The sequence below is a fragment of the Ctenocephalides felis genome, unplaced genomic scaffold (genome assembly GCF_003426905.1).
Source record: "Ctenocephalides felis isolate EL2017-DRISC unplaced genomic scaffold, ASM342690v1 CF-g0.4_SCAFFOLD_01886, whole genome shotgun sequence".
In the NCBI taxonomy this organism is placed as follows: domain Eukaryota; kingdom Metazoa; phylum Arthropoda; class Insecta; order Siphonaptera; family Pulicidae; genus Ctenocephalides; species Ctenocephalides felis.
The window spans coordinates 29,365,460-29,437,548 of record NW_020538040.1 but is presented as its reverse complement, the minus strand read 5'-3'; the positions used below and the strand labels follow the sequence as shown (position 1 = coordinate 29,437,548).

The window sequence follows — 72,089 nt, the reverse complement described above, 5'->3', positions numbered from 1 at the left end:
TGGAAACACGTAGAACTAAACACAATAAATAATAATCTAGGTTCACGACAGCTTCTTTAAAACCAAATGAAATGCAGGATTACGCACTAATAGTAATAATGTACGAAAACACTGCCAGAAAAGCTTAAATAGAAAAAAGAAAAGCACACACCATCGCATGTGATTTTAGAATCCTTGGATCTTCATGTAATAAATTTAACTGAGCAACAGTGGAAACACGTAGAACTAAACACAATAAATAATAATCTAGGTTCACGACAGCTTCTTTAAAACCAAATGAAATGCAGGATTACGCACTAATAGTAATAATGTACGAAACGAAAGCTTCGAGTGGGCGGCGAACAACTTTAGGAGAATTTTTAAGCTTCATTAAAGTTCCCATTAGTGAAAAATGCTTGAAACTCTTCAATGATTATCAATATGTTTTAATATATACAAACCCAATTTCCATTTTACTTTTTGCCTTACTCATCTAGGCCTAAAACGTGTGCGGGTAAAAAGGTCCTCTACCAATATCTCAAAAACAAGTAGAGTTAAAAAGTTTTTACCAACAATATTCGAAAGTGGAGAAAAAATATACCAAGCCATTACCTTGATTCTTACGACGTCGTTATCGAGAGATAAACCGCAATGTTTCTAAATCCATGATAAAAGTATTTTCTTTCGTGCACTGTTGTTTAGTTTACAAGACCTTAATAAAAAATTTAAATATTAAGATGTGTTGTTAATTTTAAGTTAGATTCAACAATTTTGTCATATAACCTCTATAAAAGCTTACAGGTAGGTTGAGTAAAAAGTATCAACTGAACCTTCGCTTCGGCAAATGTGTAAACAATAAAAAAATAATAAATAAAGTTTTAAAAAGCTATTTCACAAGAGATAATTTAAAGGAAAAAATATTCCAACTCTACGAAATACCATCTCCAAGTTATATCTGTGTTATCTCTGTAAAATGACCCATAAAATTTATATTTTGCATCTGTTGAATAATGTAGCTATTATTTAGTAAAATCTCTCTAAAATTAAAAATAAGACATTGTACCGGTGGCCCCCTGGCTGTCCTATTTTACCCTATCTATGTGGTAAAAAAAACAACTAACAATATTTTGAAAAACAGCAAAAAAAACGAATTCTACAACGATAAATTAGCTTGGAGCTTCAGTGAACATAGTGAAATTTTTTATATGTGTTATTTGTTGTGATATAATTGGTTTAGTTTTCACAATATAATTGCTCAAAGTCAGATTGGACCTTTGTATCAGTCACTTTTTTTTTAATAAACTTGTCATGTCACATTTTTTTAAATTTCAATTGCAAAAAAAAATCTAAAATTATTGCAAAAATTGCATGTAATTAAAAAATAAGTAAATAAATAATGTTATATTATGATCATGCATAATAGTCGCTTTTTTAGCCAATTGGATAGTGTTAAAAAATTTGAGGCTACTGAAGGCTAATGTTAAAAGTTTATTCGAAATAGAGTAGAACATAAATTATCAAGAAAATTCTGAAGTTAAATGCATTAAAATTGAAATTTATAAAATTGACGGTACTCAAAGACGTCCAGAAATAAATTTATTTGTGGATTCTCAGATAATTATCATTTTATAATATGACAAAAACAAAATGTTTATATATATATATATATATATATCTTCTATATATATAAAAATAAGTCGGGTTTTCCTTCCTGACGAAATAACTCCAGAACGCACGAACCGATTTCGACAATTTTGCTTTCGTTGGAAAGGTGTCGGGCTCCGCAAGGTTTATAGCTAAGAAAATTAGTGATGCATGGCATCGTGCCTTAAAGCAAATTGCTAGAATTTCACGCACCTTAATTAAAAATTTGAGTAATAAAAATAATCAATAACTGTTTCAAATAATTTCAAATAGATTATCTTCTATATATATAAAAATAAGTCGGGTTTTCCTTCCTGACGAAATAACTCCAGAACGCACGAATCGATTTCGACAATTTTGCATTCGTTGGAAAGGTCTCGGGCTCCGCAAGGATTATAGCTAAGAAAATTAGTTGTGCATGGCATCGTGCCTTAATGCAAGCTGCTGGAACTTCAAGCACCGTAATTAAAAATTCGAGTAATAAAAATAATCAATAACTGTTTTAAATAATTTCAAATAGATTATCTTCTATATATATAAAAATAAGTCGGGTTTTCCTTCCTGACGAAATAACTCCAGAACGCACGAACCAATTTCGACAATTTTGCATTCGTTGAAAAGGTCTCGGGCTCCGCAAGGTTTATAGCTAAGAAAATTAGTTGTGCATGGCATTGTGCCTTAATGCAAGCTGCTGGAACTTCACGCACCGTAATTAAAAATTCAAGTAATGACATTAGTGAGAATTATCAGAATTATGCTTGGTTAAGTCAACGAGCAATTCTTGCCTCAGAGAATAATGATGTACACGCACTGAATTTCACCATTCAATCAAAAATTGCTGGCGATTTGGTGACATACGAATGATTCCGACTGGTCTTCCATTTGACTTCAAATGATTGCAATTTCCAGTTCGCCTTGCGTTCGCAATGACAACTAACAAGCCGCAAGGCCAATCGCTTAGTGTTTGCGGGATAAATTTCAAATAGATTATTTAGAAAATCATTGTTTTTCACATGGGCAGTTATACGTTGCCTGTTCACGAGTTAGAAAAGCATCCGTTTTGTTTGTGTTAACGTCAGACCAAAAAACAAAAAATGTGGTTTACCAAAGATCACTTCCATGAAACGGATAATTTGCGGATTCACTTTCATTTACTTAGAGAAGTTCAACTAAAAAACACTTCATTTTTGTAATCAAAATAAATTCGTTACTGTTGTATAATAAAATCAAATTTTTCCTTTTAAAATATAAAACAAACAAAAAATTTCTTCATCTTTCTCACGAACCCATCTGGTGGCGAAACGGAGTTCGTCGGGTTTGCTAGTATATATATATATATAAACATTTTGTTTTTGTCATATTATAAAATGATAATTATATATATATATATATATATATATATATATATATCTACAACTATGCCTATACTACATAACTTATTCTGTCTGAAAATAAAAGTCCAAAACAAATAAGATAGTTTGATGTACAATTTATACACAATTTGCAGTCAATAAATTGTTGCTATGTTTTCTTTCTACTAATAAGACTTCATTTCCTGAACTCATTTCTGTAGGATGAACTAATAAAATTCAGCGTATTTATTTTATTATTCAATAGGATAATGGAAAAACAGTATGTTACGTTTTAAAGATCTTTTCTTATTGAATAACGGGATGATCGCTATTCTATTGAAGAACCTGCACAAATAACTTCGTAGTGTTCATAGAATATTAAAATGCGAATATGAAAGCATTTATTGGATGTAATATAATATTTATTACATTCAGCAACATAATACGAGCAAGCAGCAATTTGAATTTTCTCGTAATATTCTTCTACGAAATGAATGAATAAATACTGTTTTAATAATACGCTACAAACTACTGATAGTTTATTAGATTTTTATGAAAGATTCGTTTTTCAATAAATTTTGATATAATATTGCCATTTTATGATATCCTTTTTGTTGTATTTGCAATATTTTATTGTGTCGCAAAAATATTGGTTTCCACAATATTAATCTTTTGTCCAAGTTTACTTTGTAGTATAGGCTTTTTGTTTGAAGTTTTTATAAATTTTACACATAAAACACACAAAACTAACAATTTCGTTAACTAAGTAAAATTAGTACATAAAATATTAAAAATGGAGTTAAAAGCAAAAATATAAGAACCTTAAATTATGCAATCTAATCATTTTTCATTCTATCACCTTATAATAATGATTTCTATTTCTTCATACGGGAAGACTTCTCGTATAGTAAAACTCTCAGAATCGAAAAAAAGCTTGTGTGTGTTTAGGGTAAGGGTACACAAAGTTCCAATTTGACTTTGAGCAATTATATTAACATATATCAAACAAACTATCTGATTATATTCAGTAAAAATCGCAGCTAATTAATTATTCTAGAAATGTGTTTTTTTTTTGCTGTTTATCAAAAATTTGTAACCTAGTCCTTTTTACCCCACAGGCGGGATAAATTAGGACTGACAGGGGGCTAATAGGTTCAATGACTGATTTTAAATTTTAAATGGATTTTACAAAATAATACCAACATTTTTCAACCAGTACAAAATATAAATTTCATGGATGCATTTTTTACAGAAATAACATGACTGTAAATATCCTTGATCTGGTATGTCGTCAGAAATATTTATTAGCAGAGTTGGAATACCTATTTATTTATAATTTATTATATTTTTATTTATATATATATTAAATTTTGAATATCTATTTTTTAAATAAAATAATAGAATTGATAAATAAATACCAAAAAACAGTCACAACTATCTTCCTGTCTTGTACAATATATTTTAAAGCGAATATTAAATCTCATCTATTTTGATATAATGTTCAACGCATTTAATCCGTTGTATTTATAATGCAAATTTGCTAGACACTAGAGCAAATGTATCTGCCAAGGCTTAATGAATTACGAAACTGCAATCATGACATTAACTAATATTTTGGCAAAAATAGTAGTTGTAAAGCAATGTTGGCAGTGGTTTATATTAGACGATTTTTCAAAAGTAAACATAAATATATAACACAGACGAGCTAATAGTACATTATTAAACATTAATTTAAAATATTAAATTTTACAACACATTTTGCTGCTAGTCTTTACGACAGAGATGAAAATTGTATATGTTATTAAAAATAAACGAAATGATATAAAAATTCGGGTTATTTATTGGTTTATTAAGTTTTTAATATACAACAAAAAGCATTAACCATGCTTATAAAATTCGTCAGATTTGACAAGATACAAATATTAAATTATTATTATTATTTATTTATTAAGCAGTTGAAAACATCTTTTTACTTTTGCAATTTGCCTGTAACGAAATCTCGTGACTTTTTTCCGTTGTCTATATTAAACTAAATGCCATTCATTAGTTTTTATTCCATTCAATTTATTATTGCCAAAATCATACATCTGAGTGTACCAGTATTTTTTTACAGTTTCCTATGGTCAAAATGATTAAAATCGCATTCGCTTTTCTAATTAACGTGTATTTGAAAAGGGTAGTAAACACACAGAATCCACAAATTCAAAACCACAACAAAATTAGAGCAATATATATTATGTATGTGCATATATAAAATATAGATGGTATTATATTTATTTTTGCTTTACCTTTGTATAACAACGATATCCGAAATAACACATGTTTTTAGTTCATCACCGCTATGCCATTAATATACCCATTTATTTCGAATAAACAGAAAATAATAACGGTGCACGTGTAGATAAATATTAATTAGACACAGAATATTGTTTAATATGTAGTTTTGAAATAATTTATTTTTGTTTCGATTCTATAATAACTGGTTTAAATATAACTATAAATCAAATTTAACATTTGTAATTATCATACACAATTTAATTATTTATTTTCATTTTTTGCAACTATTTGTATTGCAACTGAAAATTCAGCTGTTATAAATATTTTGAGAAAATTTGACCAAACACCGATAACAAGATATTTTAATATTAATACGTATAGATATTAGACACGAAACACTATATTAAATATTAGGATAAAATTATAACTATATTTATCACATGTAAATTGTGAGTAGAGTAAAGAGAAAATTACATAAAAATCTCGAAAAAAATATTTTATTCGAGAAACAAATCGTTCAATAGCACAATGAATTACAACTATGATTTCACATATTTTTCAAATTATTAGAAAATTTTCCGAATTTTATACGCAGTATATGTCGCGAGTGTCAAATCGGTTGATTTTCGGCAAACGTTCGAGTTTCCTCGAAGCGTCGGGCGCCAACTGACTCGCCGACGCGCTAGCGGGTGTGTTTTCATGCGACGAGGAAAATTCGCCACACGGTTTTCCTTAGGAGCAGACGCGCCTGCGCCACTTCGGAAAATTGCGGGAGTTTGTGCTTTGACGCGCAAACACACACCGTTGCACTGCCTAATGACTGATGTTTATAGTTTAAATTTTTATGAAAACTCGACGGAAATCTCGTTACGGAACATTTATTAATGTAGTGCTGATGGAAGTACATTTTTAGTAAACTACTAACAGTATAAATTTTATATGAAGTAACAAATTTATTATATCATACATACGGACATACATAGATACGACTATACACATATATAAAAGGTGTCTCAGAACTCAACATCAAGCTGAAACGGAGTGATAGTACTGATAATATCTGTCCTGAAAAATTTAGAAAACAAAATTGTCTCACGTTGTTTGAAAATTATACCTTTATAGATGCAACCTAAAGCTTTTGTGTAAGTATGACCAGTTTTTGCTTATTGTGGTTCATTTTTATTACTTTTGTTTATTTAAACTTTGGAACCGTAACTATGAATAACATTTCTGGAATATAGTCCCATGTTTCCAAGAATTAAAGCTTTTTGGTAAACTGTGTTTTTAAATATTCAAAACTGCTCTACTTTGAGAGGCTCTCCTTTAAAAAAGATGTACTTAAGTGTGTTGGCAAGTTATATAATAGTCTTACTTTAAAAAGTCTAACTTGTGATGGAACTCCATTACAAGTTGGACTTTTCAAAATTAGACTATTTGTTAAACTATGAAATTAAAATTTTCGAAATTTCTCTACTTTGAGAGAACCACTTTTAATTAATATACTAAACTCTGTTCCATCAAGTTCCATCAAAAGTTAGAGCATTTAATTTGGACTGCAAACTTGTAGAATATTTGATAGTTACATAATATATAATTTGGAGCCCAAAAATAAATGTTTTGTACCCCAGTTTCAGTGTTTTGTCTTGCATATTAAAGCTGACACCTACAACAAACTTTTGAAATGATTGTGAGTAAAGTATACTAGCAAAAACCATGTTATTTTCAGGTTTTTATTTTTTTTACTCAAAACTTCTTATTATTTAACTCTTTATTAACTATCAAGCATTTTACCATTCTACAACTCTGATTAAATGCGCGAATTTTGGATGGATCTTGTCAAAACACTTTAGTACATGTTTTTTAAAGGCCAGCCTCTCAAATGAAATCAATTTTAAAAATTCTTATAATATAGTGTGTCTTAGTGTAAGGAACAGTAAAAAACTTCAGAAACCAGATATTCTATTTCAAGTTTTGACTTAAAATAATGTCATGTATATATTCTAAATATGCGAATCATAAATACTCGTATATGAAAATGCGTTGTGATTAAAATATTTGAATAATTTTACAAAATGTGATATCATACAAAATAGCATAACTTTTATTTCAACTGCTATAACAAAAAATTCTAAAATTAATTTTGAAATATATATATATATATATATATATATATATATATAAATTGTAAAAAAATCAGCCCAAATAAGTATTGATCTAATATGAAACAGAGTATTTTTTATCATAGCAACCGGTAGAACTAAAGATACAATTGTAGTGTCAAGTCTTGTAGTGTGATATTTCCGAGTTCTAAACAGTGAATTTAAAAACACTTAGTACTTGGAAATATTTTTTGGACATTTAGTTTTTTTTTTAATCTTACCGTATGGCTTGCTTGAAAGGCAGCCCTGTAGTTGCTATCCTTGTTGCGACATCTACACTTAACAATATTTTTGACTTCATATTTAAATTCATCAATGCCCACAAAAGGCGATTTTCACTTGAGAATATATGTGAGATCCATAACCTCAAGTGGAAATTTAATATCATACATTAATCGATCGTGGAAGCTAGGGATTTCTGGCCTTAGTTCGGTACCTTTGCTCCACGATGGGCTCACTTGGTAATGTAAATTATTAATATATTTGTTAATGAATATAAACGTACTTGCCTATTGAAATTATCTCACTCTAATCACGAACGCTTTTGGCAAAGCATCAAATTCTATTTAAGTATGTTAGAAAACTATCATCTACAACATATCTGTGACATCTATAATCAACTAAAATTATGTATAAAATGACGTATTATCACAACATTGATATATATTGATATATTGATATATAAACGGCAATTGTTTTTCTAATTGCATATTAGAACAATCTTCACCGTGGCTACAACTTGGATTGTCTCATGTTTCTTATGTTCCAACAAACAGTACTAACTACTCTTATATTTTAGCATTGAGTAATCATTTTTCTTCCACTTTACTAATACTACCTAATACTACTTTATTCAATAAAACCACAAATAAAAATACACACATTTTTCAACTAATTGACAATATATTTATTGCTCTTATTTTTTACAATATAACGTTTACAGTGTCTCTCTGTAAAGGCATATAGTAATTCGACATTAAATGCAACAATGCTTATTATCAATCCGGCAGCAAGTAAATAGAAAGCAGTTTGCAAATGAAATAAAGATAAATAGCCATTTTCTTCTTCTTCTTCTTTAACAGTTTTTTTTAATTTGACGTCATTAGAATTGAATATTTCAGCAATTGATTTCCAATGCTCAATAATTCCAGAAAAATAGAGGCGCTTTATAATGTCATTCACTTTCGCTGCGTAGATTGTTCCTCTGCCTTTGGTTACGCTATACGAAACTTGATTGGGAAATGGACATTCGGACATCAGAGAAAACGTTCTTCTGCCGTGCTTGTAACTCTCTTTGCTTTGTAGAAAATGCAAAGCTCTTTCCTTTGACATCAGAACCGGTTTCCGCATATAAGCAATAGTTCTATATATAATAGATCTAGGAAATTTGCCCGTCCTATTACTAGGAAAATGTTTAACAACATCGAAAAAATTTATGCCTACAAATCTATCTTTAAAATTCTCGTTTCCATAGTTACTCTGCACCAATTCAACTTCTTCTTCGGTTCCATAAATTTTCCAGTTGGTACTTTCCAACTCTTGTAGTGTATTAATATCTGGATAATATTTTTTTTCAATAAGAGTGCTCGTCAATTCACTAATAAAAAAACTAGTAATCAAGACCCCAAATAAACACCAAGAACAAACTAACAGTCTCTCAGCACTTTTATGTGGAAGATGGCCCCAAGGACCTGCTAAGGTAGAGCGTATAATATAAACTATGACTGATCGCATGTTTCTGTTTTCAATGTATTTATTGAGATAAAAATAGGCTACAGTACCGACCACCATTGTTAATAACAAAGAACACCATACAGAGATTTCAAAAACCATAAACATATATAAAACTTGCGGAATAGCTTCTCCTCGTGGTACCACAACACATATGTCGTCTTGCTCGTGTGGATATAAACCTTCTAATAATTTTTCTTTAATGACGCTCCCAGGCTCAAAAACTACATCAACTTTACTTAAATCGTAATTATCCGCAACTTTTATACTACTAGTATTTTTTAAATTTTCTGTTCTACGTGCAACAATACCAGTAGCATTCAGATGTTTAATAACCGTATACACGGTCAAGTCATCCTTTTCCATGAACCTCAAAGAAGGTTTTTTTTTGCTAAGCATATATCCCATAAATCGATTGGCCACTATATACAAAGGATAACCATTCATATTCTGAATCTTCTCGTAAAACAATTCTGCATATTCCGCCTCTAGAGTCATATTAATGTAATAATTATTTTCGAAAGGATTAAATGTTACAACTTCAATTCCAGACGTGTGGGTACTGTAAAACACTACTACCACTCGCAGTAAATACCACCTCCAGATCATCTTGAATAAATTCTCTAACCATTCTGTACCAACTTCTTTAATGGGTTTATAAAATATGATTGCTACGTTAGTTTTGCTTCCAAAATATTGCAGCACATGTATATCAGAAATAACAAATAAAAAGGTATCGGGGTTTATGTCGGCGACCAAAACGATCAGCAAAGCGGTTGTTCCTATGTGTTTTTCACTCGTCACTTCGTGATGGGTCGTATAGACAAACTGTGGAACATCATTTGTCATAATTATTGGTCTGTAACTTCTGAAGGCGTTTTTGATCATAATATCTTTGATAGTATGATGTTTATTACTTTTCTGATCAGTTATCACAGAAATAAAACTACACCGATAACAAAAATTTAGAGTTATATGCTGGGCATATCTAGTTAGCGCACCAATATGGTCTAACTTTTTTTCTATTAACAGTGAGTTTGAATTTGAACATGTAATTAGTACATTACAATACACAAACAAACACAAATTTTTAAACATCGTGCTTTCTTAGATAAAGCTCAAGACAGAATAAAAAACATATGCTACAAATATTATAAATGAAGTGTCGACTTATTATGATGTTTTCTATAAAGAAAATTAATTTAATACATCAAAAAGCAATAAGACGCTAAAAGGATAATGTAATAAAATGTTTCCCGGAATTATAAATACATCACGAAATACATTACGGTATGAACGATAACAATGCGATTGATGAACACAAATATTGACAAATTACAATATTTGATGATATTAAGTAATGTAAGGCGGCATTACGAAGACATTAATCTATGTACAAAGTAAATTAATTAACATTTATTTATACTGAATACACGTCATCGGAATAGAATTATTGAATTGCGTCGTTGGTTTGGTATATTGCTATTAAGTTATATATCAAATTTATAACCCATGAAAAATAAAATAGATACATTAAATGTATATTATATATATATATATATATATATATATATATATATATATATATATATATATATATATATATATATATCTAATAATAATAATAATAATAATATTTTTATTATCAGAATATAAATATAGTACATTTATATCTAAACTCTATAATTCCCATGTGAATTTTGCATCTTCAGCTGTTGCAGAATTATTATCAATAAATTGTGCATATTTATGAGCAAATTGCTTATTTAGTGCAAATTATTATTTGATACATAATTCACATAGATCAAAAATTGCTGCTTCATTAATAGTAAAAAAATGTAGTAAATAATTGATAAATTATTGTTTTCCCTATCACAAAAAAGTTATGCATAAAAACGCAGTAAGATGCATTACAATCCTACAAACGTTTCATAGACTGTAGTTTTGATTAATTGTAAATATTCCTGATAATATATTCTTTCAACAAATGTTATGATAAAACCTAATTTTAATCAATGGGCCAATTATGCCGTAAAATAGATCAATGTTATGGCAAGACTATGTTACTCTGCGTTTTCATATAAAATGGTACTAAATGGTCAGACGTGTTATACACTGACGTCTTATACACTGCTCATGACTAAATGGTGTCTATATATTTTAGTGATTTAATTTTAAATTATTACACTTATGATGGAACAAGCTGAGTCTCAAAATGTTTGTAAAATTTAAAATACTTAATAAATAGTGCAATTGTTATCTCATATTTCAAAGATAAACACACACATATAATTATATATATACATGTATGTGTATCTATTAACAAAATACAATAAATACGTTTCGAGTCACAGTTTGACTCTTCCTTAGTAGATTGAAAACATTTTATTTGAGAAATACAAGAAACACACTCAATAAACAAAAGACTTCATTTATAGTTATATTTGCAAAAAGGAATAAAGGTAATTAATTCGGTGTGTACTGAGCAATCGCTATGGTATATAATTTGAAAAATTAAGTTAAAAATAATTCATTAACGGCCACCATTCTAACCAATATTCGAGATCGAAACGAGTTGATCAACATCATTGATCTCGAACATTTGGTCCGAATAGTAACCGTTTATATCAATTTGTATTTTGAAATTAATCAAATAATAATGCTTAAAGAAAGATTTATATTATCAATTGCTTAGTACACACCTATAGTATTTGATTAAAACATAGCTTATTAAATTTGTTACTGTCATATTCGTGTTACGGCTTACAAAGTTTTGCTTCAATAAAACGAACTTAAAACGTATGTAGTGTGTATGACAGATACGTTTGTAAAATTGTTACAACTTAATGTTGAGTTAGTTCAGGCACTTGTTTAAAATTAAAGTAAAACATATTCATGCGGGTCTGTATATTCATTCATTCAGTTGCTTTATATTGTTAGTGAACATTAACTTTTGCTACGTTGAGACAAGCTGAGCAAATACGAACCAGCATCACATTTGTGAGTGGTTCTAAATATTACGATTTTTTTTCGTTTCTTTCAAAGAATGAAATTTAAAACTTCATCTTTAGACTTTTGTAATCAAAGGTGCATATCCACTACATTCGTTTAGTTTTATGTCTGTATGTAAATCGTGACGCTCATCATATCTTTAATTAGTAATAAAATCAATGAGATTGGATAGTTTATTTAATAGTTGGAACAGAATGTTTGTCTGTCTATTCCTTAAATAATATTTAGCTATTTTGCTATTAAACTGGCAATGATAGCTGTCAACATATGCAATTATTTATCAACTAGTGGTGGATGGCATCGTGCCTTAAGGCAAATTGCTGGAACATCCCATACTTTAATACAAGATTTAAAGCATTTTGAAAACTCTGAAAAATTTAGATTTATGAGAATTTTAAAATTTTTGAAAAAATTGATTTATTTGAAATTATGTTTTTTTTTCATTTTGTAAATGCTTGAACATCTTGGTAAAGACAAAATATTGAAGCGCGCAGGCGCCGCGACGCAGACTAATGTAAACAAAATTTGACCTTAATAAAAATATCTGATAATTTGATGTGCGTATGTCTAATATGCATTTTTGACCTCACGGCATTTTTTTTACTTTGTTTTTACTTTTTCTATTAAATCTCCGAAACCGCTAAACCCGCCTTCCCAACAATTTAATCGAATCCTCATTTTGTCAAATAAAATATTTTATGAATATAAAATATCAAATAAAATATTTTATGAATAGAAATAAAATATTTTATGAATCATTCAAATCGGGCGCTCCGTTATCTTTAAAACGGAATTACCATTTTTGACACTTTTTGCCCCGTATCTTCAAAACCTGCCTTTGCCAAAGACTAATTAGTACATCTCCTTAAAATCGGTTGTTCCGCATTCTCAAAATCGTCGACGAAAATTTGTATCCGAACACACGCACACACACATACCTAAATTTTTTGTAAGATATATACAAATTTTCATTAACATTTTTTTGCAATTATTATAACTTATCCTACAAAAAGTTGATGAAAAAAATGAAAATAATACTAATTAGATACAGTAATTATACGGAGAAATGTTGTCAGTGTTTTAATGCAAGATTAGCGTATTTCCTAATAAAAAATAAATAAATAAATAAATTTCTTTAAAAAAATTGTGACCAAAAGGTTGGTAAGGTTACAGTGATGTAAAAAAAACTTCAAGTAGATAGAAATGCGATGATAAATACAACAAATTAAATGTTCCTGCCAAACGGCCCGTTAGCTTGAAACCAACAAAATTATAAAACCTTGATTAGACAGAAAAAAACTAAACATGAAATCCTGCGCGTACCTGTCACTGCCACCTGTGCACACGCACTAGAACAGTTTTTACCTTTTAAAATCCAAAAAAATATTTTCTACTGCATACATGCAATCGCACAACAAAGGATTTCATTGAAAAGTTCATCCTTGCAAGGTCGCCCAGGTTCCGCATGGTCTGACGGTCACATTGTATTGTTATGGATAGAACATTCCGAGGAATGTTCACAAATGTATGTTCCACAGAAAGCATTGATGAATGGCTTAAAGACGTGACTACTCACAAAAGACCAATAATAGTAATAATAATAAAAGAAAAATGACGTATATGTCGTGCTTCAATTACATACTAGACAATTTTTTAACTTTGTTTCCTTGTAAACGTGGTAAAGATTTTTATGGTAAAATAAGGAATTAAGTGAGATTATTAATCAGCTAATAATATACGTCTATATTATTTATTATTACAGAAATTGTAATAATAAAAGTTATCTCACAGAGATGAGACAACTGTTGGGGTTGCCATCTGTAAAACCGACGTAGTATTAAGTCAGATTTGCCCAACAGAAAAAAAAAGATTTAGCTAGAATCAAATTATTATAGTAACTATGTAATTGCTCACAGTGTTAGATACGACATCATTAATAAAAATGTACATTTTTTAACTTCCCGTAGGGTAAGTTATTGTAATGGGCCGAAAATCGAAATTGAAAATGTTTACATTTCTCGACGTTTTGAAGGTTTCTGAACATTTTGGCATACCTCAGAAAAAATGGATGTGTGTGTGTGTATGTATGTATGGATACAAACTTCCAGTCACGTTTTGGGGCGCACGGATCAACCGATTTGAATGGTTCAAAAAACATTCGATTCCTATCGATAGGGAGAAGAGCTGATTAGTTTTTGGCAAAGGCAGATCCAGCCGTTTCGGGGATACGAAGCAAAGAGTGCAGAAAATAGAAATCGAGTTTTTGAGTGAACGGAGCATCCGATTTGAATGATCTAAAAAACATTCAATAAGTAATGATTGGGAAAAGTGGTTATTAGTTTTTGGCAAAGGCAGGCCTAGCCATTTCGGAGATACAGAGCTAAATGTGCAAAAAATTGCAGTTTTTAAGATAACTAAGCGTCCGATTTAAATGATTCAAACAACTTTTAGTTTGTTTTAATAAAATAATTGATTTTGGAAAAAAATTGTATCTTTTTTTTTGTATATCGAAAATAATTCAGATTTTATTTTTAATTCTGACTAAAGTTGAAATATACTTTGAACAAATAATTTTAACTTTGCAATTCAGTTTATATAATTCTTATAAATATTAGACCATCTTACAATATTTATAATAATCTATTTGAAAACATTCAGTATTCCTCCAACATTTCGTTACGGTACGGGAAGTTCGAGCAATTTGCCTTAAGGCACGATGCCATACATCCCACTAATTATGTATTCGTTTACACATTTTACTCCTGTAATAATATTAGATTATATAGTCAAGTTTTCATTTACATGCAAACAAAGGATCAGCAATTTAAAACTCATATTGTAAAAATATAATGAACGAAATTCTCGCAATTAAAAATCGATATATGCAAATCAGAATATTGATTAATTAATTAAGTAATAATGACCCATATCTGATAGTTACGTCATTTATTTCATTCGTGAGATTTATTAGTACATTTTTTAATATTGAATACCGGCTATCTATATTATGTGAGTGAAAACTGATGTCACTACTGCTTTATCATTCTGACATGCTGAAACTAGTAGTATATGAATTATTTGGGTAACTGAAATATTAAATTTTAATCTCAAATAAAGCGGCCAATTCTGCCGTAAAATAGCCAATGGTTTTGGCAAGGCTATGTTACGCTGTGTTTTTCATATAAAAGGGTTCTAAAAACTGCCAAAGTGCTGTATAGTTGCTGTGCTATTAGGCGTTTTACACATAAAATCTAACTTCTCGGATGTATTATTATGGCACGTCAGAAAGATGGACTTATGATAAAAAATATATGAAGTTTGTTCGTTTTCTAGGTTAGATTTTGTGTCTAAAACGCCTGACTAGACAGTTTTTAATACCATTTTATATGCAAAATGCAGCGCAACATACCCTTGCCATAACATTGTCTATTTTGCGGCAGAATTGGCCGGAAGACTAATACCTCGATCTATATTATGATACTTAAAAGATATATATATATATATATATATATATATATATATATACTAGCCGACCCGACAGACGTTGTTCTGTACAAACGTCTACAATTCAAAAGTTATAATTTTTTTAATATCCTATACTAATATTTACGTTTATCATATTCTAATGTTGTCTAGGCTCATAATTTAGCATAAATTCAAATTTCAAGTAAATTGGCATTTCTGGCAGGTGACAGTTCTCATCTTTCAAAATGTTTTCTATGTCAAACAATGATGTGTTGTTTCTTGCAATTTTTTCCATTTTTTTTTTTTTCAATTTTACTACTAATTTCATAGTGAACTAAATTTTAAAAATTGCCCTCGACAAACTCTAAAAAGATTCATCAAAATTCAAATAATCGTTTAGAGGGATTTCAGATTCACACATCCGTACGGTATAATGCTTATTGCATCGTAATATTAAATAAGGCTTAATAGTTCAGTCATTTACAGTCCAGTTGTCCAATATAAACAACGCATCACATACTGAAAAGGAACTGAAGTGACGAAGACGATTTGTAGTATCGATACGCATGTAATCAAATTAAAATACCGTTAAACTCTCCAACACGGCTAGCGATTATAACATGAACGTGAAAAAACATCGAAGCAGTTTATAATTCAGGTTTCGGCAACCCAATCGATATATTCCTTGTTTGAAGAAACAAGCATACATGTTTAGACTAATTGTAAGTTGCAATACTCCGCAATGTCTAAAGTCAACCTGAACGTCTTTATAAGATACAGTTATTTTTTATTGTATTAAATATTCAATATTTACTATGAACGATTTTTACGTGTAAAGATTTTGTCGACGTTTGAATGCGTTTGAATTCTTTGATCATATGATCGTATGATGTCGTGCAGTAGTGATGTCCATTTTCACTTGGAAATGTAGATGAAAAATATGTTTTTATTTAAAAAAAAGCCCATCACAGGCACTGCGGTGTGCAATGGCAATGGAAAATCTAGTTGGAGTTTAACTCAGCTTTTCATTCATTTTATTTTATATATATTAGGTTGTCAAATATCTCCCTTCCGCCTTTTTGTATTATAAACCAAGAGCAAAAAAGCGGAAGGGAGATATTTGACAACCTAATATATATATATATATATATATATATATATATATATATATATATTAGATGATGTATGTGCATATGTATGTATATGTTTCATCAATTGCAATGCAGTTTTTATAATTATTCTAATTATATTATTTTATAATAAACACAGCGATAAGAATACGTGCAGCAAAATTTTTAAATGTTTGAAATAGTATTCACTAGCGAAAATTTGCAAATGTTTGATTAGTGAACAATTATTATTAATAAACAAAATTGATTACAAAATTTTTAGACGTTATATCATTTTATTATCATACCATTATCAAAAAATGTATAGAATTTACTAGTATAACAAAACGATAGATATAGAACGTAAGCATGCATATTCACACGATGCTATTCGGGAAGCAATAGTCTCAAATGATTACAGATTCCAAGTTTTATAACATTAGTATATATGTTTATTCGCAAAGCAATTGTTAATCAAATCTGCTTCTAGTTTGTCCGAGTAACTCACGAGGCAGATATCCTGCCTCGTAAAAGAAATATCTCACGCTGAATTAAAAACAAATGCTACAAATTTTAGAAAGTGCAATAATTTGTTTATGTAAAAAAAAATATTATTAGACCCCACTCGCAAGGTATTCGAATTCGAATTATCATATTCAATTTTTTTTTATATTACATGAATGTATATACATATTTTGCATATATAGTCACGTTGAGAATTTGATACTTATCTGACATACTCAAATGCATTTTGATTTACTAAACATCATGGATAGATTCACATTAAAGTCTTCTAAAATTTATTTTAAGTATTTCGAATTAAACTAGTAGTTTTTTACCTACTTTGAGATAATGCACTAACTCGACTATAAAAAAAAACATTTCAGTGTCAGATTAGCATCTTTAACTTTCAGGAACTTAGCACAAGACCGTTTTAATTCAGTGATAATGTAAATGTGTTTTTTTTTAAGTTTAAGACAATATATACAATATTATTCATTGTCAGTCTATCATTGTCAATAACCTCTACGATCATTCCTTCAAAATATTAATGGTTTGTGCGAGTCCCGGTTAATATAGAAATAAAAATTTTCAAATATTTTAAATCCGTATCTTTCACATTGGATTGTAAATTATTGCCATTGATTATTATATTGCATCGTGAACTCTGCGTAGTACTACTTACTTTACATACTTTGTTTTCAAATATCCCAATCGCAATTAAAATATTAATATTTTTTTCGTAAGTTACTTAAAATAAACATAAATAATAATTATTTACAAAAAATTTTTTTTTTATAATTATTTTTGAACAGCAATTACAACCCAATAGTCCTATAAGCTGTTGTGCTGATTTGACTTAATACTAGTCTGACACTTGTCACATCTCTGTATGATATATATAATTATTATAATTTCTGTAATAGGGCAAGTATTTTTATTGGTGCAGCAATGCCGGGTGAGGGCTAGTTTCACTTGGAAACATATTACTATCTATATTTCTAAGTGAAAATCGTTGTCACTGCTTCCTGACAACAGGCTGCTCGAAGTGGATTTACAAAAAATAAATGCTTTTTTGTACGTAAATTGATTAAAGAACTGTTTGCTGAGGGATTAGAATACAGGATTGTAGTCGGGTCTTAGAATTTTAGGAATATATTTAAAATAATCAGATAAGGAGCTGTCCATGAATTACGTAATCGATTTCTAAAGATTTTTGAAACCCCCACTCCCTTGATGATACGTAGCGATATTTAAATTAACTCTTTCCTCTAACAAACATCACGTGCATTTTAGTACCTAGAAAAAATCGTAAAATTTTAATACATATATTTTTTTTTGAAGAATACTGTTTTTTTTAAAAAAATTCATTAAAAATAAATACACATGATATAAATACACGCCCTCCCTTAAGTGATATTTTGTGAATTGCCCCTCCCCCTTTAAGACACACTTTATTAATTACTCCCTAACTTCAAAAGATTTAAAAATTTTAAGATTGTCTAAAAAATCAAAATGACTATAGATGTTTTAAAAATTATAATTTTAAAAAAATTAACCAATTTTTTTTCTGGTTTCGCTCGGTTTTGTAATTTTTAATAATTTCAGTACTTTAAGATTTATCTCTAACACAAAAATGCACATTGCCATATACTAGAAGTCGTCATTTTTAACTAGGGCGCATTTAAATGCGAACGCATCACTTCTTTCATCAATTAAAAGATAAATATAATCATTTACTTTATGAGGTAGTAAAAATTACAACAAAACCCTCCAAATTTCATTGAGGATGGTAAGGGCACTTATTAACTTCCCGTAGGGTAAGTTATAGTAATCGCAAAAAAATCGAAAATGAAAACTTTTGCATTTCTCGACGTTTCAAAGATTTCTGAATATTTTGGCATATCTTAGAAAAAATGGATGTATGTGTGTGTGTGTGTGCGTTCGGATACAAATTTTCGTCGACGATTTCGAGAACACCGATCAACCGATTTAAATAATTTAAAAAACATTCGATTCGCACTGATAGAGAGACGTGCTGATTAGTTTTTGGTGGAGGCAGGTCTAGCCGTTCCGAAGATACGGGGCAAAAAGTGCCAAAAGGGGTTTTTAAGAGAACGGAGCGTCCGATTTTGAAAATTCAAAAAACGGTTTCGGAGATCTAATAAAAAAAAAAACAAAAAGCCATTTGGCGGTCCAAAATGGTCATTAGACATATGCACATCAAATTGTCAGATATTTTATAGAAATTTTTACAATAAGTATGAATTTTGTTTACATTCCTATGGGTTCCGTACCAATGTTTATCCATTAGACGGCGACGCGGCGCTTATGCGCTTTGACATTTCGTCTCTATGCAGTTACAGCAGTACGATTGCTTTGAAAAAAAGTTCAGAATTTCCAAACTATGCCAAAATAAAGAAAACTTTTTTTTTCAAACAATTTTTTTTTGTTTCTCAAAAATCTAATTTTTTCGAAGTAAAATTTTTTCAAAAATATTAATCTCTTCTAAAAAAATAATAATTTTTTTATGATTTGCCTTAAGGCACGATGCCTTAATTGCCTTAGGACAGAATTCCACTTACAGCTAGTTTACTCCTAAGCGAGACATCGAAACGTTGTCCTCACCTGTTACAAATCCATCGTGCTCTTTCACCTGCATTAGTGCTATGATAGTAGAGAAAATGTTTTTTTCTTGTGAGAAACACCTTATTTTTTTCTCGTGCTCTCGTCGCGACCACGTGGATATCTCGCGGAGTGTCTTCTGGCAGCCAGGCAGCGACCGCGACCATGTCTTCGTTTATCTTCGCGGTACAGTTAACAGACACATAACAAGTAACCATCACCAACACCATCGCAAAACAACCGACTAACACACAACACTAAACTACTACACGACCGGCGGTGAAAGCATTCTGAGTCTGACCACGGCACAGCGTCTCACAAAACACAAACCAGTTGCTATGTGTACCAGCGCGAATGCGGACGCAAAGTCAGAGTCAGACCTGCTACGAGCGCACGAGTGTAGTAAACTGCATTGTTAGTGTTACCACATCGATCGGATCAGATCGCATATTTGAATATTTTTATTTGCTAAAATGTGATGTGTGAAGAATGATGTTTTGTGATGTGGACTATGTGATATGGATACAATATGGATAAAATCGCACTCGTTTTCTTATGTTGGATCACCTTCGCACTGGACACAAGAGCGGAAGCCCTTCGCGGCAATATGACACAAGGTAAATGGTAAATGTTTACAAGCGGATATTTATGTGAACCCGCCGCAAAACGATTATGAGATTTTTGCACACAGGCATGGCGTTGACATCTGTGTTTTATAGCATACTGGAAATATTTTATTAAAAAGGATATATTAGATTGTATCCAATGTGACGAAGTAGAAAAAAGATTTGGACAATCATGACAAGCCATTTAACAGTATTGTCTTAAACTATAACTGATTTTATATTAATTGACAATACACTTGTCTAATGTATGCGAATATCACAAATTAAAAAATGAGTTTTTGCAAATTTAGTTGTTTATTGCATAGTGCAAGCAATGTAATTATTAAAATTTTATCATTGGTTTCTCAAGATATTAAATATAATAAATTATTGATATTAAATAATAATAGTAATTGTAATATTTTTGGAACATTACTTAATATAACAAATTGAAGAAATGCGTTTTCAAGCAATTTAATTTTTTATTGCATAGTGCATGCAATGTAATTATTGATATTAAAAAATAATTATATAATTTTTGTATCATTTCCTTCTGAAAAGTAAAATTTGCAAAACAATTTTCTAATACCAAATATAACAAATTAAAGAAATTCTTTTTTTTTTCTTATGAGCTGTTGAGCAGAACCTTCTCCTTACTTCGTATTTTTTAGATGGTAACCCAATTTCCATATTTATTTAATTCATATTTGATTATTTTGTTATTAGAATTAATCTAATAGGTCAAACTTTTTATTGATGCAGAAATGCGTTTAAAAATATTTGTGATTTAATACATAGTTGCACTGTTAAAATTTTAAAGGAATTATTAAAATTTTACCATTGCGTTCTCAATATTACACTAAATTATTAATATTGAACGATAGTTTTACTATTTCTTATCATTTCCTTCTGCAAGTGAAATTTGCACAACAATTTTTCTATTGCCAGATCATAATTTTATATCTATCTACCAATATATACTTCAAATGCATTAGCAACATTAGTAACTTTGGAAAGATTTCATAAAAATTAAGCTGCATTTATTTAATTATTAAATAAACTACATAAAATTATATAAACGTTTTATGTTCAAGTGCAATAGTATTCGCTAAATTAATTAGTATTTTTTTATAAATATGTCGAATGGCAATCAGAACAATAACATTCTATAATCTATTATGGTATACTTTTGATCTCCATTTTATACCAGACGATTAGTATTTCTATATTATTTAGGACAAATTCATAATTAAACGTCAATTAATATTTTTGAGAACTAGCATGATTTCACGTAATTCTCATTACCAGTTTTTTATAACTTCAAAAATATGTATATAAAATAAATTATTTCATCTTACATCTCTTAAAAGACTAAACTAAAGTTTATTGAATGATTATTATTATCTATAATTATATTTATATATTTAAAAGTATATATCGCATTTATTTGTGTTCTTCAAATATCATATCAATTTACACTATTTTATTGTTATAGTTGAAATACTAATTAAAAGTATGTTTTAATCAATATTGTTTATTGAAACGTCTAATCTCCCTTGTGCAATCATTTTTAATTATTATGTTTTCTAAATATTTACTTCATAATAGTACAAAATTAAAAGTATCTATCAATAACAAATGAGTTGTGAGCGTTTGTTATTATTTGGTTGTTATTCAATGCCAGTTAATCTTCAAAACATTTAATCATTTTGTAAATGAACATTTTAATTATTTAGATATTAATTATTTGTTTGTTCATATTTTAAAATGCTACAGATTGAACTGAATATCCCATTATTGTTTTCTTTAATTAATTTGATTATTTGTTAATTATTAAAATTGATTTTCATTGAAAAATGATTATTTTTATTATACTATTATAGAAACCAGGCGGTTTATATAGGGGAAGTATGAACAAAATGGCATGATGTTTTTTTTTTAATATTTATTTAGTTAATGATATTATAACCAGTTACAATCGTTTTTACTCATCTTAGATTAATTGACTACCAGTAAGATAGTATTTTAATTAAGTAGGAACTATAATAACATTAAGGTAAAATGCAAACCATATAGTACGGAGAAAATGACAGGTTAAGGATATATTGAAATGTCATTTCCTTATCTATGGCTATCACTATGTCATTTTGTCCATTGTATAAATATGTCATTTTGTCCGAAATTGATCAAAAAAGAATAATTAATCGAAATTCCATAAAAGACCTCATAATTGCAAAAAAATGATCAAAATCATGGCATGAGTTCATTAATTTTAATATAAATAATTACAAATAGCAATAAATAAGTCCCCAAAAAGCTCGAGAAAATCACCCTTAAATTAAACATTTAAACTTTTGAAGGCGCGAAATACCTTTTTATCGATCACTGCGATAAAACTGTGACAATGACGCTAAACATCTGACAGCATTGTGATTATGGCTTTCTTTGTGTTATACAATCGCGGAAACGTTAATAAAATTAGCAAATTTTTAAATTTTGTCCGCATTTCTCTACAATGTATTTTTTAAAAGCTACATGCAAAGTAGGATGTGGTAATTTGGCAGACTTTCCTAATTTTTCCGAATACAATAATTTTATTATATTTTAGAACTGCCAATTATAATGTAAAATATTTGAAATAGTTTTACTTTTTTATAAGGAATATTAATGGAAACAATGAAATATGCCGAAGTGTAATGTAATAATAACCACCATATGTAACAATGGATTTTAAAATGATTCGAACTTATGTATTGTCCTTGGTATAAATAAGTAAAAGCTACTTAAAGTGAAAATAGTCTTTACCCGGCATTAAGGTAAATTGACATAGTGATAGGACAACCGTTGGGTTGTCTTTTAAAATAAACTACATAAAGAAGAATCAACATAGAAGCTCATAGGACTCAAACTGAAGTTCTGATCGCTTTTCAACAAAATCAGAAAAATAAAGAAAACTTGGGGAATTTAATAAAAGGGGGAATTTATGATAAACTTATAATGCAAAAAATGTATTAGACATGTTTGAATAAATTGTAGAAAATTGCGTTGCAAAATCAGTATTATATCAATATGAGTTTGTATATAGAATCATTAAAAGAATCAAGTTTTACATCGTATTTTTGTTAGCCTTTCAAACCTATTCATTACACGTGATGTAAACAAAAACGTATCTATTACTAACATATGTTAGCATACATTTTTCTCTTACCTACGAACATATGTTTCCCACCTTTCAAAACCTCAACTATCAATTAGCGAGACAGTTGTTTGTTATCATTTCGATTACTAAGCGTTTGACACAGAAATATGAGCCAACATTAACGATTCGCTTATTTGTTTAAGGAAATAAATATTTATATTATTACGGTTCGGTTTCTTCACATGTGTATTATATTTACTTTGAACATTTGCCATCTGCATTTACGCACGCGTTTCTTCGCTTCCATAATATAAAACAAGCGGGCAACTTTTTGCTAAATCGCTACATTACTGTTTTTTTATTCATTTCGCAATTGCGCACTGAGAAAATGCCGCTTAACGCTAAGAATAATAATTGCGACTATGTAACGGATCAAGAGTAACGGGCTGAGTTCACATTTACAATCAAATTTGCAAAAGAAGTTAAGATGGCACAATTAAAAACAAAAATATGATAAACAAATTGTGTATTTAACCAGAATAGTTAAGAATTTTTACTATTCTTTGTGCCGTATATCAAACACAGGGCTCACTCGTGGGTACGCAACTTGAGCGACTGGACCTGAATGAGAGGTCCGGTGTTCGATCGCTCTTCGAGGAACCTGATGTCAAGCAGCAGTGACATCCGTTTTCACTTGGTGGTATAAATAACAATATGTTTATAAGTGAAAATAGCACTCATCCGGCATTGTTGCATCAATATAATATTCGCCCTATTACGGAAATTGTAATAATAAAATTTATCACACAGAGATGGGACAACTGTTTGGGTTGCCATCTGTAAATCCGACGTAGTAATAGGTCGAATTATCCTTAGAGCTTAAGTTCGGATTGCTGTCCAGAATCAATAATAAAAAAATGTAGCAAACATGTTGATTGTTTAAATTCAGTCATTTTTTTCTTTTTTTTATTCTCTATTTTATTTACAATTGTCCAGTTAAGGATATTTAGTAAATTTGAGGAATTTACAATTGTCAGCCGTAAAGGGACATTGTATACTACATTAATTTCAAGAATATGTATTATATCCAAAAATTATAACCACATTATTTTTATAATATTGTATATGTTCATTCTTCTACTCTAATTAAAGATGTTTTGTACGACATTTATTTCTATTACTACTTTTATTCATGTGAAAACAAGGCTTGTTAATGTTGTTCTTTAGGTTTTTGTGTCTATCCAGCTGATGACCAATATAGATTAAATTGTGAAATTTTAATTTGTTTAATATAAGTTTTTCAAATTCATAGAATATTAAGAATACTGAACCGGACTTGATAAAAATGTGCGTTAGTAACCAATAGTTAATGGTTCGAATTTCACATCTGCACGCTCGATGTCAAGCAGTAGTGATACTAGATTTAAACTAGGGATTATGGATCTAGAATATGTAATCTAGCAAAAATTGGTTTTTGGGGAACATTGCTGCATAAATAAAAAATTATCAAAATAAGAAAAGACACTTGCAAATAACTAATATATAATTTTTGTTCAAGTGTTATAAACAATATAAAATAAAATAAATTTATGTTTTGAAATGATCTTAAATTTTTTTTATAAAAAGATTTCATGTTGAAATAGGCGCATTTTTTCGCATGTGTGTATCACAATACAGGAATCGTGTTGCAATTTTGCACCTGGCTCTTTCGTGAAATTGGACGATATATCTGTATTTGCAAGTGAATATACATTAAAATTTTCAAATTTGAATTTAATAGTTCTATTTAAAGACCTCACCGCATTATATATAGCATTAAATTTCAACATTGTGTAATATACATCTAAATTTAAAAAAAGTGATATTTTCTTAAAACATAATATATTATTGACTATTTGAGTAAAATATCTATTGAACGGTATTAATTGCTATGGTGTAAATTGGACTTTATTATTGAATTTTATTATTTGAGATCTACTAATAATTGAGAATCGAGTGATATATATATATATTGATATTGATATTACATATAATAAGATCAATAAGCACGAGTGGTGTTAAATAAATCTTGATAAGAAATTCACCCTACAAGGCACCCAGTTTAATATGTGTAACCTTATTGTTCCTATAGCTATAAAACTATTATGAGCTTTGTAGGGTTAAAAGGAACACTAAAGTTGCCAATCTTGAAAACAATTTATTTTTCTTTACATTATATTCTGTTCTGTTTTTAATTGTAAAAATTATTATAGTGTTCAACTATAAAGTCGAAGGAATAAAAAAAAAATCTGAATAAATCTTATCTGATTAATGGACGTTCCAAAATCTCTGTTCAATATGACTACTAATAATGAAAACGAAAATAATGATTATGAGGATAAAAATAATGAAAATGAGGATTTCGTCTCAAAATAACCCCATGCAAAAAAAATCACGTATGCTAAAAATCACTTTATTCCCAGAGCACTCTGTTTTGAGACTTCTTTGAAAATCGCCTTCTACGGAAATAGGAAATTACATTTATTATTGTACATAAAATTGTTACATGAAATATCACTCACTGTGCTCCGTAAAATATGGATGAAACAACAAGATTTTAAAATGTCTCATTCAATGCATCAATGTAATAAAGGATTTTTATGTAGAACTTGAGTTATGATCTCACATAGATCCTTAAATAAAACTATTTAAAAATATTGAAGATATGAATTATTCGATCGTGATATTTCTATTAACGATAACATTTCAAGCAATATTGTATATTAAATATTGCGTTTTACATTATTTTTATAAGATAAGTTTGTATAAAGACAGACTTTAAGCAAATATATATGAAATCATGGAATCAGCTACGTGATATAAATATATGTTAAGCAATTAAAGAAGTAGGGGAGACTGGGCATGATTGTGCCACTTTTTTTGATCAGGCATAATTTTGTTAATTGACCAGTTAGCTGGGAGAAAAGTAAATAAAGTAGTAAGTTCAACATTTGTCTAAAATGTTGAAATACTGACCTTGAATACGATGTATTAGTCATAAAATCAAATCATACATAAAAGGGCCAGTGGCACAACCGTCCACAACCGAGGGATTAGCATAAAAATAGGTTAAAAAGAATAGGTATAAGCACCAAAATCTTTAATCTTTAAAATCAATGTCGTCTACAGATTATTTTAATGTAAAGCACTGTCTGAAAGCAATAATGAGAACTTGTTCGAACAATCATGCTTCATCTTTCTTCTTTAGGACCCTATCTCAAAATCAGTATAGTTTAGCTTTTATGACGACATTTACTACCGTACCCTGGCACAACCGTAGCTTGTTTCCCCTATTTGATATCTTTCAGAAAATTTGATTTAATCATTTGAAAGAATAATGTGCTCTTTATAAAAAAAAGAATTTATTAATAATTTTAATTATCCAAAGCTGTTTGCTTAGAGTACAAGTGGCATAATCAACATTTGGAAAATAACATTTTTTTTAATGAAGAACAAACAGTGAGTTTTGCGAAAACCACTTTTTGTTTCCTCTCACATAGTTGATTAGGTCGCTTTTTTAGAAAAATACCTTTCGGCCCATAGATAAAATTGCATGAAGAAGTATGTCATTATTTGATGCTATATACCGTGGAATGTCTACTGTTTCAACCGGTGATTTTTATAAACATAATGATTCTATAGAGCACTACAATAGTCCTATCATATTTATAACTTTGTGTCTTTCTACCTATATGATTTTTGAATAAAATTCATGATGCAGGTTTTATTCTATAACATTTAAACACGTGATACACTTTTTTATTCGTTTTTATGAGACTAACAAGAGGGAAGTGTACAAATTGATAGACTGATCAGAATTAAACACCTTGTTAAAAGTAATTTTATTATTTATTAATTAGTTAACCAAGTGCATGCAAGGCAAATTGTATAGAGTAAAATTTTTGAAAATCCCACAGATATAAGAATTGACATTTTCCCATGCGGAAAACGCCATTTTTCATTTATCAACACCAAAGCACACCAGAGTTTTCCTATCGCCGCTCGAACTCAATAGAATTACGGCAAATGGTTGTCGAGCGGCGTTATTTGAAGACAAATTGCAGCAAATAATGGCCAAATCCGGTTATTTCGGATATAACAGTTGAATTTCGAAAACGGAAGTGCGATTCGATCGAGTGCTTTGCTTTGCTTTGCTCAGGCGAATGGCCGTGTTTAGAAAGTCTTGGAAGCTGGTTCTGATGAAGTGTGTCAAATAGCAAGAGGTGTTATGTTGTAATAGTTTTCGTGTAGTTTGGGTCGCTTTTAATGCTTTGTTTAATAAACTCTCAGCTAGCGGTCAAGGTGTCACTCGGTCACGTTCTTGGGAAGAAAACTTCAATTCGTTGGCGGGTGAAGTTAGGTTGTCAGAATAAGACTAACATTATGAGTTACCAAAAAAATCAACAAAATTTTATACCTGTCGAAGGTGATTGGCTTTTAACTTCTGCTCCAAGTAGACAAGAAATAATTAACTAGCAAAAGCAGACCAAAAGATCCACCGGAAAAAGAAGAGACTTGCATTTGTTGCTGATTTTTTGTTCTGAGACCGGCTATGATTGGTTACGGTGTATGACTTGGTACCCTTTGGGCTCTGGCTAATATCCCAAAGAGGAAACGATTTATTTGTTATCTGTTTTGTTAAAAATTAGCATATCAGTATGTCTTTACCCTATATGTCATCTTTTCCGTACTATATGTTCAAAATAGTTTTTGTAATAGGTTCCAATTTTCCCTAATAAGTATGTTATTACAGTTCCTACTTAATTAAAATACCAGTTTACTGGTAGCCAAATATGTGTAAATTTGATTGAGACTGATTATAATTAAATAAATAAATATCATTAAAAAACAAAACATTGGGTTATTTTGTCCGTACTTCCCCAATATGTTTAAGTAAAAATAAGCATCACTCTTGCTGAAGTAATCAGCTTGGTAAAGCTGATTTCCATACAAACTAAAAATCGTATTGCATGAACAATTAAAAACAAAATAACAAGAAAAGAAATTATTCATTAATTTAATTTAAAGCACAATGTTACGTATCGATACGATTAGAGAATTGATTATATATGTAATGAACATATATAGTATGTTAAATTATATTTACAATTACTTTTTTTTTACCTAATGATTTAGAGTTGTTAAAAATATAAATTGAAGAAAGTAAATTGCCCTCAGATTGTTTTACTAAACAGTTAGAAAATACATGAATCGATCTGCTTTGTATTATTAGATATTTTTTAATTTTAATTTTCGTAAATGGGCTCGCCCGTAGGTAAGCGGTTAAGAGCGACGGGACCTAAATCAGAGGTCCCGGGTTCGATACCCACTTCGAGCAGCCTGTTGTTAGGCAGCAGTGACAACGATTTTCACTTGGAAATATAGATAGTAATATGTTTCCAAGTGAAAATAGCCCTTGCCCGGCATTGCTGCACCAATAAAAAGTCAGTCCTAATAGATTAATTCTAATAACAAAAATCATCAAATATGGATGGTTTAACCATTGGGTTACCATCTAAAAAATACGAAGTAAGGAGAAGTTTCTGCCCAACAGCTCATAGGACGTAAGGTTCTGATTGCTGTTAAAAATATAATAATAATAAAAACAAAATTCGTAAATATAAAATATATCAAAATAATATGCCAGATTTCTGTGTTTTATCTGATACATGTTAAAAACAGCCCATGTATATATTTATGAAACAACCCATTTACATTCACACACATATCATATATATATATATATATATATATATATATATATATATATATATATATATATATATATATATATATATTTACATATAATTATATTTTTATATATGTATATTTACATATGTAAAATTTAATGTGAGTATGTATGTTATCTCATTAACCTAGCATTGAACTGAACATCAATCATATATTGTTTCAAGTATTTTTTTTTAAATTGTCTTGATATCAAATTGCACAGAAGTAACCGTTGTGTGACCTATATAATTATAATTGTTGTCTGATACACGAACTTTTACTTACGTAAGCGAATTACACTTTTTGACACTATTTAGAAAAACAAATAATAGGGAATTCATGGTATTTGGAAATTTGTTTGATTGCGGAATGAATCGACCAGCTGTTTATAGAGAACCTAATAGTAGTTTTAGTACCTATTAATTTTATTAATTTTTAATTGTGGCAATGGAATATAAAATCTTACAATACTTTTTAGCGTATTTAATGTTTGAACAATTAATTTTTTGCGCTTATACTTCATAATTATATTTTCTAGGAAACGATTTATATAATCTGTTTTTCCCATGGTTGGTAGAATCTTGTAACTTCAAATAATACAAAGTTCTAACTTATGTTATTTATATGTTGTAGTTGATAATTTTTTAATACAATTTTAAAATGCATGAATATATACATAATAAAAGTATGAATAGTAAAATAAATATATTTGTATGCATTGTGATACTATTTATAAACTGAAAACGAAACAAAACCAAAATATAGACCCGGGGGGAAAACTACTTCTTTAATAAATAGAGTTTGTTCGCAATTTTGAATTTCACTCGCATTTACTTATTGCTTTTTCAGATAAACAGTTCAATAATTTTTCCTTTGAACAATGAATAAATAAATATTTCCTACTAAAAAATACTAATTTTATAAGCCAATTCCCGTAAATGAGCATGCATTTTTTTAATTTTTATGAATCAATGTTATTTTAAAATCATTTTGACTCGATTTTTGAACCTAGCTCTTGAAAAAAAATTATTAAACTTGTATTCTGCTCAATTGTAATATTTAAAAAATAATTTAGATAGGGAGTCATAAGTCAGAATATAAAACTAATAAAGGTTAGATTTTATTCGTTTATTATATGTTTTATATTATACGAAATATAATGTTTTCATTCATATAATTTTTTCGTTATTGTTTACATGGTTATGTTTTGTCATTTATTCATCCCGACGTTTTTTATGTATAATTTTTTATATTTTGAGAGCATTAAATAATAATTTCGTTCGTGCCTGGAATGGAAAGAGCTTTTGCCTTGCAACCACAAGGATCAAGGTTTAGTCCCGCCTTGCACAACCAACTAATATAACATCAAGCAGTTGTAATATCAGATTTCGCAAATATAGATCTATATATATTATAAACATATAATTTCAAGTGAAAATAGCTTAAATCGTTATAGATGCATAAGTAGAGCAACTATATCAATGTATATAATAAAACAATAGTGACCAGAGAACGTTCCCATGTACTAAATCTGATAAATCTGAGTATTTGATGATTTATATAATTTAAATATATTACACAAATACAATAAATACATTATTGTATATTCTTATTTTTATCAAAAACCCCAAATTTTATTATCAAACCATTTTAATATTCGAATAAAATAATATTGCTATTTACTTGTGAAATAAAAACGATATTTGAAAAATCAACAAAATGTCAATGGTCCCCTGTATACAATATCTTAGTCATCTTTTCCCAAAAAATGTATCTGAATCAATTCATACTGTGATGTGAATATGTTCGATAAACATAAACGAAATCGTTGCTAATTCGTACATTATACAAACATTTTCACACATAGTAATTTACATACAAAATTGAAGTACCGTAAAGAATTCAACAGTTTAGGCACTTTTTGAATACATTGTGGTAATAGCTTGAATATGTATTAAATAAAATACAAATATGTCCACTTACACAATATATACAAATAATGTATTTTTTTTTCATTATCGCTAGTGGCAAAAATTAACAACAATACTTACAGAATAAATATCGTCTATTAGACGAAAGAACACTATGTTCGATACGTTTATGATTGATTATTTTTCAAAAAAGTTAATGAAATAAAAGTTTATTATGTTACCTTTTGGGTTCTTCCGTGGACTAGTGGTTTGAGCTTTGGAATTCAAATCCATGGTTCCAGGTTCCATACTCGCTGCATCTATAAAAAATAATTAATATTATAGAAATTGAAATAATAAATTAATTACATAGCGATAGGACAACCGTTTGGATTTCCATATATAAATAAAACCACGTCGTTTAATAAGTCAGGACAACAGCTCTTAGGATTAGTTAAGTACAGATATTAACTGTTTTATTGTCATTATCATAAAACAGTAATAATACAAATTGTAAAATTAAATCTCTTCAGATATAACTTCATAATAAATCAATTCAAACCAAAGTTTGCACAATGACAGCTTTACTTTAGACAAAATTATAAGACAAATATCCCATATATGATGTTACGTTTGTGACAAATGGAACCACTTGCCGCATGTAAAAACTATTACACCATGATTTAATTAATTTTAGTAATGATAAAAAATTCTGAGTTTTATTTTATTTTAAATTCTAATTTGAAGAGCTTCAAATACAAACAAAGAAATTAAAGTTGATTTTCATTACTTCTGCTTTTACGATAGTGGTGTAAAAAAAATACTTGGTTGTTTACAATTACAATCCAAACTTTTTGATTTCAATATTTGTTTTATTTTCGATATAAGCCAATTTGATATTTGGCGATTATTTACTAATACTAGAAAAGTTGTTTCTCAAATGAGAGAATTAAAATTGCTGTACTCGTGTTATATCTTGCATTATAGTGTTTGTGAAAGCAGAATTACAAAGATCCGATACAAGCTTTTTGTACTAAACTAATTCATATTCTGTGTTATATTTGTTTTGATTATATATATTTATGTATAATAAATATACAGGTTTGCGCGATTCTAAAAGTCATATGAAAGTTGTTCAATAAAATGTAATGAATGAAATGAGTAAAATCTACATTTTATTAATTGTAACTATCGAAGAGAAAACTAGACTCATTGGTTTTACTTGATCTCTATAAATAGTTTTGAATTTAAAAATGGTAATGGACATATGGATTGCATCCAATAAACTCTTCGTTATCAAACTTGATTGTGGTAGGGTTTTTAGACATATTAAGGAAATTGATTACTTTTTTATTTTATTGTTATTTCAATAGTAGAGATATTATATTACATCATATAATATAAACTTTATATATGAATACGGATTGTCCAATTTGGATCATTTTCGTTGGGTTCTTCGATTTTAACATCTATTGTTTTAATAAACTTTCATTTTCAAACTTCAAAATCTTATACATATGGAACTTGATCACTTCATATGCCATCAATTCAATTTTATTTATTTATCAAAGTTGAAAAGGCTTACTACTTACAACCAGTATCTGAGAATGTTTATGTATGCACAAAATTACTGAGCGTCTTATTTTTTATTATGTAAAGACAGATAATAAAAATAATAAAAATTTAAATTCAACTAATTCAAGGTAATTAATAAAAGAAAAACATGGCACTTGAGGAAATTATTTAATGTCAATTTCTAGTACATTTGGAATATTTTAAGCATAAGTCACTTATATCTATTTTGATGTTTCATAGAATGCCGGTATATGATTTTAAAAAATATGAGAGCTCAATTCTTATAAATCTTATTTTTTTCATAAAATTTTTAATTACGATATCGGTTTTAAGACAACAGGTATATTAAACAAGTTGACACACTAAAAACTTTATTTTTTTCTGTTTAGAAGAAATTTTTGTTTAATATACGAAACCCGAACAATTTTTTTTCTGTTAACTGTTTTTATTTAAAAGTATAGATATAAATACGTTTCCAAGTGATTGTGGCATCTAGAGATTGACGCTTCAATTAAAAACATCAATAGTATAAAAAAATATATTTAAAAAAATAGGTAATATGTTGGGTCTTCTAAAAAACGACATTGTTGAGGAGAATATTTATCATCACATCACAGAACTCTCAAGCTCTAATTACAGTACAGAACTAAAAAAAATCTACTCAATTCTTAGAATTTACTTCATAAGCATCTAACTACCACAATTCTGGCAAAAACTACCATGACAACTAATAATTACTCGTACTGCCTCATAAGTTCGAGCTCCACTTTTCAAAAGCAAGTCTTACTTTTTCCCACGTATGAAGGAAGATTGAACTCATATCATCCGAAGAACTGGTGAAACCAGTGAAACTGCCGGCCATGAATGTCATTGCGTGATGAAACGAAACATTTCATAATAATAATATTACAAGCACCTGTTCATGTGGATGTAGAGTACATTTTTTTCTAGCGTTCTCGATCGCTTTTACGCAGAAAGTTCTAATAGCGTTTTCTACGAATCGGTTTCAAACAATACAAGGAGATGCGGACGGTGAAGAGGCCTCGCAATTATACCGCACACGAATGCTGGGCTAGGGCGAATGACAATAATAATAGTTGGTGATTGCGGATGGAAATTGATTAATAAATGATAAGGTGACATGAGAAAAGTCATCATATTACCATTCAGCATCTAATTAATAAAGCTAATTATGCATATAATTGCTTTTGAAATCGACACCATTGTCGCAAAAAATCTTCATAGAATTTGAAAATTTAAAATTTGTCCGAATGATATCAGGGTTCAGATTGGCAAATATTGGCCAGACTATTTTTAACTTCTCGTAGGGTAAGTTATAGTAATTGCAAAAAAAGCAATAACGAAAATTTTTATATATCTTTACGTTTCAAAGGCTTCTGAACATGGATGTATATGTGTGTGTTTGGACACAAATTTTCGTCAACGATTTCGTGAACACGGATCTACCGATTTGAATAATTCAAGAAACATTCGATTTGTATTGTCGCGTGCTGATTAGGTTTTGGAAAAGGTAGGTCCAGCGGTTTCGCAGATCCAATAAAAAAAAATTCAAAAAATGCCGTTTGGCGGTCAAAAATGACCATTGAACATATGCACATCAAATTCAGATGTTTTATAGTGATTTTAATAATAAAAACAAATTTTGTTTATATTTCTATGGGTTCCGTACCAATGTTTATCTGTTAGACTGCGACGCGGCGCTTGAGCGCTTCGATATTTCGTCTCTACGCAGCTAAAGAAGCTCGATTGTTTCGACAAAAGTTCAAAATTTCCAAAATATTTCACAATATAAAAGACATTTTTTTCAAAAATTTGAAAATTCTAAATTAAAAAAAAAATGTTTTTCAAACATCTTAATTTTTAATACGGAAAGTTCCAGCAATTTGCCTTAAGCCACGATGCAATGCATCACTAGTTGTTAATTAAATCGTATTTTTTTAAAATAATTTTCATGAAACTCAACATGATAATAGAAGTCTTAACGAACATCTAAAATATTATAGTTCTATAGAAAAGTGGTTTAATTATAAAAATGCATTGAGAATTCATAAGTGCATACAATTTCAGGTTTGAGTATACAATTATAAATATGTTTAATTGGTTTTTACTGAAAGTAAGAACTTTATTTCCAAAATAAACATTTGAAAATTTTGTCTATTTTTTAAAAATAATTTTTATGAAACTCAACATGATAATAAAGGTCTTAACGAACATCTAAAATATTATAGTTCTATAGAAAAGTGGTTTAATTATAAAAATGCATTGAGAATTCATAAGTGCATACAATCTCAGGTTTGAATATACAATTATAAATATGTTTAATTGGTTTTTATTGAAAGCAAAAACTTTATTTCCGAAATAAACAGTTGAAAATTTTGTCTAAAAATATAAATATCAATTCTTATTGATTTAGAATATTTATCACAAATCGGAAGTTTATGCAACTTGTCTTATAGGAAAATGCCACTTATAAATAGTTTTCAAATTCAATTTCTACTAAATCAAAATCAATGCAACACATATAACAAGCACCGACTTTATAATTATAAGTAATGTTTTTCCTAAGTCTGTTTGACCTAAAACTTATAAATCTGTAGATCTTGTATCTGTAAATCATTAATTTTAATTTCAATTGAAAAATATATTTTTGGTAAATTACTGCATTATTTTAAAATAATATAGAAATGTAGTGCTAATTGATCGTTTCAAAAACCATAATTTGCATCTTCATCATTTACTCTACTCGACACAGAATAGTATTGATAGAATATATTTTGGTTCGATACTAAAGCCGAGTTACTTTATGAGATACTAAGGATGCAAAATTTTTCTATTTGGTATACCAAACTGATTATTAATGTTATACATTCGGTATAATCTAGAAATCCTATTCGTAAATAATGTAGAATATTTTATGGTACTTTTTATTAAGTTTTATAATGCTTGAAAAATTATTGTTTAAAGTATCATTTTTCACTTCCAGATTTTTTGTTACGAGTATTAGTTTTTTTATTTGCTGGAGACAATATCTCTTAGTAAAAAACCAGTACATTTCTTTTACTCGAAGCTTTTGTAATTTAAATTACTGCGGAAAACAAAGAGAATGACGCGGTAAAATCCGAAACCGCATCATGTGCATATAGCGGCAGAGCTAGTGTAAGAAATTATTAATGTAATTTTGAATCATATATATATATATATATATATATATATATATATATATATACATACATACAAACTAGCTCTTAATATTAACTTTTTTATAGTACGCAATTCAATCAAACTTCGTATGGAAATAGCATGGAAAAAATTTTGAAAATTAAAAAAAAATATTTAGGTATAACTTAGCGACAAATTTTGAATTAAACTCATTCATTTGTTCGCTAAATTATATCTAAAAACATTTTCAAAATTTTTGAAAAATTTTCCATGCTATTTCCATACAAAACTTTGATTGAATTGCGCACTATCTAAGAAACAATATTAAGAGCTAAAACTTTGGGAGAATTGTTTTTTATCAATTTGGAATCATTTGAGCCCTTGGGAGCAAAGAAATTCGAAAATGTCCATATTAAGGACCACCCTAATATATATATACAGGGTGCTCCAGAACTCAACGTCAGCCCGAAACGGGGGGATAGTATTGATTGTAACTCTCATGAAAAATAATTATCGTGATGTTTGAAAATTATGAGCTTTAAAAAACCAATCAAGAGCTTTAGTCAAACTGTGATTATTTTTCGGTTATTGTTGTTAATTTTTATAACTTTTGTTTATTTAAACTTTAGAATCGTAACCGTGAATAACATTTCTAGGACCGTGGTCAAAAATAATGACACGATTGCCACAAGTTTTCTGATTGTACAATGGTAAAATACTTAATGGGATCAGATTGAATAATTGTAATACACTCTTAAGATTCATAATAAAAAACGAGTAAAAAAACAAAAATCAAAATCAAAAATAACACGTTTTTTGTTAGTGTATTTCGATAAATCTATCAAGTATTTGCTATTATACAATCCTTAAGTTATTAGATTATTAGATTAAATGCGCCAACTTTTGATGGAACTTGCCTATACACTTCAGTACATTTTTGTTAAAGATCAAAATTGTCAATTGTCAATTTTGGAATTTTTAAATTGATAGTTTAACAAAAAGTCTTAATGCTTGAGACCTTGGATCAATCATGTCATTATTTTTGAGCGCGGTCCAAGAAATATTAATTACGGTTACGGCTTAAATGAACAAAATTAATAAAAATTAACCACAATAACCAAAAATGGTCAGAGTTTCACTAAAGCTCTAGGTTGCACTTAAAAGCTCATAATTCTCCTGTTTTTTCTCTAATTTTTTTCATAATGATTACGATCAATACTATCACTCCGTTTTAACTTGACATTGAGTTCTGGGACACCCTGTGTATATACAAGGGTCATGCTGAAGAAATTCAATGGATTCAAAATCAAGTTATTAATTTGATGTTTCATTAAAAAAAACATTGAATCGATCATTGTGTCGAGATTTATCAATACTGATTTCCGAAGGAAGGTAATGTAAGAAAGTGATTTAGTCACTAGATAGAGTTTATCAACGACGAGCCTTCTGTCTATCGGAGCTGCAACCATTGCAATCTGTATTAACTCTCTATTGATTGCATCACACTGGCAATAAAACGTAAAGAACAATCCAGGTGAACAAACCTTATAACTTTTAATAAAAATAGATCCCGTTCATTGCAAGTGCTATTAATCTAGGTGTGCGTTTATCGGCTATACAACTATAAACAATTGAAAGATTGTAAATCGTTGGACTTAGCCATTAACGTACCGCAGGATGGCGATGAACTATCAACGACTTACGAGTATTTCTTAAATCTAGCGAAATGATACGAGAATTATTTTATGTCTTACCTTTACCGTAAAGTGAGTTATACGATATTGATATCGATATACAAATTAGTTGTTAGTTCAATAAAGCAAATGGACTTAAGTTTATCGTACCGATAAATCCATCATCGGATTTCTAAAGTTTTATTATTCACACCAAAGAGCATGAATCCATTTGATTATTTGATTGACACGACTTGCAGAACATCAAGTAACACTTCCTTTATATCAGATCATTAACGCCAACATGCGTGAATGAGATTTCTAGCCACCAGTGGTAATAAGTGGAGTATAAAGGAAGCAGCATCTGGGAATTTAATCCAGATGTTGCAAAGAAATCTCCTTTGCTCGAAATAATAAAATTTTTAAAACAAATGTTGAAAAGATTTGGTTATGCGTATTGAAATGAGAAAAAAAACAATACTTGCATTCAGATCCAAACTTATTATTTTTTGCAATATTTTATTTTTGGTTTCTGAGATGTTAAATTTCAATTTTGTTTATTATTTCGTGTATTCCAAAAATTTAATATTTTATATAAGTGCATGTTTTAAAACTTGTGAATATATCTATGCATTACATCTAGATATAAAATAAACAAAACAGTTTATTTATTGTCGAGCTCGGTCATGGTAAGAAGATATTAATCAGCAGTGATATCAAATTTTCACTTGAGATTATAAATCTCAAATATTATATTAAGTGACAATAACTTTTCGAAGCATTACTACATCATATTTTCACATCACTTTTACAAGTATATCTACATAATCTCAATGGAAAAAGAATAGTTAACCACTGGGTTTCCTTCTCGGTACTACAACACGAGCAGTCTACAGAATGCATAGTTTTGATTACTGTTGAAATAAAAGTTCGTTTAGTGCGGAAAATTATATGAGCTAAGAGAGCTGATAGGTTTCTCAGTTTTTCTAAGTTTTTCCCTAATGATCGGCATAGTGTGCTTTTACAAATTCTAATTTTTAAGCACATTTCGTACTAACTAAATATCTAAATTAAAATATTTAAGTAATATAATTAAAATCTCTGAACCAGAAAATACATAAATTTAATGGAAATATATAATTTACTACATCTATTATATTATATTTATCTTTATTTATGCGCGAAACTATTTGTCTCTATAATTCATAAAGATAGTCTTGCCTTCATCATCAACAAATATCTTTGCACTTTTAATACAAATCGAATAACTCTAACTACCTAAATCACAACTTTTTGTAGAGCAATTGTATCGAAGTTAATGATATAAAGAGAAACATTGAAACAATAATAAAGTCTATTAAAAAAAAGACCTGACATGGCATAATCACTATATTAATAATCATTCTTCAATTAATCTTTAGCTATTTTAATTAAATACAAAATCTAATCTGAAGCATGTTATCTCAACATACAATAATTTCCTTATCATGATTAAATTATTTATGCTGATAATGACTTTAAAAATTAAATCATTTTAATTGCAGTCTAAAATAGCCGAAATATATCTGCATTTTCGCGTAAGGAATAGAAATATATCCTATCCTATATATTTATATAGAACATCACTATTTCTGCTCGTTGAAACAAATGACAGAAGATTAAAGAGAAGCTGCCAGTCGATGTAATTTAAATTATTAAATTAGGAACACTCATTGAAAAGTGTTTCAGTTAAAAAAAATTAACTAGCATACTGCATTTGAGTTATATATATATTGGCAATAGGCTAAAGAAATATAAACTGTTCTGATTGATATTTTAGTAAAAATATAAAATTGGATCTAACAGAATTCTGAACAAAATTGAAACCGGATTGGACACGGTATTGTATAAGGGTGAAAAAAAATCACGAATATCACGTAGGGGATGGAGGGTCTGGTAAGATATCACGTGTATTTATATTTTTAAATTGAATACTTTTTTTTAAAAAAAATGAAAAATTTCATGGATTTTTCTAACGACAATATACGTGATGTGTGCTAGAGGAAGGAAGTGGGGTTAATTCTAAATATCATCACGCATCACCAAGGGGGGATGGGTGTTTCCAAAAGTCATTAGAAATCGATCACGTTATTAGTGGACGTCTGCTAAAGCTATGAGTCCGATGAGAGCCTATGATAGAATTATTTCTATTTCCATTCGATCTTTAAAAGTTTGATAAGACCTGATGCAGTCCAGCTTACCGAACAGGAACTACTCGTACGGATAATGCAATGCGATATCTAACAACTCGTAGTACAATTATCGCATAACTCCGATGCTTTGCCGATTGCAATTTATTTATGAATCGAATGATTTATTTCGCAGCCGTGCAGCAATTTACTGCGCACGCAATATTGTGCGTTATATAAGAGCTCGACTTTTCTAATTAGACACAGGCAGTCCTCGTTAATGGTACGAGCCTTTCAATGCGTTCCAATCAATTGTTAATACTTATTGTCTTTATTGTAAAAAAGAAGCATTGTTCACTGTTGCTAATGAATTGTCGAGATATTAACAGTGATACAACATATTATTTATCATTTCTTGTTATACGCTTGTTGCGCGAATTATTTCCATCAGTTGACTGATTACAGCATATATGAAAATTTCTTAGAAAATCGTTCTTAGGATAAGGTAGATAAAATATAGCTTAAACAACACATTAAACATTCGATTTCTGCCATATTCATACTAGAAGCATTTTTGACTACATTTGAATGCTGCACTCTATGTTTACTTATCTATGGCTGCACTTTTATTAACCTTTTTAATAAATTGTTTTTTTTATTAGTAATCAGGACTATGTGTACCATAAGATATTTGTTTTGAAGACTTAACCTACTATTTCACGAGAAGGCAGGTAAACCAGTATCCTTTTTGTGGTGATTATTTCAGATACAATAGTTATATGCGTACGTTGCAGCAATGCCTCCGAAAAGGTACTTTCACTTAGAAATGTTTACTGAATTACTAATGTTTTAAAATGTTTACTGAATTAACTATTAATTGAATTACAAATTATTGTTATGATATACTATTTTCAGTCATGCAAACAACAACTGTAATTCTCTTATTAAAAATTATATTTAATATAATTTATATATATTGGATCATTATTTTTGTCTAAATGATCGGTAATTCAATAGAGCGAAAAAAACACAATTAATTGAGCAATTCTGAAATATCTCGCAATGTGAAGAATATTAAAATTATAACAGAAGAAAAACAAAAATAAAACAATTGTAGTTAAAATTTTTGAAGTCAAACTTCAAATTTTGAAAACACAAATCACTAACGTTATCATCATATGCCTATAATTAATATAATTTACTTTCAAAGCAAACTAGCATAAAATTTAATGGTTAAGTTCAAGTCCACTGCAATTTTCTTTAATTGAGTTATTCCTTGGTTTGAGCTGATTTTATTTAAGTATATATTATTTGGTTATGACAGAAAATTATAGTACTTTTCAAAAATTGCACGTAGAAGGAATACGCATATAGAAAAGTGCACGTTTGCCTATATAACGTACCTACTGGTTACATATACTCGTATAGTTTGAAATAATATGATCCATGTACTGGATTTAATAATATTTTAGAGAATTGAAGTATTTTTTAGAGAAAACATGAAAGAATTACGATAATTGAAAATGGAAAATTATTATTTTATATATTTCAGGTGCAATCAGAACTTTATATTCTATAAGCTGTTTTTCCTTCATTCTGGTGGTATTTCTATTAGTGGTGTGCAATGCCCCGAAAAGCTATTTTAACTTGATAATATATTTGAGATTAACAATCTTAGGTCAAAATCTGATGCTACTACTGTTTTAACTTGATAATATATTTGAGATCAATAATCTTAAGTAAAAATCTGATGTTACTATTGTTTTATATATTAAACTAGAAATAGTCCAAGGGCTAGCGAACCATCCGACTATCCCGTTTCCCACGAAGCTAGAATTTTTTAAATCATATTTTATTACCGGTCCATCAAGAAAGTACTATTTTGGCAGGCATCTTGCGGTTGCGTCATCATTCCTTCAATTTTTGTAAACGTCAACAAAAATGTTTTCATAACCTGCTCAAAAGTGCGGCGTGACTATTATATACTCGACTGGCAGACCCTTCCAACCGCTAGAATGTGTTGGCTGTTTGCATATACTTTCTGAACAGTTAAAAGAATACACCCTCAAAATTTGAGCCATTTGGGAGCAGATTATGAATTTTTTTTTTGACAATTTTCAAAAATTGAAGGGATGATAACGCAACCGCGAGATGCCTGCCAGAATGGTACTTCCTTAATGGACAAGTGATAGAGCATCATTTAATAAATTTCTAGTTTTGTGGGAAACAAGTTAGTCGGATCGTTTGGTAACACTTGTGCTAAAAAACACGATTTGTTGTTAAAAATTACTAGGTTTAACTCCTAAAAAATAAAATTTCGGAATGCGATAGACAATTTCACCACAATTTATGAAAAATAATAATTTACAAGCGGTACGGTTACTATAAGCTTAGTGTAGATTTGTGTTCGCAAATGAGCATCAAATATTGCCCTAAGCAAAAATTTTATTACTTCTGCATTTGGTATCATTTTGGACCAGATGGTATCATTTGGACTATCATCGTCCCTTATCGAAGCCTGGTTCAGCTCGATTACCGGTCTTTGAGCAACAGTCGGCATTAAGGCTTATATATTATGATTTGCCCTAAATGAGAACATTAGCTACTGTTGGTATAAGTTCTGCATAATGCACGCATATGCATCTGTTTTAACAGCTTAAAAGCACCGCGAACCCGCAATGGTTGCTGCGTTGCATGAATTCGCTTAATTATGAATAACTTAGATACAACTTCCACTTGAAGCGAATTTGTTCAAGAAGGAACGTTTTAGAGCTAATGATGATTGTACGATGTCTAGGTATATGATAATTATCATAATTTGCGATGTGAATCAAAATGCCATGCACGAGTATTTGAATCTTAAGTTAGATGCTTTATTATAAGTATTTTGTGTTCTAAGGCAAGTTGAATCGGACGGAATCTTATTTCCATAATACTGCATTAATGTTTTAATTTTTTTTATTTATAAAATTATAATGCAACTTACAATCACAATAAATCATTCATCTGTTTGGTTAATTATTAACTTCCCGTAGGGTAAGTTATAGTAAACGCTAAAAAGTCGAAAATGAAGGCTTTTTGTATCTTACGTTCCAAAGTCTTCAAAACATTTTAGCATACCTTATAAAAACTGAATGTTTGTGTTTATGTGTGCGTAGTATGTATGTATGTTTGGATACAATTTTTCATCCACGATTTAGAGTGCAAGGATCAACCGATTTGAAAAAATTAGCAAAACATTCGATTCCTATTAATGGGGAAACATGCTGATTAGTTTTTGAGAAAGGCTGGTCCAGCCGTTTCGAAAATACGGGTCAAAACGTGCGAAAATTGAAAATTCAGTTTTTGAGCGTACCATTGGAATGATTTACAAAACATTTCATTTGTATTGACGAAATGATTTTTCGAAATTAAATATTTTGGGAAGTTAGGTCCAGCGGTTTCGGAGATTCCAGAACAAAAATAAAAAAAATGCGGTCAAAAATGGTCATTATCAAATGTCAGATTATATATAGAGGTTTTAATGCGTTAAAATTTTGTTTCCATTTTTTTGGGTTTCGTACCAAAATTTATAACATTTAAAGTTTACTTGTATATGTAGTTCAAACAAATGTCCTCGACATTTTTGACAGTATAGAACTACCGGCTTGAACGGGTTTCAAAATTTCAAAGAAAGAAAGTCGTTTTTTTAAACTTTCAAAAAAAAAAGATATTTTTCAGAATTTTCAAAAAAAATTAAAGCTTTTAAAATGTTTAAATATCGGGAATTTTTAGCAATTTGCCTTAAGGCACGATGACATGCATTACTGGTTTTATTACCATTTTGACTGATGATTTATTAATTGGTTTCTTTAGTCAATCATGGTAAAAACGGTGTATAAACTATGTAGAATCAAGAACAAAATAGACATAAAATATAAAAATTGTTAACATTGTAATAATCAAGATCCTTTTACCGGCATAAGTTTAGTAACAATTATTTTTCTCTGAACAAACAGGGTTACATTAGTAGAAAAACTTTTTTTTATAGTGTATTATGCATATTATAATTTTTATTCATTACCTTGAATCTCATTAATCTTAATTTATAAACGCGATAATATATTTAACCTTATATTCACTGTTTAAGCACAAACTAAAATTCTTCATCAATACCAAATCCAAATTTGTGCTATATAGTAACTAATAAATTTGATGATACTATTATATTTCCATTATTATTTTTATTCTTTAAAAATAATTTAATAATTAACTGTGACTGTATAAATCGGATGCTTTAGACATGAAGCTACACACCGCCCCAAATAATTCGATAACAATCAGAATCGGAACTTCTTTATATCAAAGTTTAGTAAAGTTTTAATAAGACTCGAACAATATCACAATCCTTTATGCGGAGAAATTCAAATCAATCCGATATCAATTTGTACAAAACTAACCTTAAAAAGAATTCAAAAGAGTTCTTTCAAAGTTTGTTTGGGTTGTGTAACTAAGCGCTCAATCCCCAGGAACTTTATCAAGGTTCTATTACAAGGAAATTCTTTGCCCGAGGAACAAAGGAAAGAAAACTGTTTCTTTTTGTAAAAAATAAAACTCGAGTCTATGGTAATTGCAACTATGTCTCCATTATCAGGAATTTCATTAAAGGAAAACTCTAAGGAAGTCTGTCAGTTTTGATATCTCACTTAATAAAAGCAATAATGATTAATTATAGAGATAAAGAAGATATAAGTTTGAAAGAAAAGTATTGTTAATAAAAAAGCTAAATAAAAGCAGGAAAAATTGGAAAAAGATCTTTATGTAATATCGTTATATTTTAATGACAATTTAGATGATATAAATTGAACGTTACCTAATAGAGATATATATAATTATATTACAAGTCAATTACAACAGGTTATCATGAAACCAAACTATTATCATCTAACCTATATAATCTCAGTATTACTAAAACGATTAACCAATTAAATATTCTTTTGTTACGGTCTGATATAGCATCAATTATATATCTGGTGCATCACAAGTTGCACCAGAGTTCGGTAAGTTTTCCAGATTTGAGAAATTTGGAACCAGCCGAGTTTTAAATATATGTAAAAAAGAACTTAATAAAATGAAAAATGTATTTCAAAGCTAAATAAAGCTTGCCCGCTATAGTTCTGCCTTCTGCACGCGTGTTCACTTTCTCACATCATCATATACTAATAAATTTAAATATATAGGAAAATCTAATAATTATATGTATATTAATAACATTCTCGTTGTCCAACTGACCCTGAGTTAACGCTCTGAAAAACAAAAAACGAACGTTCTGGTCAGCAATTCAAGCAGTCATTTGCTAATGACACATATGCATGCTATTGTTAATACAATGGGCACATATGTATCATGTGTTATTCTACAAGAAATACATAAATGAAGATGGCATTAAGGAATAATATACAGTCGATAAGATATCAATGGAGTATTGTTTGAGGTATGTTTTTATAGACATATCATCTCGTCGATAGACTCATCGGTATGAGTAGCTTTTAAATCTCTCAATTATACCAAGTAAACCAAGTATCGAGAGCAAAATTTTCAGGTTTAAAAAAAAATTGTTATGAAATAAAAGTTATGTATAATTATAGATTTTAAATAATGAATAATACGTCGGTAATTCCAAAAATTCATATTTTGGTTATATGGATATTGTTTCATACTGAAGATAAGCATTTAAAAAAATGTTAGAAAATAATAGTAACGTATAGTAAATGAAATACCAACAAAGTGAAAAGTATGGATGAAATATATTTTACAGTCTACGATAAAAAAAGAACATCACTGACAAGCAAGTTAAGCTTAGAAATTTAAAAAAAACTCAGATTTCTGATTGCTAAATAAAAAAAAAAAGTGTTGAAATTAGACCAGATGGGCCACGAAAAAGCAAGTTCCAAAGATGTTCCAAAATCTTAATGTTATTGAATTTTAACCTCAGAAAATGTGCATATACAAATCCTAATGATTTAATTTTTATTTGAAAAAGAAAACGATAGATGAGCAAAACCGCATTAGTGAAGTAAAAAAGTACTTCTTTACTTAAATACATAAAAATATTATATATATTGTTTTGAACGTATATGCAATATATAGATACAAATCTATATAAAGTGCAACATGTTGTGTAATGCATATTTTAACTTTTTAACAAATAATTTAATTATGTAGATTGCATTTTCTAAATAATTTATAGAAGGATTCGACCTTGCTCCGGGTCTTTGTAATATTATATTGATTTTCAACAGATCGTGTTTGTCTTTTATATTCTCAACAAGTAACAAATAGATGCAATTTAAAAAGATTTTAAAATTATAAAAAAATATTGTCGTTTGTTATATATAATGACGATAATATAATAAGTAAGGCAAGTATCAATTGAATATATAGTTATATGTTGAGTCGCCACGAATAATTGGAATATATGTTGTCGATTGAAACATGTGTAAATATAAATGTAAAAGAGAATGTATGGGCTCTGTAAGTGACAATCTAGTTACAAGTTATTTTTCTGCGGTATACATAAAACAGTACAATCAAGTGCGAATGAGACTGGTATCGGATAAATATATTTCTTATAAATACAATTCTTACATATATATTTCTTCTACATTCATCATATATCTACTATCTCTTCTTATCTTTCATTCACTATTCTTCCTTCAATTCCATTCTTGTTCTTGTTTTTCAATATGTTCTTCTTGTATTCTACAAATTAACTATTCTCAATCTACTTTAACATTTTATATTTTCAATTCTGGTATTGCTGGAGTTTCGAACCGAATTCCTCCAGCGTGTGAATCGAGAACGGTACTGAGTGAGCTATTCCCGCCACATGTAATGTAAATAAATTCCATTATTCAATAACACGGCATTTATATGCTTGCCCATGGGTAAGTGGTAAGCTATGAGTTTTACCTCGAGCAGCCTGATGTCAAGCAGTGGTGACATCAATTTTCGTTTTCTTTCATCAATGAAAAAAATCATTAGTATTACGGAAATTGTAATAATAAATTTCATCGCATAGAGATGGAACAACTGTTTGGTTTGTCATGTATAAAAAATACCGACGTGTAAATCATCCCAACAGCTCATAGTACCGTTAAATTCTGATCACCATTCAATAAAAAAATACATTTACACTTTATGACTGATTTCTTATAAGTTCACTTTCCGCATACTCCAGAAGTCTAGATAAACTATTTTAAAGAAAATATAGGCTTATAAGAGAAATCATAGCTTAAGATTCATCGTTATGTGCTCATTTGCTTTTATTATGTATTAGTTTTTTTTTCATCTAATTTTAAGTAAAAATAAAAAACAAGGTTCCGTTCATCTATTATATCTTCAATTCTATGGGATTCAGTATATTTTTACCAAGTGTAGGTGTAAAATTCCAACGATTTTTCTAAAATGTCGTGAAAACGAACTTAATGGCTTTACCGTACAGCCTTGAAGACAATTTGTATTTATGGTCTCTAACACATCTTAACATCAATTATTGAACCAGTAATTTAGCTTCTAATAGCACTATGGCCGTGCGGTTTTAATGCAATTACCGATGTTGACCCCTTCTAAATGGTCAACGGAATGAACGACGTATAACGCTGACATAATCGTTGACAATTTTAGAGAAATTTAATAGCCTTCAAGAATTTTTAGCACTTAAATTAATTATTTGAAATCATGACCTGAAATTATCGGCGAGTTTTAGAATGCGATAACATCAATTCAAATTATTGTTTGATAAATAATTTGCACAAGTGCATGTTTTAGTTTTACACGGCAAAAAATGTTCCTACATTGTATTTTATAGATTACTAAGCGCATGAAGTCATTGAACATTCTGCAACGCATAAGACACAAATAACATTTGTGTAATATTAGAAGTTGGGTAAGTCCGAGGGTAGAAAGGTCTACTATTAATAACTCAAAAAAAAGTTTGAAAATTTTTAACAACAATATTTGAAAGGGAAAAATATGTGTATTCAGTCATTGCATTAAATCAAGCTTATTTTGAAAATCTATAACAAAATTATTTTCTTTCATTGTTAATTTTTTTCGTTGTGAACACTGTTGTTTAGTTTACGAGAGGTTAATATAATTTTTAAATCTGCTGATAAATATTTCTGGCAAAATATCAGATCAAGGTCATATACAGTGTTATCTTTGTAAAAAATGTGACCATGAAATTTATACTTTGCATTGGTTGAAAATTGTAGCTATTATTTCGTAAAATTTCTTTGAAATCAAAAATAAGACATTGGATCAGCAATGAAGCAAACTACTGAATTTTGTTGGTACTTTGAATACTTGTTCTAAAATTATTTTCTTCGAAATGTAAAGTTTTGTATAATTTAAATCATATTGCTCTTAATCACTCATGATTAAATGCAATATCTTTATTTGGCACCTTTATCTGAAGGTTTAATTTATGTTCATTCAATTAGATTGAAATATAGCTATGGTGTTTTTAAGAAGTAAAAGATATCCTCAGTTACATGGATAACCACATAGCATTACCTTTGCATTCTTATCGTTAGTTCTACTGACACATCTATAGGAAACAATTCAAAAGATAAATTTATAGCCTTTCAATCAATCAAACGTGCTTTAAATCTTCGTTTTATCCGTCACGTAATCCATTATGGTCGATGTTCTTAAATGCCATATGCAGGCTGCATCTATATTCTAGGGCAGCCACATCCCAACTACGGCCCGCGGGCTATATGTAGCACACTGCGGTAAATCAGATTTGATGGTAAAATTCAAGCATTATGAAATATTATTGCTTGGCATTATAATGCTGAAATTTTCACTCCTCATATGCTTATACAGTCCCAAAACTCAACATCAAGCCGAAACGGGGTGATAGCATTGTTCAATGCAATTGATCACAACCATCATTAAAAAAATAGGAAAAAAATGATCTTACGTAGTTTGAAGATTATGAGCTTTTAAGTGCTACCTAGTGCTTTAGTCAAACAGGAATTTTATCATTTTACAATTCTGATCAAATGCGCGAACTTTTGATGAAAATTGCCAACACAGTTTAGTACATTTTTTACAGGGCCTCACAGAGTCGACCAATTTAAAAAAAAAATAATTCGTAGTTCAACAAAAAGTCTTAATTCTGGAAAATTGGGGCAATTGTGTCATTATTTTTGACTGTGGTCCAAGAAATTTTATTCACGGCTACGGTTTCAAAGTTTGAATGAACAAAAAATATAAAAACCAACCACAATAATCGGAAAAAGCTCACAGTTTGACCAAAGTTTTGGAATGCACTTAAAAGCTTACAATTTTCAAACTACGTAAGATAATTTTTTTTTTCCTATTTTTTTGTGATAGTTGCGATCAATACTATCACCCCGTTTCTGAGTTCTGGGACATATTATATAATTCTAATATAAAATTTACAAAAATATATATATTTATCTGAACTATTCAATAACTGCTGTCACTTTATACATGGTGTCCGAAATTATAATTCATTCGTTTGATGGAAAAGCATGCCTATGCTAAAATATCTAAATCATATGATATAATGAGCCTAATTTGGTTTTAAAGCGGCAAAACAATATCAATACGTTTGTTTGATTTTTTTTACCTGCGGTTTCTATTCATTAGTCTATTTGTAATACTTTGAAAAATATAGTGTGCTGCTGCCTGATGAGTTTGGCAGCTCCTGCACAATGGTAGTTATCTGGGTGTACCAATCTCAGTTCGTTAGACATGTGCGCTAGCATATTATAATTCAATGCATTACATGCAGATTTTCAGACGAGTAAAGTGCCATAGAAATTCTACATTGATTCAAAGCAGCTCAGATGCCATGTTACTGCACAACGTACAATTATCATTGAATGCCTCATCTAATTGTATAAGACATGGCCTGTATGTTTCCACGACTATTGTGAGCGCTTATATATTTATAATAATATGGAATAATATAAACTGCCATATTCCTGAGAATTATTATCGATGTAACAAAAGAAATCTTACGTTGGTATTTTAGCTCGTTTCAAGGAGCGCGAAGCAATTAGAACAGCGAAATCAAAGGTCGCTGAAATGGGTGTGTTGATATGACGTATACTGCGGTTAAGCGTTATAATGATAAGTCAAATAAAAATATATTGTATGTTTTGATTTAGCTTTGAATGTGTGCGTGTATAAAAAGAATAAGTTATTCTCGGTGTATGTAATCGAACAATCTGAAATTGATTTTTTTTTATAATTTTTTGGTAGAACTTCGAATGACTAAATCAGATGCCAATTCATTGGTTTGGCGTCCGGGTATGATGGTATCCTGTTTTGCTGTTAGGTAGCCGAGAGTGGTCATTTTCGTTTCAGTCTTTCATTCTTTAGAAGGAGTTTAAGGCGTGAATTTGGGTGTTTTTTTATTTATTTTTGAACAGCAATCAGAACCTAATAGTTCTATAAGCTATTGTGCTGATTTTGACTTAATATTTTACTAGTCTGTTTGACAGATGGCAACCCAATCAGTGGGTATCGAACCCGGAACCTCTGAAACATGTCCCATCGCTCTTATCCGCTTACCTACGGACGAGCCGATATTTGGGTGGTTAACGATTCTCTTTTTATTATTGTTGTTATGAATCTGGAATTCTGCATGCAATGTATTGGTATTTAGATTTTTATGTATGAGCCAATTTGGTACATATTTAGGGGCATATACTATTTTTTTCAGATTTTTTTTTTTTTGAAATCTTTGGTTAATTGTGATATTTGTTTTATTAGATGTTCCCCATCGGATCTCACATCTAATAAGACATCTTGGTCACATTTTTTTTGTCAATGTTGAACGCTGAAGAAAATTTGTACTGTTGAACAAAAATTTGATTGTAACATAACCTAAACAACTGGTTGAAATTTCAAAAGAAATATTCAAGATTACTGTTTTGACTTATCAATGTATTTTTTGCGATCATTTAAGATTTCTGTCGGTTTGTCGTTTTTTTTTTTCAAACAATATCAGTCAGTCAACATAAACAGTATTCAGAACATAAAATCCGAAAGAATTTTTTTGTCCAAACAAACCGAATTACTCTTATTCTTATAGCCACAAAATACGTGTGCCGAACGCATTATCGTGCGCACATTAACACAAATCCGTTCGTATAACAGGATTAGAGTCTCGAAAAGGGGCAGAAACTCTCGCTTTAAGCGGGGACCTATTTTCATAAACCGTCGTTTATCCAAAATCAAATAAATAACCATTTGAGAGCAGAACCGAAGGCTGTGCAAATATCTTAGCGGGTTATATAGTATAGAAAGAGGTTTTTGAGTACAAAGTGTTTAATGCTGCCGTAAGGATGTCCTGGATTAGTCCTTAAGGATTGTGACATCAATCATGTTAATGGTCGCGTTGTATCGCACAAAACGCTTTGCGAGTTCATGCTAATGGAACTTTCGATTCGCTTCTTGAGCAGAATATCCTTTGACGGGCTGCTGAATATTTTGTAAGCATTTGTATGTGTAAATTTTGTTATTTGAATAAGAAAAGATGGCTGTTCAGACGCACGTTAACATGATTTAATAGCATGTTAACTTATGTTGTGTATACGCGTTTACGCGGCATTCAGTTTACGCCGTGCGAGTATGACTTTGCTACAATAACTGCTACGCGGTAATATCCAACGCTACAAGCACCGAAGGCGGCTGAGAGTGAAATTTCACTTCGTAAGAAAATTTATATCTGGTCCATTTGACAATAGAATATAAACAACTCCAGAAATGAATACTAGTCTAATCATAAGAACCAAAACTAAACATTAAATTCAATCGGACATATAGGGCATGATGAAAGTAGGAAGAAAAGGGAGATCGTATTTAGTATCATTACTTTGTTTAATTTACTTGTATTTATGTTACAACTCTCTATATAACATCAAGTAGCAGAGCTGATTGTGAATATCTATTATATAAAAATAAGTCGGGTTTTCCCTCCTGACGGTATAACTCCAGAACGCACGAACCGATTTCGACGATTTTGCATTCGTTGGAAAGGTCTCGGGCTCCTTGAGGTTTATAGCCAAGAAAATTGAAGAAAGATTTCAACGGAAAAGCGGAAAACACTTTCTTTTTTTACATACAGCGTCATCTCCGATACTTAGCATGTGCTACAAACTAATATTTTTTGTTTGACAGCTACCCATTGTTCTCTGCTCAGTTTATTTCATGTGACAAACCGGTATTGTGTTCACTGTGAAATTGTGCAAAAAATGTAAAAAAAAAATAAGTTATTCGTTTCCTAACATTTCAATTGGAAACCACCAAATTAATCACGTGTATTGTGCAAATTTTTATTCAATTTCAACAGCAGGCAATTTTTTTCTTCATTTTTTAATCACCAAACGAACTGTTACATAAATACCATTTGGTGGTGAAACGGAGGAAAATAAAATTATAGAAAGTATGTCCAGAGACTAACTTACTATAGTTTAAAAATTATCATATATGCGAGATTAAAAATCTAAATTGATTATAACATGAAATGAACATATAACAGGTCTGCAGGTAAAAAGTTCCACCGCCATCACTATTTGAAAGTAAAAGACAAAAGATGTGTAACGAGCCATCAACGAGGAGGATAAACGGCCATATATCAGTATTCATAATAAAAATAATTTATTTTGTTAGTAGGTTTTTTTGGCTTTGAGCTCTTTTATTAAGATCATGATACCTGAATATAATTTTTAAGTTTACGGTATTTAATTGTTTCATAAGATGTAGTGTTATATTTATGTTAAATTCAAAAGTTTATATATATATATGGTAAAAACTTGCATGTAGCTGGGGTAAAAAAAATCAATTGAACTTTTACACTGACAATGGTGTGAACAGTAAGAAAATATTAAATAAGAACACAATATACAAATTATTGCTGATTCCAACTCTGCTGATGAATATTTCTTACGAAATCTTGTAAAAAATCCAAGAAGACCTTGTACAAAATACAAAGTCGATATTTACTATTTCGCAAAATCTTCTTAAAATGAGCCCAGTGAGGTAAAGAAGAGACATATGACAAATTTTAGAAGAATAGTAAAAAATCTATAATTGGGAATTAACTGGGAATTTTACTAAACATAGTTCGATAATTGTTTATTTGATACGTTTTATGTGTTGTGATGTAATTTATTTCATTCAAACAATAAATTACTGAGAGTCAAATTAGACCTTAAGTTAAATGAATAATTTACTATAACTTTATACTGCTCTAGCATCGACTTTATACTGCTTGCTCTAGCATCGACATTTCTTGTTCAGTCTAACTTCCCTTCCTTAGAAAAAGAAATTTAAATAGTAAAGAGCATCTCTGAGTCAATGTAAAGCAATACCAGTCCCACGGGTTGGCGAACTCTGACCCCCGATGTTTATTTCCGGATTACTTTGGTTGCTGAGTAGGAAACCGGAACTCGTTGGAACCCTCGCGCGTTGGGAATCAACGCGATCGTGAGCGTTTCCTTTAAACGCCAATTATCGTTCATGTTGGATAAAACCGTTGAAATGGAGAATGCACGGATTTAAGACGTTATTGTAGACGATGAATTCGTCGAGAAAGTCTGCGGGATTACAAAATACGACCAATAAAAACTGATTTATACGCAGCCAAATCTTCACCGTATTCACTTCTTCAGCTAAATCAATTCAAAAAACAAATCATTTTTAGGTAATAGTATATATTTAACGCGTACTACTGCCCTAGGGCACGTTTGTGAGTTACGTTATATTCCAACTCGATTCAAGGAAGAATAGTGTAAGAGCTTTCCCATTGCCATTTCACACAGCAGCGCCCGAAATGGGCTTATTTTGAAATGGAAACATATTTTGAATCTATATTTCCAAGTGAAAATGGACATGCTAATGTACGATATCAGGTCTTCCATGGCTCGAACTCGCGACCCTGTCCACACTGTATATATATAGTTGTTCCTCGACTTACGAGTGACCTGACTAAGATTGTTTCGAGATACGAGCCGCCAAAGGAGCGATTTGTTGCAAAATCAAGCAGAATTCGAGATAGGAGCTTTGAGCGAATACGGGTTTTCTAGAAAAACGTTAATAGCAAAATTAAATAATTACAGGTCATGAAAATGTGAAAAAATTTCGTCGGTTATAACAATGATTTTTCTACTATAGAAATATTTCGGCTGTTTCATGATAGTAAATTATTTTATAGTTAGTCATTTCAATTATGTTCGAATATTAATTGTGGGTAACAGGTTACCCACGCGAATATATCGGGGGTTATTTTAACGCTTGAAATTTTAACTATAACTCAATAGTGGTTGTATAGTTATCATGCTCAGTATGCTTTTTTTTTTGCTTTTTGTATATTTATAAAATATAATTTACTTTCATAACCACATGTCCAAAGAAAAGGGTCTACTGAACTCAATTATCGAAAAATGTAAAGATGACTAGAATGTACCAGCGTAACACATCATAGATGTGCACTGTATAAACAGGAGTTGATAAAAGGTATAGATTCCAGATAAGGGCCTTACAATAATTTATAAGCAGCTTTCTAAGCTCTACAAGATTGGGGATAAAAATCATCCGAAAAAGTTGCTGCACTTTGAACATGGGAGTTGTTCAACGAAACATGCCTGACTCCTTTCTGCAATATCATTTATGGATAACAAAAACCAATAATAATAAATAATAAATTTATTATTAATAATCAAAAACTTACAGTGCTGAAACGAATTACTTATGTACTTATATGGAAAAAATTGCTTCGAGATACGAGCGATTTGACATACGAGAGTGGTTTTCAAACGAATTAAACTCGTATGCTGGCGATCCACTGTACATGAAAACTCAAAGATATTTCGTTAATTAAGATTTCATATTTCGTTTTATTCTTAATATGAAAAATGCAAAGAAATAACTTCTGATTTTTCGGTCTCAGCTTCGGGTTTAATGGTGCCAAGGTGGTGCCAAGATGATGAACAAGAGGGTAATGGAATCCAGAATCTCATAAGTAGAGAAAGAAAAGCAACATTATATAAAAAATCTGACGTAGTACAATTATTATAATTATTCTATTATTCAATTATTCTGACTTGAGAGAAGTAGAGAACACGATTTGCGCGATAAGAACCAATATACGTGTGCACTTGAACATAAACAAACTTTCTGCAAGAAGAGCAGACAGTCGGACAGCACACGCTTCAGATTTATTGCGATGTGTTCCCTGAAATAATAAAACAGAAAATTAAAGATCACGTAAGATACAATGATCTGTCTAACAACTTTGAAAACTTTAATACTGCTCATCATTCGTTATGCGAAATACCATTCATTTCTGAATCGTGGTTGTTTGTCTACATCGTGATAATGAATTATCGAGCTCTTTGTATAGGCTTTGCAAAGAAAATGCATATAAATGTTCTTATGTGTGCACTAGACGGTGCAATTACCGTATTTGAATTATATTAAATATATTATTTCCATGAATCAAAAAATATTCCAAATACAATGACGTAGTAAAGTGTGAATCATGTATCGAATTCAATTTCACGCATGGCAAGAAACATCAAGAGAATAATTTTATAACATTTTAAGTAGCATCAGTGGAATGCAGTAATAGTATAGTTATAAGTAAAATTAGGTTTATTGAAAACAGTTTATAAATATTAGTATTCAATGTCTAACACTTACAAATATATGAGTAAAACAAATAATCATTTTTTATCCGGTTGTACAAATATTATTTGAACATTAATATAAACGTTAACTTCAAACTAATGTTTAATTTATTACGATATCAAATAAGAAAGAGCTTGATTTGACCACATTGCAACTGACAAATCGTCAATTCGAAAGTCCTAATTGGCTCTATATAATTGTCAACTCAGTAGCGAATTTTATCATCTATGTCTTTTGAAGATATTACAAAAAATTCTTTATTGACATACTACTGAATATAAACCAAATCCACTAAATTTATTTATTTGCATTAGTTATCTTTTCCCAAATTCTCAGTTGTTTATTTGCTTCCATGTATTTAGTCAGTCTCATCTATCTTCAGAAATCACTTCGCTTAGCAAACATAAAATTTAAAAATAATCAATAATGATAGTTATTAGATATACAAATTATCTATGGTAAATATTTTCAACTTCTTAAAGGAGAAGTTTTTGTTTCAACCAGACAATCCGATTCGCTGATTTTGCCTTCTCTTAACGTTTCAGGATATTCTGAATCGTTACAAGCGAAGATTGGTGGTAGCCAATCAATTTCTACATAATTAACAAGTTTTTATTATAATTACACAAATAAAAATTGAAAACAAAAAAGTTTGCATTTGTATAACAATAAAGATCATTTTTTTATTTAATAATATCATAATAAGCTATCCTGATTTTTCCTGACATCAACTATAAATGTTTCTGGCAAAGATTTAAAATGCCTATTGTTTGTGTGTGTTTGCTTTGTTATTATTTGAAGTAAAAGAGCCATTATTACACGTTTGATGGGATATATATTTTAACAGAAACATTTCTTGGTCTGTTAACTACCGTACTTTTAAAATATCATTAACCTCGACCTATTTTACATAACAATGCTAAAATAAACATTCCTGTTGAGTATTATGGCTCACGTTATTGTAATTTATATATTCCACGATCATTAAAATTTTAATTAGTTAAACAATTAATTGATCTTGAATCATTCAAAATACAGGTCAAAGGTTTAAAAAATTAAAAGCAATATTAACAAAAATATTGATTTTGGATATATTCTTAGACATGTGATTTTCCCGTGGAATAGTGGTTAGAGTTACGGGATTTGAACCAAAAGTCCTGATGCCAAATAGGAAAGACATCGGTTTTCACTGGGCAATATAAGTAGCAATGTGTTTCCCCAAATGAAGAAATCTTTACTACCCGGCATTTCTGCATCAATAATATTCATCATTGTTATAGGAATTGCAATAATTAAAATTCATTAGATAAAGATGGGACAACTGCATGGGTTGCCATCTATAAAATAGTTAAGTATTTCATCACAACAGCTTATAGAATCCATAAATTCTGATTTCTATCCAATAACAATTATCATAATAAAAATCACACACAATTACATAACTTTTTTGTACATATCTCTTTGCTGTACTTGGTATTCAATTCTATTCCTTAGCACAACTAATTACATGGTTTCTTCTGATTGTGCGTACAAATTATTGAGTAAATAAACACCAAAGAACTATATAAAACATTGTGCCAATAACTATTTATCTGAAAATTTAATGATAAAAAATTGCAATTTCCTTTTACTACGAACAGTTTGATATTTGCAAAAAATCTTCGAGAAGCGAAACTTTTGAGTGTATTTTAACCGGATACGACTGTATGGTGAATTAGCCGCTAAACTTTTGTTACAAAGATTGGACAATTTGATGACCGTCGGACCGCGTCTGCCACAAAGAAATCTCTTCTCTTGCGATGTGAACGCAAATTGCTCGAATCAAATAGCGTCCTTTAACAGAATCGTCTTCCGCGTTCTGAGGGCGAAACAAAGCTTTTACGAACGATTAAAAATGATTTAAAATTTAAAAATGAATATATGTAGAGGTAAATTTGAAGGCAATTTCAGTTCAGTATCTAAATATATATAACGATGGTATCTAGTAATTATGATAAATAATATTAAATTATCACTTTATTATTATATTATGTAATCTTATGATAAAAAATGAAAATGGTCATCAATGTGGTCCATTGATGACCACATTTTATTAACTTTCCGTTAGTAAGATATAAAAACAACAGAAAATAGAAGTTGTTTGGATTTTGGAAGTTACGAAAAGTACATCATATTATTTTTAATTACATTTTGAAAAAAAAAGACATTTTTTAGCCACATAACTACTGAAGCACTTGCACATTATAAATAATGTATAAGCTGAAAAATGTGTTTGAAACTTAATTACTAAAATTAAATTAAGCAACGGTTTCATGTAGATGTAATTGGATATGACTTGCATATTTTTTAAATGAACTTCAATAATTCCAATAATGTTTGTCGACAAATTAAAATATATGGAATTCAATAATGAATTCAGATTTGAATTAGGTATTTAATGTAAGTTGCATCTTGTTTGATATATAGTTTATTGGATGTTCATTTATTAAAAATTTATTTAGTGAAATAAATATATTTTCCACGATATATACTATAGCACGACATTTACAATACCAAGTCTAAAATGAAATATACTTAAGAAAAAAAAAATTATAAAAAAGTTATTAGAGAAAGTAGTAATGAAGAAGTCAGTATGTCACAAGTATCAGCATTCAATCAGTATTAATTTTTTTTCATCATTTTGGTCTGTTCTGTACCAAAAGAATTAATTTAGATTTTGCTTGTTATTATTGCTAAGTTTTTGTTATAACATGTAGACAAATTCACGTTTTTGTTATTTTCCAATATAGAGTATGTATTTGATAAAAATCTGAAGACTGAACATTGCGAAGAAAGAAAATGTTTTAAATAATCATTTTTGGTTTTATTTGTATGATATATATACAGTGGTGTTGTCGAGCCGGAACGCGCCGGAACGTCGTTCCGGCAAATCATTTTTGGGCCGGAACGCGTTCCGGCAAAAGAAAATTTAAAAAAATCGCTACATACAGAAAATTTAATAAGTGAATTTTATAAATTAAAATTTAACTACTTTTTATTTAATGTTCTTATTATTGTAATGAACATACATATATGTGCACAAAATGGGTTTTGTAATAATTTTTGTTTCTTTCTTTTTCGAACGGAACCGGAACAAACATGAGAACCGGTTTTTGAACCGATTTATGAACCGGTTTTTAAATTTTAGCGTTCCAACAAAAAAAAAATTTAGCACAACATCACTGTATATATATATATATATATATATATATATAATATTTGTGTGTGTGTGTGATAACTGAAACTGAATTTTCATAATACTTATTGCAAATAGGAAATTGTGTCCTGTATACAGAGCAATTTAATTAATGAAAAAATGCTTGCAGCGCTGTGTAGGAAAGCTCTGATAACGCTTTTGTTACATTTCCTGGATGATGACTTGTTATTTAATAAAATATCGCACAGACTACATGTGCTCAATTAATATTAATTTTAAATTGTGTAGTAATTTAAAATGATATCATAAAACATTGTATACATTGAAAAATATATAGTGACTGTAAAATAGCGCTTGATACATTTTTTATCTGATCTATTTAGGGTAATGCGTTTATGACGTAAATTATACGAACTACCAAAAATTCAAAGTAAATGTTTTCACTTCTTTATTGTGTTTAATAAATTTGGATTATATCAAATGGTTTATATAAAATTAGTTTTATGAATTATAGATGCCTTTAAATAATTAAAAATAATTCAAAATCAAAAATCAATTCTGTTAGTCATGGCTAAAAATTTATATTTATTTTTCATGTTTTACACGCAAAGTTAATTTTTGCTTCGAAATTATTTATAAAATTAAATATTCTTATTTTTGACATTTTCAGCGCTTAAAGTTATAGGGCTAGTTGAGTAATATATTAGGGGTTTCGAAAAAAAAAATTAATGGATATAATTGATCAGCTTCTACGAATTATAGACCTTGTTATCTATGTAGTCAAATAACATGCATACAAACAGTCAGATATTTAATTTATTGTTTAAGAGCATTATTAGGTACGACAGTCCGGGTTTTGAACAGAACATATATAGAACTGATACCTGTTAAGCTAGTGATTAAAAATGTAAGTACCCCAAATATATAAAATTAGTAAATGACAAAACTTTAGCCGAGCATTTTCAATAATTGCACAAAATCGTTGATTACCAATATATAATATTGTTCCATTAATCATTCTATTATCTATAGCATCATTCGAAAATCAATATGAACCATGAAATCAAATAGCCGCAACGTTTGATATCACCATTATAATCTAGTTTGATAATTGGATCGTTGTATTGAAAATTTTAGCGTCTGTAGGCAAGGTAGGGGCAATACCGATGACAAATTGGAAGAGAAATAGTAAATCGTTTTTTTATTGAAAACCTAAAAAATAACGAACAAAAATTCGTCATTTCCTTCGATGACGTTGTGCATGCACCATTTTTCTAATCCAGATTCTAGTTTATTTAGTTTCTTTTTTTTTCACGACCATATCAAGTACATTCTTCATTTATTTTGATCTTGCTCCAGTTTATACTTATAATATAACGAATTATGATATTAATTAGTTTATATATCAATAATATTATCAATTATTTAAACAAGATCACGTTCACAGATAAGTTCTTGATCACTGCAGTTCGAGATTATCTATGTGTTTTAATACGATTCAACAATAAATAACTTGGTAGTTTTATTTTTTATTGCAAGAAAAGGCCAGATTCTATTTACCCAGTATCTTTGAGCATTAATCTTCAGGAAGATGATAAACATTATGATATATAAGATCATATTGTTAAATAGGTTTTTGAATTATAATAATAGCCAGTAACTATAGTGACATATATCTAAATCCATTAGCAGTTATTGGTGAGCAAATTGCTGCATTATCCCTGCTTTCCCTACATGAAATAGATAAATCAAAATCAGCCAACATTGATAATAATACAACAGACATGACTGACCTGATACATAAATATCACAATTGTGTACTAGATAAAACGGGCAACACGAATTAATTCAATTGGAAATAATTGGAAATGATAAAATGAATTAGAACTATGCATGCTGGAATGGTCTACTTTATGAAGATTTTTATGTGAGTGGACGAGATATCGAGCTTTATTAATTATATGTATCAATTAGTACACTCGTTACGATAGCAATTGATAATTAATGGTTATGTGTGAGTATTTTTTGAGGCTGAGATATGTTTTCAATATCTATATGATTATGCGTTTATTTGTTTACATTTAAGCTTGTAATTTATATTCGAACTGAAAAAAATAAAAACAAAACCAAATATAGGAATAGTTCAGAGTAGAGAACTAAATGGCGACATAATTCATTATATATGATTGCAAATTTATTGCTGTGGCATGAAATACACAAGTATCAGAAAAATCTTCAATAGGGTAGAGCTGTGCTTGAAGGTGCACGAATAAAAAGGTTCACCACCATTATCTCAAAAACAAGTAAGTCAGAAGTTTTTAGCCATTGCAAAACTTCATTATCACGAAATAAATGGTCACGTTGTCAAAATTTAAAAAAAAAGTATTTTTTTCGTAATAAGTCTTTTTGTTTTCAAGCACGGTTGTTTAGTTTACGATACCTTGTATAATTTTAAAGTATGCGTTATTTTATAAGATGTGTGCAAGATTTATGAAGTAGCAAGAGTTGATAAAATATTTTGTTAATTATGCTCAAAAATACATACATATTTAGATTATAATTTTTTATTTTATTGTTCAAGTTAATAATTAACTTGCAATTGAATTAGTTAGATTTTATACTATAAAACCTTTGTGAAAAAAAAAATACAATTCTGGTTCTTTTGGCCCTTCTGGCAGTCCCCTTGTACCTGCCCTATGAGGTGAAAAGTGCTAGGTGACAAACTTACTATGCGTTAGCTGGAAGCTTTACTGAACATAGTCAGATAATTGTTTGGTTGGTTTTCACAACATCTTTGCTTAAAATCACATTTGACCTTTGTGCTCTGCCCTACCCTATCTGATTTTGTTTTTGAGAATACCTTGAATTTTGAACCAGTTTCGTGTAGAACGATTACGATTGGATAATTATTTTTATTCGTGATTTTAATGACATTATTATTTGAAACTAGAAGGAATTAAAAATATCAGTATTATTGAAAAATACGTAGAGTTTGTTTAGATTTGTTGAGTTATTTCAATATTATTTGCCCATATGTTTCACATAAATCTTTTCCACCAGTCATCGACATTCTCACTATTGTATCGCTATAAGTTTTTTGCTATGAAAATAAAAATACAAGTATTTTATATAACTGTGCTTTGCGTACAAAGTTGCATTGAAATGGTAATAAGATCACAAGCGCTAGCCGTTACAAGTGCAAAAACATCTACAATAGGGAAGGGAATATTCTGTTTAAATGTTTAGATAGAGGTTAACCTAAGCGATAAACCGATAATGAAACTTCTATATCATAAAAAGTAGAATCGTCTTGACGTTATTTATTTTGTTTGCTTTCAATTCAAAACTTGTAAAAATCTCACAATTGTATCTTGAATAAAATTTAACAGAAGGAAATTCTCTGATTATGGTTATTGATTGACTAGATGAATTGACACAAGTAAATACTAGAATAAACGATCTTCGTTAAAATTTTTGTTTATAGCAATGATAATAATAATGCTTATGAATGGAGGCAAATAAGAAAACCTATTGTGATCATAATGACTTTATTATAATAACTCATTATAATTATTGATTACACTCATTTGATATCGATGCTGTAATATTGCGCTTAGTTCAATAGTTATAAGAAAATATTATATTAAAAATTGTTTTAATTAAGCGTTCTGTTTCATTTATTATTATGGTGAATTACCACTGATTAAATCTAATGGTATTGAGATACGATGAGTATTTGCTCAACGAAAAAAAATACCGTCAGATGTTTGTTCAAGTACTATTCTTGCAAAAACGGAATATACTTATCTTGCAAAAATAGAATAGATTCATTCAAACAAATTTCTGACCTCCTTTGTTTCGAGCTAAATACTCTCCAAATTCAGTTAGTATTATTGTTAAGACATTGTTTTCCGAGTAACTGGTATTCTAATTTCTAAACAATCAACTCAGGCAAATAATTTTATGTATCTTCGTCAATCTTGATTTATAGAGAAATAATGGTAGAATTTGTATATGTGACCTAAATCCTATTTAAAAATGCTATTGCTATAAAAAACTTTGTAATGAAACTAATAGAAAAGCAATGTGTAGATATGAATATTAAAATGAATTTTACAGAAAATGTAATATATTTGAAATCAGCAGGTATGCCCATTTTCACTTAAAAACATAGATCAAAATTATGTTTCCAATTGAAAAAGCCCCTTTCGGGCACTGCAGTGTGACATTGCAATGGGAAATCTATCACACTATTCTTTCCTGAATCAAGTTGGAGTTCATGGACCTGCCCTAGGGCTGTACCACCCATTATTTATTATTATATGGTTTATATATATTTTAAAAAATTCTGATCTTCTGATAAAATATTTCAACTCTAATATTTCATTAAATTAAAAACTCACTTTACATTTGTACATTTATATTTTAAGCAGAACTAAAACTGGCAGTGTATGGTATTATGCTTTAAGGCAAAATGGGTTACTCGCTGCTATATAAACACAGATACAAGAATAAAAAAATAATGAACAAAATATTTTTTGTAAAAACATTTTATTACATTTCATACCAATTTTTTTTTAACAAAAAAAGTATTACTAATATCGTTCGTCTGGAGTGAATGTTATAATAAGTCTCTACATGCTGATATACATAACGTGAACTTTATTAAAAAATATTAGAAAAGAACTTGGAAAATGCTCATATATTGATGCGTATATTTCCCATATTATTGCGATTGCAATAACTCATTTTGCGAGAAGTTAATAAAGAAATCAGATGAATTCAAATCACAAAAAATAAAATCATGTAATCATGACGTATTTGAAATAGCATTTCATTTCAGATGGAATTTTATTCGAATATCGATAAAACCTATATGCTAATTTCCATGTAAATTTTATCTGTTTTTGATAATAATACTGATTCACAGTATTTTAAATGAAAATGGCAATGTGAAATACATGTTTAATCGTTTATTTCTAGCGCATATTTAAACGATAGCATCAATTTTGTATTATGTTAATCCTATGTATACATAAAATTTGCTTCGCAATTTTGTGAAGCTTTGTCCGATCGATGATACAATCGAAATCTGAAATGTAATACTCAACTCGAATTATATTCAAGAGAACAAGAGGATTTTTCAAAATATTGCAGAATTGAAAAGAAAATGTGAACTTTTTATATTTGATATTTCGTGGATTCGCCCGTAGGTAAAGGGTAAATTTGAAACAGAGATCATCCAAGGTTCAATACCCGCGTTTCACATATTGCGAGAAATATAGTTAGTAATTTCTTTCCAAGTGAAAATAGTCCTTACCATGAAAATTCAAAACTATTACAATCATTGTATTAATAAAAATCATCACATAGAGATGGGACAACTGTTTGGTTTGCCATCTTTAAAAAAAACGAAAAAACCTCATAAAAAACCCCTAAGTTCTGATCGCAGTTAAACAAAAAGAAGAAAAAAATATTTCGTTTATAACATTGAAACAGTCAAAGGTTCAGTTAGTGTGTGTCAGTATGTCATAGAGTGTTGTGCATGTTGTCAACTTGTATGTCGTCAGACTTTTATCTAAGTTGTATAATTTTTATATAATCACTTCTATTAATAACTTCAAAATCATATATTCTTTAACCTATTAATAACATTTAAACCGCGTACCTATTACGCACGTATGTGCTGTTGCAAAAAGTACTTCTACATTTGCGTTAAGCCTTAATGACAGGTGCCTTCTTTATGATAATATTAGAGAAAGTCGTTTGAAATCCTCAAGGAGCGGTCTACAAGGCAAGCGTGTTTTTAACGCATGGGAAATTAACACGATCTGCAGTATTACATAATAAGGTTTATCATCGTGTTCTCATAATTTATAACGAATGTAAATCGGAAATGAAACATCTTATCAACTTCATAAAAAGTGCGATTAAAAGATTTTTTTTAATTTGTTTTACATTTATAGGCTCCTACCTTCTATGGATATTATAGAAAAATAACCTTAAATTTTTAAACTCACAAATAAACTTTTTTTAAAAAAAACGTTATATTATAACCATGAATTATTATTTTCTATTTGCTCGTTATGTATTTTGTAACAAAGATCAAACCAAATTTTTATGGAGGATTAATTGAATATTTGTATGTCAGCACAGATAAATTTCATTTTGACTATTTATAATATATACACATATTAATATGCTTTAATATAGGTAATATTAACAGAACTTTAAAAATATAATTTATATAGACAAAAACAAAATTAACAATTTACAGCAATCACAACTATTACATTTTCTATTATGTGTATTGTGGACTACTTATTACTAATTATAAGAACGATTAGCAGGCAACTGATTCATTGTTCTTAACATATTGCTTCATTAAATTTGAAAACTATATGTTTTAGATTACGAAATAAAAAAAAATACAATTTGATATAGATCTTACAATCTATTGTTATATTTCTCTTCTGAAATTTCATATTATTCAACTATCAATTCACACATCATTTTATAAATCAACTCAACTATGGAAAGAATTGTATTGTTTTATTATAGTCAAGCTGATATGTTATAAACAACGCATCGCTCTGGCAATATTTATATTAATAAATAATAATTAAAAAATATTTATCACATTACTTAATATTATCACATTATTTAAAATTAACTTAAATGAAGCTTTAAAAATTATATTATAAATATATATTTTGAAAGCTTATATATTGTTGATCATGTAAGTTTTAAAAATATGCTTTTGTATAGTAAATTCTAATATTCGTCAAATACAATGTATGTAATTAGAAGATAAAGTAAGCACATCAGTAATTCTTATAAGTAGATATAAACTTGCTTTGCTCTGGTAGGAATATGTGAAACAAACTATTATGCAAGTTTTTAGATACTTGAACGCTAATGAGTAAAGTAAATAATAATTATATGGTGAAGATTAGTTAATAAATAATTTAATGAGCAGGTTACACTCTAAAGTGTTTAACTGTTTAATTGAATTAGTAGTTATTAATGAATAAATATTATGTCTCTATCTAAAAGTTAGAAGTTTCTAATGTCCGCTAATATTATGGATAAATTGATATTGGTAAACACCTCGATATTTTTAGTTTACATTCTGCTTATATTTTATGAAATAATATCATTTATTAAGTAACCGAAAAACATTGGCCATTTATTGTTAAATGGAAATCGTGTCTCGGTAGACGGAAATTCTAAAATCCTTGGATACTCTAAAATAATTAAAATGATATATTTTAATAATTAACCCGTCTTTGCTATTTCGCTTAAATAGTCTAGGAATTTAGATTTCTATATAAGAAAACGGTGATACTTGAAAATTTGAAATAAATGTAATTATTAAAGTAAGCTACATCAAACACGTATCAACTTGAACAAGCAAACAATTTTTTCATTATATATTTTTAACAGCAATCACAACTTTCTGTTTTCAGTTATATAAGCTGTTATGCTTGACCTTTTTAAATGGCAACCCAAACGGTTACTATCTCTATATGATAAATTTTATTATTACGATTTCTGTAATACATTTTTTATCGATAGATCAATGCCAGTAAGGACTATTTCACGTGAATACATGTTGCTTTCTAAATATCCAAGTGAAAACTGATGTCATTACTGCATGATATCAGGATGTCTGAGGCAGGTATCAAACCTGAAACTTCTGATTCGAAATAATATAACATAACTAAACAAATGTTATTTAATACTAAGTTTAAGATATTAGATTTTTACTATTTATTTTTACGTTTATTTTAATGTCACGAATCGTGGAATTAATACAAAAAATACAGAATTAGTTCAAATAAATTTATAATATTTTATATGAATATAAAATATACCAGAATATTATTATATCATCGTAAACTAGGCTCGTTAGTATTTGACATTTTGAAATTCCTAATGATGTTGTATCTAAATGACGCACGTACAAACTTTTCTGAAGTCATATTTCTACAGAAAATATGTTTTGAAAAAGTATTCGACGAAGTTATGAGGTATTACTTTTCGCGTAATGCTTTTACGGCCTTGTGATTTATATACAGCATCGTATGTGACGAACCCTCGAATAACTAACTTTTTTTACAACCCCGAGCGTTTCCTTTCAGAGACGCGCATATACACATCCGGCGGTCGGGCAGGAAACTTGATTATTTCTGCACATTTCCATGTATGTTTTATTATGAGAGTACATATTTTAAAATGTACAAAATTATTTCTTTTATTTTCCAAAACACAATGATAATATTTTACTCATTTAAAAAGTATTCTCTTTATACTTCTAAATTGTTTTCTTTATTCTATATTATACTAATGTAAGAATTAAAAAATAGAAGATATGAAGAAATGGGCGTGTAAGGGATATAGTAGTAGAAGAAACAATTTTATATTTCAACTGATCCTTTGCTATATAATAAATATATTATATTTTTTTAACTATGAAATATAATTGTTTATTCAGATTCAGTATCACCATAATGTTTCGAATTTCGAGCTATCTGTATCGAATACTGTAAGGTATCAGTGTTACACAAACTTAAAATCACTCACAACCAATATTATAATTCAGTTATAATAATACAGTTCATTTTCAGATAAATTTAGAAAATTATAGAGCCATTTATATATTCTTCATCATAAATAATCTTTTGTTTGTCTATCAAATCCCGTCAGGGTAGACTCCGGTTGTGCCACTTTTTTTTCATCAGCAAGAATATCTGTTTAATCTAAACCCGAAAAGGACAAGAAATACATGTCACAACCGTACCCACAAAGTTTGTCACAACCGGATCCAACGCATACTTTGGCAGACAAATCGTCGTTATGATCGAGCTCAATTATCTGCACAAAAAGTAATTGCTAGTAAATAATTACTATTGTTCAACTTATAGCAAAATAACAAACTAAGTAATCTGTCTGTATATAAGAATCAGTTATTATTAAAAAAAATCGAACGGAATTCCGTTCGAAGCTTTTAAAAGCTTAGTTTTGACTCGTTAAAAGCAATGCGGTCTACAGATCCTGTTATTGCAGGGCGCCGACTGAAAGCAATAATGAAAACTTGTTCAAACAAACATACTACATCTTTCTCCTCCCCTTTGACCATTTCTCAAAATCAGCATAGTTTAGCTGTTATGACGACTTTCAGTACCGTAGCCTGACACAACCGTACCCAGTCTCCCCTACAATTTGAATTTGCTTCAATTTGACTCATGGACTAACCAAATGCTTATACGTTAAATTTTAAAACTATAAAAAATATTTGTATTTAGGCTATGATAGTCAAGTTACAATTTTATTATTGCATAATGAATATTTTAAATATGCATTATTAAACTATTCCTTCTTAATTTATTTTTGCATTGAATGATTTAGACTCTATGTAACGCCAATGATGTTCAAAGTAAATGTACCCCTCTAACATATATTTATTGCTCCCTTATCAATCCTGCAGATAGGTACATAAACCCACGGTCATCAGTGCCGCATTACTTTGCGTCCAAAAAAATGGTATAACACAGTAATTAAAGGGAAACTAGAGGTGTATAGGCATCGAGCTTTAAGGCAAATTGACATAACTACACGTGTCAAAAATAAACTTTAAACGAACAAAATAATTAAAGAAATTAAAATTTGATTTCAGCAAAAAAAATATTAAAAATTAAACAAAAAAATATTTTTTTTAAATTGTGAAAAAATGAATAAAATTCAAACACAAGTTGGCCATAAACTCTTTGTAGTAGAAAAATAAGATACGTGTAATAACATTTTCGAATTTGTAAAACGATCAGAGATTTTATGGTTTCATACTTTTCTAATAAGTTACTTTTCAACATTGGGGATCTCGGACAAAGTAACACAAATTGCAGTAAGTGGCACCAATAATCACAATATATAAACACTGGTGCAACGGTTTGTATTCAAAAATTTGTATATTTTATATTTGTATATTTTATATACAATTACAGCAAAAATTGTAACATGTCCGTTTTTTTTGAAAATACTAGAAAAGTAAAATCGAAGCATAAACTGAGAATGAAGGTAGATGAATACTGAAAATGAAGATGGTAGTTTTATAACGTCATTATGAAAATTAATATATAACATCTTATAAAATATTCATATAACATGTAGGAGGTTCTAAACTAATGTTTCTTATCACGTTATAAAAATATCTGCTACTATAAATAACTCACTATTATTTTAATTTTTGGTATTCTTTTAATAATCAAAATATTTAGCTTAAGCTGTTCATTATCGTGAGATATACTATATTTTTTGTAAATGTGGCCAAGATTACCAATTTATAATTTATAATTGTGGCCAATTTATATGGTCAATCTTCTTTATCTTGGCCATCGTCTTCAAGACTATTTTGAAGTTCGAAATGCCGCCCTGTTGGCCACCCTTCAATGTCACTTGTAGGCACGTAACACGTGTCACGCGCCAGATAACATAATCCATGGGTCTGGCACTGAACTCCCTCGAAAGGAAACATTTTTAGCTAGGGTTGCCGAAATAAACTTCACATCACTGACAGAAAAATATTTCATGTTATCACATAGTAAATAAACAAAATGGCAATACAAATAAAATGAAAATTATGATTCGTTTTCACAACGAATAACTTCGTCAGATTGAAAGCATGAGCAACGAGATTGTCTTCGGAAACAAATATGTAAAGCAATTAATAATGTAAAGTTAAAATCTTTGGTTTGTAGAAATTTCAGATATTTTGATAAATATCTGGATTTTAAATAAAATGTTTTTGAGGAAGTCAGTGGTACAAAAATGTAAATATTACGACAGAGCCCGTGTAAAAACCTTTTAAGGTTTTGCAGCGACCCTGATTATGCACCTATTCACTCTAAAAAAAATATTTCAAGTATACTGTACTTAAAAACCACCCGGACAGAAACATAATATAATATAAATTTAGAGTTCGCAGACAATGTGATTTTGTATTTGTCTTGGCCAGAGTTGTGCAAATTCAATCTTCAGAATTACTTAGGCATCTCAAAATACTCCGATCTTTGATTGAATCCCTTTTGGTTCATTAATGTAATTAATGAGTATACATTTAAAATATCATTCCTTTCGATTCAGTTTTTATTGCGACGGAAGGTATAATTGAAAATGCTAACCCCATGACCTAACACTATTATTCAATTAGTTGACTTGCAATGTACAGGCGGAAACACTATCGTAAATTAGTTCATTTATATGATGAATTGCTCGAGTATTGCTGTATATTTTTAATTGTCCTATAATTTTATTAAAATTTTCTAGAATTCAGAATAGTTTCATTCTGCGACGATTTCTGTAATTCTCATAACAGTCACAATCTTATATTATTCTTATTTGTAATTTATTCTTCAATTTCTACGAAATTTTATTTTAACACCAAGGACTTTTACTACGTTTTCTTAGATTTTAAAAGATTTCTGATCTATTAAACCCTCAGAAAGTGTAGTTTATACATAAACATTTACAGTTGAGGGTACATATATATCTATGAATATACATGTAGAATTTTGTATGAACACTACTTATATCTCATCAGTGTAGTGTGTTCATATTCACATTTTTATAATATATATATATATATATATATAATTATTGCATTATCAGAATATTAATGTATTTATTTAATTATTTAGGCTGTGGTGCTGACTCTCAATGTCTAAGATGTGGTCCTACAGGATGCATCAAATGTCCAGTATTGATAGTGGAAGGAAGTCGGGCCTGCGTCGATGATTGTCCTTCTGGCAGATCAGCTTCCTGGTCTGCTCTTCCAGACTATATGGGCAAAGTGTGTCTGAAAACAGGACCAGGTGGATTATCTGGTGCGGGTTTAGCTGTAGTAATAGGCGCTTGTGCAGGAGGAGTTGTCTGCATCATTATTATAACTGCAGGTATACTTATTGCAAAATACCGTAAACGTCCTCAGAAGAAAATTAACTCCCAAAGAGCGGAATTTTTAAAAGAGTTAGATCGACTACGACCACAAAGTTATTGCTTGCTGGCAATTTTGAACGATATCCGACGGCAAATACGAGAAGTACATGCTAATGGTGATACTACTGCGGCTTTAACATACTGGCCAGTGGTGAGAGATTTGGCTAAATTATTATATTTATTGAATAGGCCTGTGGAAACAATTGTTAATGTTCCCAATGATTGGAAGAAGTTGAATCAGTGGGCCGAAAAGTTAATAACGCGTTATAAACATATAAGTAATGAAAGTCAACCGCAGGTAGCACAATTAATAAACTTTTTACAATCGCCTTCTTACGACGATAAAGCTATTCAAACGTCTGTGACAACTTTCAAGCCGTCGAATGGGTTTGGTTCCGCGCTTAGTTTGCAAGACTTTGTCGAGCCGTTCTCAGATGGAAATACTATTACTGCTGAGCAATGGCAATTACGAACGAATGCTGAAGGAGCAGACACCAGCTTATGGTTGGAAGATGAGTGTTTTCAACTTGGCTTAAGACCACAAGATGAAATCACCACTGAACTATGATAACTATTCGCAAGAATAAAAAATTTCTCATTGCTAGTTCGAAAGACAAATACCTTTAAAAAATTATCCTAAGTTTGTATATATTATTATTAGATGTTGTAAATACCAATTTATAGAATATGTTACATATTATATCAGAAACTTTGTAGTTAATTTATTATATCTTGTTATTAATTTTATGGCTAGATTTAGTTTGGCACAGTATTTTATTAAGTTTATCGTAATGTGTAATGACAGTAGAATAAGTTTATGGCTATGAGTTGTTTTACCAAACCTAACTAGTCAAATTGAAAGAAATGTTGTAACATTTTGTATATGCAGTTAAATTAATTATAAAAATATATCTACAATAATTGTTTGTTTTATTTGCTCCTGATGACAGGTTGACCCTTACAGGCGCAGAAAATTTGGGGTTCTTTTTAACCCAAGCTGCACGTGCAATAAAAGTATTAACTGAATATTTCATTATTGATTTCAAGAATATGTATTGTAAAAGTACAAAAATACACAGGGCATGTACCATCTTCAACATGGTCTAGAATGTACTAAGGACAATGGTACATTATTCAGCACGAGTGCATAAGAAACTTATTTATTTTATGGAACGCTATATGTATCATTGTGGCATATCGTGGATTAAAAGTGTGGTACATGGCCTGTACCATTACATAACAATTACACAAATGCATTGGTGAACTTATCGAGTTCTGATTAGAATTATATTTAGCAGTCACTGCCTAATTT

General features: G+C 29.3%; 2 protein-coding genes across 2 annotated transcripts; one reads left to right on the top strand and one right to left on the bottom strand.

Moving 5' to 3' along the window:
- Positions 1 to 8,334: 8,334 nt before the first annotated feature.
- Positions 8,335 to 9,991, bottom strand: LOC113374839. The gene is made up of 2 exons (XM_026614804.1): positions 8,594 to 9,991; positions 8,335 to 8,361 (listed from the first exon to the last, which is right to left on the bottom strand). Exons 1-2 carry the CDS (start codon positions 9,989 to 9,991, stop codon positions 8,335 to 8,337), a joined length of 1,425 nt encoding a protein of 474 aa, XP_026470589.1.
- A 10,230-nt stretch (positions 9,992 to 20,221) lies between these two features.
- On the top strand, positions 20,222 to 71,428 carry LOC113378050. The gene is made up of 2 exons (XM_026618562.1): positions 20,222 to 20,471; positions 70,480 to 71,428. Exons 1-2 carry the CDS (start codon positions 20,384 to 20,386, stop codon positions 71,343 to 71,345), a joined length of 954 nt encoding a protein of 317 aa, XP_026474347.1. The 5' UTR covers positions 20,222 to 20,383; the 3' UTR covers positions 71,346 to 71,428.
- The last annotated feature ends 661 nt before the right edge of the window (positions 71,429 to 72,089 follow it).

What these genes read in the sequence shown, in the direction of transcription:
- LOC113374839 (XM_026614804.1), bottom strand. Translation starts at nt 9,991, where the DNA reads ATGACAAATGATGTTCCACAGTTTGTCTATACGACCCATCACGAAGTG. An exon ending in GAACAATCTACGCAGCGAAA is followed by an intron (nt 8,362 to 8,593) that starts GTGAATGACATT and finishes ATGCCTTTACAG; the next exon opens with AGAGACACTGTAAACGTTAT.
- LOC113378050 (XM_026618562.1), top strand. Translation starts at nt 20,384, where the DNA reads ATGGATAAAATCGCACTCGTTTTCTTATGTTGGATCACCTTCGCACTG. An exon ending in TCGCGGCAATATGACACAAG is followed by an intron (nt 20,472 to 70,479) that starts GTAAATGGTAAA and finishes TTAATTATTTAG; the next exon opens with GCTGTGGTGCTGACTCTCAA.